A 72089-nucleotide genomic window follows, 5' to 3' on the forward strand; every position below is an offset into this window, starting at 1 on the left:
TTTGCTGCTGTGCAACAGACATTATTTCCCCAAATTACTCTTTTGAAGAACAACATGCAGTAATCAAAAGTATGAATTCTGATGCCAGGCAGATTTAGCTACTTACAAGCTGTGTGACTTTGGGCAAGCTGTTTCTCTGCCTTTCTCCTCATTTGTAAAATGTGAATAATGAGAGCATCTATCTCAAAGATTTTTTGTGAAGAATAAATGCACTATAGCTATAAAGTGCTTCAAATAGTGCCTGATACAGAATAATCACTCAATATACCTTAGCTATTTTTGTCAAATCAAACTATCAATGGTTATATAATAATAACAATGGGCCATATATTTTCACTCAAAGATATAGCGATCTTGGTCTCTCATACTGTATTAACTGGATTTTCTCCTTCCTTTTTACACAGGGAGACCATATAATGTGGTTGTTTGAAAAAGATATCTAGAGCTTGCCTAAAAGATGCTATTACAACTATAAAAACACCTTACAGCTATTACTATACTTAATGGTAAAATATGAAACTTTCCCCTAAGAACAGAAACAAGTCAAAGATGCTTGTTTTCATTTCTATTCACCACTATAAAGCAATGAGGCAAGAAAAAGAAAAGATAAAGTTCTGAATTTCTTTTATTGGTATTGACAGTATTGTATACACAGAAATCCAAAATAAGCCATAAATATTTGAATAACTAAATTTATAAATGTCACTGGATAAAAGATCAATGTACACAAAGAAATTGCAGTTCTATGTGCTAGCCTAAAAAATTCAAAGAGAAAATAAATTAAAATATTTACAAATCAAAACATACTACATACCCAGAAATAAATTAAATAAAAGTATTCAATACCTCTACAATTAAAACTATAAAACTGTTAAAAGAAATTAAAGACAAAAAACTTCCAGCCAAGATGAAGGCATAGGTAGATATGCTTTGCTTCCTCACACAACCTAAAGAAGGGCAATAAAAAATTTAAAAAACAACCAGAACTGCCAGAAAATCGAACTGTATGGAAGTCTGACAACCAAGAAGTTAAAGACACATTCATCCACTGGTAGGAGTGGCAGAGACAGGCAGGCAGGGTGGAGAGGACTCACAGCAAGGATTGGCTAGATGGTGGCTAGTGGACTGGGAGGACCCACATTCATGTGCAGATAAGCTGGGAGGAACAACTGGGGAGCAAGACAGACAACACAAGCCAGGGTTCTGGCACGAGAAAAGAAAGCCTCAAAACCTCTGGCTGTAAAAACCTTGGAACGTGGGGGCTGTGGTGGCAGGACAATCTCCCAGCCTCACAGGAGAGTTTGTTGGAGAGACCCACAGGGTCTTAGAACATAAACAAGCCCACCTACCCAGGAGTCAGCAGCAGAAGGGCCCAATTTGCTTGTGGGTAGAGGGGGAAGTGACTGAAAGCAGGGTGAGAGCCAAGCAAGTGGCATTGTTCCTTCTCAGATCCCTCCCCAACATACAGTGCCACAAAGCAGTGAGGTGGGTTGCACTGCCCTGGTGAACACATAAGGCTCTGCCCCTTACAACATAGCAGGTACACCCAGACAAAGAAATATGACCCAAATGAAAGAATAGATCACAATTCCAGAAACAGAACTAAGTGACAAGGAGATAGTCAACCTATCAGATGCAGAGTTCAGAACACTGGTCATGAGGATGCTCACGGAAATGGTTGAGTATGGCTGCAAATAGAGGAAAAAGTAAAGCCTATGCAAAGTGAAATAAAGAAAAATATACAGGGAGCCAACAGTGACAGGAAGGAAACTGGGACTCAAATCAAATATTTGGAAGAGAAGGAACAAATAAACATTCAACCAGAACAGAATGAAGAAACAAGAATTCAAAAAAATAAGGAGAGGCTTTGGAACCTCTGGGAAAACTTTAAACGTTCCAACATCTGAATCATAGGGGTGCCTAAAGGAGAAGAGGAAGAGCAAGAAATTGAAAACTTATTTGTAAAAATAATGACGGAGCCCTGGCTGGTGTGGCTTGGAGTGCCATGTTGTGAACCAAAGGGATGCCAGTTCAATTCCCAGTCAGGGTATATGCCTAGATTGCAGGTTAGGTCCCCAGTAGGGGGTGTGTGAGAGGCAACCACCCATTGATGTTTCTCTCCCTCTCTTTCTCCCTCCCTTCTCCTCTCTCTAAAAATAAATAAATAAATAATCTTTTTAAAAAAATAATGAAGGAGAACTTCTCTAATCTGGCAAAGGAAACTTCCAGGAAGTCCAGGAAGCTCAGAGAGTCCCAAAGAAGTTGGACCCAAGGAAACACACACCAAGATACATCATAATTAAATTACCAAGATTAAAGATAAGGACAGAATCTTAAAACAGCAAGAGAAAAGGACAAAGTTACCTACAAAGGAGTTCCCATAAGACTATCAGCTGATTTCTCAAAAGAAACCTTACAGGCAATAAGGGGCTGGAAAAAAGTATTTGAAGTCATGAAAGGCAAGGACCTATTTCCAAGATTGCTCTATCCAGCAAAGCTATCATTTAGAATGGAAAGGCAGATACAGTGCTTCCCAGTTAAGGTCAAGTTAAAGGAGTTCATCATTACCAAACCCTTATTATATGAAATGTTAAAGGGTCTTATCTAAGAAAAAGAAGATCAATAATATGAACAGTAAAATGACAACAAACTCAAAATTATCAACAACTGGACCTAAAAATCAAAAACAAATAACAAACTAAGCACAACTAGAACAAGAACAGAATCACAGAAATGGAGATCATATGGAGGGTTATCAACAGGAGAGTGAGAGGGGGAGAGAAGGGGGGAAAGGTACAGGGAATAAGTAGCATAAATGATAGGTGGAAAATAGACAGGGGGAAGTTAAGAATAGTGTAGGAAATGGAGAAGCCAAAGAACTTATAAGTATGACCCACGGACATGAAGTAAGGGGGGAGGGCGGGGAGGGATGCTGGTGGGAGGTTGCAGGGCAGAGGAGGATAAAGGGGAGTAAAATCTGGGCCAACTGTAACAGCATAACCAATAAAATAGTCTTTTAAAAGAATACCTTTAAAAAAGAAATTAAAGATGTCCTAGGTAAATGTACAATTATATTACATTCATCGGTAGGAAGACTCAATATTGTAAAGATGTCAATTTTCTTCAGGTTATTCTATAAAATCAGTGCGATTCCAAGCATAGTCCCAGATTTATTTGTAAAATTGATGAGAGATTCTAAAATTAATATACAAACAAATGGTGAATAGGGAAGGCAAGTGTAGACTCTATTCTAGTTTTTGGATGAGAGTGAAAGCCAGTCACAAAGAAATGAGAATATTAAATTCCTGGAGAAAACAGTGGGTAAGTGAGTCAATCACATTCAATCGCCATAAGCATAATGGAATTGTTCAAAAAGACCATCATTCTCTTCTCCCGGAAAATTCAACCAGGAAAAAAAGCAACTTGAATCGTCTGGGGCCCACTGTGAAGAGAGCAAGCCTGCCAAGGAGAATAGCTAGTACAGGAAGATGAACAGCCAAGACATTGAAATGGAATTCATCCAGATAATATGTTTTTAGCCCCATGACCCAGCCATGCCTGAAGCCAAATATACCCAAGGACTTTCCAGTAATCAAAACAATAAATTCCCTTTATAGCTAACAAAATGAAAAGAAAGAAAACACAAGCCTGAGCCTGGGAAAAGTTTTCTGCAATACACGTATATGTAATATACATATTATAATATATATAATATATAACACATGGCATATATATGTATGTAACTATACAGATACATACATACATACAATAAAGGACAAGTAACCAGAAGGAAATCCTTCAAATTTTTTTCAAAAATGGTGAAATACTTTAATAGATGCACTCATAAAAGATATCCAAATAGTCAACAAGCACATAAAAGAGTACTCAACACCATGACATGTCAGGTAAATGCAAATTAGAACCAAAAACAAGACATCACCACATCTTCTGCTGAATGGCTAAAATTAGAAAGTGCTGACCAGATAAGTGGAATAACTGGAATTTTCATGTGTTGCTTTTAGGATTATAGGTGGGATCAACCTTTCTGAAAAAGCAGAATACCTACCAAAACGAAGTATAAAATCTACCCTTGGATTCACTAATCTTACTCCCACAGGTAAAGCATTTACCAAGAGAGATGTACTAGGCTGCCAAAGAGCAATTAAAAGGCAAACAGACATTACGGTGAGAAAAGAATCCAAACGCATAACTGTACATATTGTATCTTAACATTTATACAAAAATCAAGAATAAGCAATCCTAATAAACTGTAATAAAAGTAAAAATTGGGCTGGCCTCTGTGGAGCACTTATTGAGAAGGAAGATGAATGAACTTTCAGGAGTCCTGGCGATGTCCTGTTTATCAGGATGTAAACATTATGTGAAATTTCATCAAGATTAACACACTTCATGCACATTAGTACACATATATGCCTCAATAAAACAATAAAAAAGTGATTAAGGGAAAGTGCTACAGGTATACAGTGCTGCCCAACTCAACAACTGGGACACGTTCTGAGAAATGCATCATTTGGCAATTTCATCATTGTGCAAATATCACAGAATGTACAGGCGACAGGAATTCTTCTGCTCCATTATAATCGTATGGGAGCACCATCAGACATGCCACCCGTTGTTGACTGAAATGTCGTATGCGGCACAGGACTGCACTCTTAGAGATAAGGGGAAATATAATGGAAAGGAAAAGTTTGATGAATGCACTTGAAGCATAAACCAAATACTTTCATCTTCCCAGATTTAAAAAAATGATAAAATCTTCCTTGTTTGAAAGTGTCAAATATAAATCTTCCTCCACTAAAATGGGACGGCACCCTATCTGAGACTTATTTCAATTATACCTAATTTTCCTCACTATCCACAGCTCGGCTTGCTTGGGGACCACAGTGAACTTACAGAGATATACTTCCTCTTTGAGCAGAGTGACATAACGGAACTGGACTGTGGGGATGACAACAGTCTTGCTCCAAACTGGGGCCAACTCTGTGTAATCAGTTGTATGCCAGAGGGACTATAATATCGGTAATGCTAAAACTTGCCAAAAATCTAAAAGGCTGTGAATGGCCATGATGGAGAAACTTACAGAGATGTCTATGGAACGGCTGCTTCTCAGGTAACTTAAGTCAAGCACTGTACGTTCCACTTGAGCTAATATTAATTGCTGGGGCCAATAATCAGGAAAATGAGCTGGAAACTAGAGCCCACCAGGTACTATGCTTCTGTCTCCCTGTCTCATGGCCTCACTAAACTAAAAATAAGAGATTCTATTTCTGCCTTCCAATTCACATACAAATTGTTTGTTTTAGACAACTCTAACCTAAACTGCATAAGTAAGTGATTCTGGGAAGTGGGGTCCAGCCATGCCCAAATTAACACACAGAAGCCAGCCCACTCAACTTTACTTCTTGCTTTCTTTTTACTCTCAAAACATTGGGTCCAATTCCCAGCCATGAGCAAGAGCAAAGAATGAAATACAAAAACAACATACCAGGTGAGACACTTCTTTTAAGACCTGAACGCACTTATTAATTTCTGCTGAGAAAGTACTTATTAGACAGCAAAAGCACTGAATAGTAAAAAATTATTAACTTCAAAAACTGTAGTTTCTCTCATAAAAAAAGGGGAGGAGAAATATTGAGTAGGCAATTTCCAGTATCTGCCATACTAGATCAAAATGCAATTACCAATTACAAAAAAAAACTGGTCAGGTAGCTCAGTTGGTAAGAGCATTGTCTTGATATGCCAAGGTTGCAGGTTTGATCCCTGGTCGGGGCATGTACAAGAATCAACCAATGAATGCATAAATAAGTGGGTCAACAAATTGATGTTTTTCTCTCTCTCCCTTCCTATCTCTCTCTAAAATCAATTAAAAATTATACAATAAATTATAAATACCAACGTGTCCATACCATAATCACTGCACACTTAGAGAGCATGAGAGTTAATCAGAAACTAATAAAAAAGGACCACTCCTGCCTGTGCATGAAAAAATATACTCCAAGACTTAGTCATGGAAGTAACAATTACATCTGAACCAAAATAAAAGCACCTCGGAATAAAACATACTAGAGCTAAAAGGAATTAAGAGGGAAATTTATCACCTTAAATATTCGTATCAGAAAATAAAAACCAGAAGTCAGTGAGTCAACATTCCACTGTGAGGGTGAGGCACTGATCTTTGCTGCTAGTATGAATTTTCTTGTACACTTATTTCTTACGATTTTGACTTACAAGTGATATCAGGAAAGCATCACCACATGGTTTACATACAAAGGGTTTCTCCCAGTTTTGAGTTCTCAAATGTCTTCAAACACGAGCGACAATGTCCCATGTTCTCAGTCACAGGATGTCTCCACAGTGTGAGAGCTCACATGCTGCCTGAGATTGAAAAGACTTGCAGACTTTTCAATCCCCTATTCTTTACCTTTACATGCTTTCTCTAGTGTGGGTTTTCACGTGTCTTCGAAAGTAAGCAGGACAAACAAAGGCTTTCCCACACTCCTCACATTCATAGGGTTTCTCTCCAGTGTGGCTTCTTACGTGTCTCCGAAAGGATGAGGGACAACTGAAGGCTTTCCCACATTCCAGACACTCAAACGGCTTCTCTCCAGTGTGCATTCGGGCATGTACAGTAAGGTATGAAGAATGGCGAAAGGCCTTCCCACAGTCCTTACATTCGTAGGGTTTCTCCCCAGTGTGCGTTCTCATGTGAATCCTAAGAGCTGAAGGATAAATAAAGGCTTTTCCACATTTCTTACATTCATAAGGCTTCTCTCCAGTGTGAGTTCTGACATGTACTGTAAGGTGGGAGGAACTAATAAAGGCTTTCCCACACTCCTTGCATTCATACGGCTTTTCTCCACTGTGAGTTCTCAGGTGTTCTGTGAGGGATGAGGAGCGGCTGAAGGCCTTCCCACATTCCTTGCATTTGTATTGTATCTTCCCAGTGTGATCTCTCACGTGCGCTCTAAAGGATGAGGGACAGCTAAAGGCTTTTCCACATTCCTTACATTCGTAGGGTTTCTCTCTACTTTGATTTTTCACATGTGTATTAAGGGAAGTGAGAAGATAGAAGGCTTTCCCACATTCCAGACACTCGTAGGGTTTCTCTCCAGTGTGTTTTCTCATGTGGATACTTAAGGAGGAGGGACAATTGTAGGCCTTCCCACATTCCTTACATTTATAGGGTTTCTCTCCTGTGTGTGTTCTGACATGTACAGTGAGTTTTGAGGACTCACTGAAGGCCTTTCCACACTCCTTACATTCATAAGGCTTCTCACCAGTATGAATTCTTATATGTATTATAAGGTGGGAGGAAGAACTAAAGGCCTTCCCACATTCCTTACATTCATATGGCTTATCTCCACTATGAATTCTTTTGTGTTTGGAGAGTGAGGAAGAGCAACTAAAGGCCTTCCCACATTCCTTACATTCGTATGGCTTATCTCCACTATGAATTCTTTTGTGTTCCGTGAGGGAGGAAGAACAGCTGAAGGTTTTTCCACATTCCTTACATTCATAGTTTGTCTTTCCAGTGTGAATCTTCATATGTGCCCTAAAGAATGAAGAACAACCGAAGGCTTTGGTACAGTCCTTACATTCATAGGGTTTCTCTTCAGTGGGAGTTTTCATATGCTTCTTGAAACAAGCAAGAAAATGAAAAGCCTTCCCGCATTCCTTGCACTGATAGGGCTTGCTTCCAGTGTGAGAGCTGACATGGTTCCTAAGAGACAACCGATCCATGAAGACTTTTTTACATTCATGGCATTCATACAATTTTACCTCAGTAGTTCTCTTGAGTATATTAAGATTTGAAATTTGGCTGAAGGTTTGTCCACACTGATTTTCTTCGTTACAACCATAGACATTCTCCACCACATGACTTCTTTGAAAAATAAAAAGCACATCATTAGTAACCAATATACTTCTATCATTTTCTGTAACTACATCTGTCTTTTGCTCTGTCAGGTTATCAGCTGAAAGTTCCTGCAGAGGGCTCTGTAACAGCCAATATTTATCACTGAGTTTTTTTGACTTATGGGATTTTTCTCATAATTGCTTAATCTGAATTATATGTTAAACATTGAAGATCTCAGTCTCATTTGTGGGGGGAAAAATCTTGTGAAAATTCTTTATGAAATCACAATTTTTGACCAAGATTTATAAACATGTTTTTTAACTTTTGTGACATTTTAAGATTCTCTTCTGAGGCACTACCTTCTTTTACATGAATGGCACTCACCTCAGATGCCTCTCGTGGTTTTTGTTCTTATCATCAACAACATGGTATTCCCAGTTTTTGTATAAAATGGACAGCCAGGAATCATTCCTTTTGAATCTTACTATTTTCTGTTCGTCAGATATTTTTTCTCCATAAATATCTTGTGAAATAACTGATTCATTACTTTTAAGTTGAGTCTCAAAACCTGAAATAAAAGGTAAAGGAACCTATGAGCAAAGGGCTTGTGCAGAGCAACTAGGTCAAGACTTTGGTGATAACCACAAGGGTCAAAACAGTAAGCAAGTGACTAACAAAAAATTCCAGATTGAGACTGATGATAACATGAATAGGATATTATCAGGAGAACAAAGCAAAAAGGAACTGGATAAAAATGTATATGACCAAATACTAACTTACAAAGAGGAAACATGGAAAGTCTTTCCCAAAAACAAGTGTGAGAGGACTAATAAAAAGTTAAAACAGTAATCAATGGTATCTGTGGAAAATCTGCCTCTCAAAAAAAACAGTTTCACCTCGCTTTTATTTGATTTTTCCAAATGTGATATCCCCCAACCAGGACACTTTCTCCCCAGAATTCTTGCCTTCCTGGTGCCGCCCCCCAATAGGCCCTCCTGGTGTTTTCTCCAGGTCGTCCTCTTGCTTCCACTGGAAGATGAGACAGGGTATATGCAGGGGATACCCTGTCAATGCAGAAAGGCGTATCACATGAAGGAAAGCAAGGAGGAACCATAAACATTTCCATGAGGCAAGGCCAAAACTTTGGTCTTCTGATACTATAAAGATGGGGCAAGTGTGAATTTAATTGCAACAAAATGTTTGTCAAAAAAAATTTTAAGGGCAGGGAGGAGCTGCAACATAGCCGTTGATGTCTAGAACTGATATGATGTTCATATCCAATCCTCAATATTATTAAAAGTTGGTCTGATACAGCTGGGACATTTTGTTCTCCTACTAAGCATAATCTCACAGAATACCAATCTTAGACAAGGTTACTCTGAGACCACAGTGAAATGAAATACGGCCACTTCATAATTTAGTCTAAGGACATGGAAAAAGGAAAGTCACTGTGCCACCCACAAAATACCCAATAATAGAATTTCCCCACTTTACCCAATCTACCCAACTGGGTTCAATCCAACTGGGTTGAACAGTGTTCCTCGAAATTCCATCCAAATAGGTCAATGAAACAGAATAGAGGGTCCTCAGTAGATCCACATAAACAGTCAACTGATCTTTCACAAAGGCACAAAGGCAATACAGTGGAGGGAAAAAAATAGTCTTTTCAACAAAGACTGCAACTAGACATTGACATCCAAAAAATGAATCTAGACATAGACCTTACACTTTTCACAAAAAATGATTACAGACTTAAATTTAAAATGCAAAACTATAAAATTCTTAAAAGATAACAGAAGAAAAATCTAGATGACCTAGGGCTTGGCAATGACTCACTAGACACAACACCAAAGGCGTGATCTACAAAAGGAAGAATTGATACGCTGGACTTCCTTAAAATTAAAAACTTTTGCTCTGCAAAATACAATGTCAAGAGAATAAAAAGACGAGCCACAGACTGTGAGAAAATATTTGCCAAAGGTATATCTGATAAAGAACTGTTATCCAAAATATACAAAGAACTCTTAAAACTCAAAATGTTAAAAAACCCAATTTAAAAACTGGGCCAAAGACCTTAACAGACACCTCACCAAAAAAGAATACAGATGGCAAATAAGCACATGGAAAGATGCTCCACATCATATGTCATCAGGGAAATGCAAATTAAAATAATAAGATACCACTACACACCTATCTGAATGGCCAAAATCTGGAACCCTGACAACACCAAATGCTGGTTAGCATGTGGAGCAACAGGAATTCTCATTCATTGCTGGTGGGAATGCAAAATGGTACAGCCACCTTGGGAGACAAGCTGGAGGTTTTTTATAAAACTAAACACAAAATTCCCATATGATCAGACAATCGTGCTCTTCAGAATTTATCCAAAGGAGTTAAAAACATGTCCACACAAAAGTTGCACACAGTTTTATTGCAGCTTTATTCATAATTGCCAAAACTTGGAAGCAGTAAAGATGTCCTTCAGTAGGTGAATGGATAAGTAGACTGTGGCACATCCAGACAATGGAATATTGCATTCAGTGCTAAAAAGAAATAAGCAATCAAGCCATGAAAACACATGAAAGAACTACAAATGCATGTTACTAAGTGAATGAAGCCATTGTAAAAAGTGTACATATTGTATGATTCCAAATGCATGACATTCTCAAAAAGAGAAAACAGTAAAAAGATCAAAAGTTACCAGGGATTTGAAAGGAAGGAGGGATGAATCAGCATGGCAATGACAATCTTTGAGACAGTAAAACTACTCCGTATAATATTATAACAGTGGGCAAGTGTCATTATATATTTGTCCAAACCACAGAAGTGCAACGCCAAGAGTGGAGTCTAATGTAAATTATGGACTTTGGGCAATAATGATGTGTCAGTGTAGATTCACCAATTATACCGAATGTCCTGCTGTGCTGGGGGACGCTGACAGCAGGGGAGGCTGTGCGTGTGTCAGGTAAACAAGTATAAGGGAAATCTCCGCACTTTCCATTCCATTTTGTTGTAAATCTAAAGCCACTCTAAAACTAAATAAATATATTCCTTTAAAAATTTCACATCCACCTAGAACCTTACAGTATTGCCTTATTTGGAAATAGGGTCATCGCAGATGTAATTAAGTTAAGCTGAAATTACACCTGAGTAGGGTGAGCCCTAAATCCATAACCTAGTGTCCTTATAAAGAGGGAGAGACTTAGAGACAGAAGAAGTCTGTTTGAAGATGGAGGCAGAGATTAGAGTGATACATCTGCAAGTCAAAAATACCAAGTGGGGTGGATCCTGGCCCGTAGGATCCTGTGTTGTAGCTGCCATAGACAAATACACACGGACGACCGAGTCCTGTGGAGGAAAAGAGACAGCGTGGCCCCTCTCTCCAGAGGAGAGCTCATCGACCCTTGCCTTGACAGGCTTTTAATGTTTTTCTGGGAACATTACATTGAGGATGATCCTCATTTACTATGCACAAGTTCGCTTTAGGCGGTTACAGAAAACAAAGGAGAGGGTGTTGCTAATTACATAAAAGAGGAAGGATATTTGCAAATGTAAAGGAAAAAGTGGTTAAGCTGGTTATACTCATCCTTGGGAGGTTTAGCATAGATTTTAGGAAGTTACTTTAAAGATATGCAGTAAACATTTGCTGCCTCAATTCAGGGTGATGGAGTTTTAGCAAAAGCAAGCCTACTAGCGGTCTAGGTAAAATGAGGGCCTGAATCCCCACGGGAGAACCCATCCGTGGCCGTGGGTCCTGCCCACCAAACCTTGCTCCCCACTGGCTTTTCCAAGTGGGCGCTGGGCCACATTTCCCACACTTGGAACGGTTCCCCATAACCAAGGATTGCTGGCTACCACCAGAAGCCAGGAAGAGAGAGCCTGGCCTTTTTCCACAGAACCTTCAGAAGGAGCATGGCCCTGCTGACACCTTGGTTTTGGACTTCCAGCTCCAGAAATGTGAAAGAATATGTTTCTTTTGTTTTTAGTTACCCAAATCATAGCACTTTGTTACAAAAGGCCTAGGAATCTAATACAGCCTGCTTCCATAGACAATCCCCAAATCACTCAACCAAAGTTCAAATCCTATAATATGTACTTTCTAATACCCTCTTACTGTGACACCCCACAGTTCCCTACGTCATGCTCTCCTTCACTGCACTGAGTAATAAACCCAACCTGTTTAACTTTAGGTGTGTTCCTGATGGTCTTTGGGTAAATGGCACTGATGTCAGAAAAATTCTCAAAAGGTCCCAAATGATAAATCTCCCTGTGCTCCTAAGTGAACCCTGAAGTCTACACCCACACTTTCAGCACTTAATAAGCCTGAGGCTTTCAACCACAAAAGAAAGTCAGTTCAACACACAGATGTTTATTTTTATGGTGAAGTCACTAGACTCTAAGTTGCTTGGGGTCAGTGACCACATCTGTCTTGTTTACCAATGTGTTCCAATTCCTCAGCCTGAATCCTAGAATAAGGAATAGGGTTGATTTGTCAGATTTGTTTTCTAAACAACTAAATAAAAGAATGTTGCCCATTCTTACCTAGTGAGGCCAGGTTCCGGAAGTTCTCCAGCATCACCTCTCTGTAGAGGCTCCTCTGAGCAAGATCCAGCAAAGCCCACTCCTCCTGGCTAAAGGCCACAGCAACATCCTCAAAGACCACTGAGTCCTGAAATAGCACACATACTCTGTACAGAAACGTACCAATTCCCCAAATGTGTTCAGGAGGATGCACGATGCTGAAAATATGTGGGAACTGAGAATCCATTCACAGGAAGTTCCAAAAATTTTATGGTCTCCTAACATTGACGGGATGCAGCCATCAGATCTCTTTCGTTTTCCCACACATCCTTCCTGGGGGATTGAATCCTGTCCCCACACTTAACACTTCTAAAATGCTCAATCTATTTCTCTATAATGTGATGGCAAATCATTTCAGTCTTATAATGATCCAGAACAGTCCAGAGCATATAGCAAAAATGAGAGAAATGCCCTGAAGTTGAATTACAGCAGGTCCTCAAGTGATTTCATTTTACTATAACATTGATGAGATGCTGGGGGAACTTAATGCTTGTTTATATCAATTAGCCTATGGTGAAATTGCTCTGCTTAAAGCCGCAGAACCTATCAATAATGTTGAGGACCTACAGAACTTCCACACTGACACCAACAATTCCTTGTTACAGAAACAATTTCACCTGCTTCCTTCTCCCCCACTATGGCAAGCGGCACAACATGAAACACTGGGGCAAATCTGGATGAGGTTTTAATGAATAAAAACACACTGAGAGAAAGGAAGCTTTTCATTCTTAAATAAACCCAGGAGCCTGCAACCTTCAACCCAGGCCCCCAGCTGTCCATATTTTCTTATACTCTAAGCCAGGGGTCAGCGAACTATGGCACATGGGCTAAATCCAGCCCACCACCTACTTGTGTAATTCAAGTTTTACTGGAACACAGTAGAACGTGTACACATCGTCTGTAATGTCGTCTATGGCTGCTTTCACACTACAATGACGGAGTTGAGTTCCAACAAACACTCCGGCCTGCAAAGCCTAACATACTTACTCTGTGGCCCAACTCAGAAAAGGCTGCTGATCCTGCCCTAAACAATTACATCGATGAACTGGTGAAATGGGAATATTCTTTTGGGGAATTATTAGCTCTCACCTACCTGTGTCATGTCTTTCTGTAACTCAGTAGCTCTTCTTTCTTCATCCATGTTCCCTTCATGAAGAAAGGCAAAGTATTGAGAAGTTACAGCTGAGGCAGGAGAAAGACGCCATGATAATCTAGGTTTCCCCATAATTTGCACACTTAGGAGCCTGGATGCTACAGCACATTATGGTGACCACTCTCCTCAACAAACACACACAGGCATGCGCACACGCACACATGCATAAGCCCAAGACAACCAAGAAAACACACACTGATCTTGTAAGAAGGTCAAACAATCTTACCTCGTCGAGAGCTAAAAAACTGTGCTTTGGTTCTTATTGATCATTTTTTTAAAACGTTAAGAGTCCCACTTTGCAAGTAAGTTAACTGAAGTCTAAAAGCTTTGCTGTCTATTTGCCCATGAAAATGAAAAGCATAAAAACTATCAGGCAATACCTTCAACCTTCAGAATATACTAAGAATATACATTCTGTCTCAAACCCAAGAAAGCACTGACATATACCAGAGTTCTTACTTCGGCACCCCTTGACAGGCCAGCAGGCATTACTGCTCAGCCCCTCATCCCTGGACCCTCCCCCCATGGGCCGTAGGGTTCCTGAAACCTGGTTTTTGAGAAGGAGCATCAGCTGACTAAATTCCACATACGGGAGGCAGAGAAGACTGCCACACTGTAAGTCTCATGCTAAATTCTGCCTGTACAGAAGCAGCCAAAAAAGTATACCTACGTGAGCAATGAGTGTCGTCTCTAATAGCAGTACCTCCAGTGTTTTGCCCAAATTCAAATAATGTTTTGCCCATTTTCAAACAATGAAAACACAACTGTTTCTTCCACTGCAGTGGATCCAGTATGTACTTTAAAGCCAATAAAAATTGTGATATTCTTTACTATATTAATAACATTTTTCACTGAGCAACGATGATGTGAGAATGACTTTGCAAAGAGATACCCGTACCTTTGGCAAAGAACTTATTTATTTTTCATAGAAACTCTGCAAATCAGATATATTACAACTTTGTAGTTGAGAAACCTTAGAAAGAGTGCATTAACTACACATTCAATATTACCAAAATTAGAAAGCTCTCTGTCAGGGTGTGCATGTAGGTCTATTGATCTTCAAAGTCTAAATGCCCCGTGAGTATATTTCTGAATATATACCTTACAACTTAGTTGTTAGTGAGGCCCTTATTCCCTAACATTACCAATATCTGGCCTACAACTTGTCGGGCACACTATGCAGAGTAGACAAGTGAAGTATTCTATTCAAATGTTTTATTTTTGAGCTCCTTCTCTTGACTATGACCTACGTCTTGAGTAAGGATGCTTCCTTTAAGGTCCTTACCTCCTGCTCCTTCAGTTCATACTCATTTAGGTAGTATTTCCATGACCCTACTACATGCAGTCATAGGAGATACAGCACTGAACAAAACAGAAAAATCCTGGACTTCATAATTTTTTGTGAAAGGGCAGAAAAATAAAATATCAGGGGGTGGTATATGCCACATAAAACTGCAACACATTATGGGGATAAGGAAAAGCACACATATTTATCTTTAGCGAGTGAAGACTACTCATGCGGAAGAACAGAAGCAGAAAATTAAAATAACTGTGTCAGATGACACTGGAAATCCATAGCTGGTGCGGTATATATATTTATATGCTTGTAAGTATCATCAATTCCCAGAGAAGAAAAAGTCAGTATTGATGGACTAACCACTGACTTATAAGGTTGGGAAAACAACAGCATAAAGGGTTAGAAAGAAAAGTGAAAACAAGGCACAATTAATGATACTAATAAACAGAATCAGAAAAGCTAGTAATGTGTCCTTTAAAAACTAATGAAGTTGACAAACCCGTAGCAATTTTCTTTAAGAACAACAGAGCACAGACAAAAGGAGTTATGAATGAGTCATAATTACAGATGTTACAGGGAGGCTATAACAAAAAACAAATAAGGGAATAGATATGAAAATGTAAAGGTAATGAATGAATTTCAAGAGAAGTACAACTTTCCAGCAATGATCTAAAATAAATACAGCAGTTGATTATATCCAGTCACTAAAGGAAAAAATATGATTAGTTTAAAACATTCCCACAAAGGAAACAGAAGTTACAAACTGTTTTACCAACAGGTTCACTAAATAAGGAAAAAATTCAAAATTCCATTGTAGGGGTACAACTCGGAAAAGAAAAGATCTCATACACATTAGTGCAAATAACATGTTAGTTTACTCAAGAAATGAATAATCACAAACCAAGTTCATTTTGTCCTAACAATAAAATGTGATTGAAAATGGAATCATCAATTAATATAATTCACCGCATTAACAGAAAAAGATCATATGACTTATCCCCTTAGACACAACCAGTGACTGATCTATAGTAATGTCCATTGGTGATAGCAATGTAACCCAGCAGAACTAGAAGGGAATATGTTTTACTAGAAGAAAAATCTACGAACACCTACAGTAAACATCCTATTTAGTGGTGGCATAAGTCCCTCTGGGATCGAGAAGGCAAGGATACAAATTCTATGGTATTCTACATTGAACTGGATGAAGGTCCTAAAGAAATAAAATGAGGGGAAGGTGGAGGTGGGGGAGGGAGGGGGGTTTGGCTGGGGTGGGGTGGAGGGATGGGGAGAAAAGGCACACAACTGTAATTGAATAACAATAAAAAATTAAAATTAAAAAAAAGAAATAAAATGAAATACAAGGTACAAGGGGGGAAAAGAACGCTGAAACTGACAGATGATCACACTTTATGTGTGAAATGAAAAAAAGATCTACAGACAAATGATTAAAATGTATAGCTGCACTCGGCGAAGAGGGTTACAAAAATACTCATTAATCAGTTCACTTTTATGCACCTGAATATAATGTAGCAAACGGATGCCCGCTGCAGGGTAAAATTATGGTTAAATAGTAGCTCTCGCACCGGGAGAACAGAGGTGGGGACGTAGTTCAGGCGAATGCCAGCCCATGCTCACCGAACACGCCGAAATCCAGATCAGCGTAGACAACAAGGTGAGGCTCTCGTCTCCGTGACCCGAATGGCAAGGATGCTTTTCCTTTATGGAAAGACAGAAAAGGACGCTTTGGGAGGTGAATTAAATACGAGGGTGGTTCTCCAACTATACTTTGCTCTCACTCCGACTGCTGCACTCAGCCTAGAGTTTCCGATTCAGTGAGTTTGGGATGAACAACAGCCACCGGCACAGCCTGCCAGGCATCAGGAAACGCCCCGGCGTGGGAGGCCTCGGGCGCCGGTCCCGGAGGCGGCCACCCTTTGATCGCTGGCCTCCGCAAGGCAGAGCTCTCAGCCTCCAGTACACGGGACCCGGGACAGGCAGGACTGAAGTCGGGTAGGCTGGGGACCCAGGTGAAAACCGACTTCAGACACGCTTGAGGGTGCGAGAGGACACAACCCACGGTTCGCGCACGCGCAGAAGTACACATTAGCTTCCGGGTTTTGCGACGCGCCCACGGAAAGGGGCGGGACCTCAGAAGATGGAACACGTGGATGGGAGAGGCGGAGGGGCTGGGAGGGGCCGGAGGGGGCCGGAGGGGACCGGTGAGCAGGACAGCGGCGCTTCCAGCCCAGAGTGAAATTTCCTCCCAGTACAGACGCTGTTGGGTCGTGGGGCCTCATTAGCTCGGGAGCTGGGAGTGGACGGAGGTGGGGCGGGATCAGGTCAGTGGAGCGAAGCTTGGTTGACTAGTCTTGTGGGGCGGTACTTAGTTAAATATTCAAAGAGGTACAGCTTAAGGTGGGGTCAGGTGGAGGGGCGGGACTGAGGTACACTAGTGCTAGAGGCCGGGTTAAGGTTAGGGCCTCCTATCCAGGCTCTAAAGAGCCAGAGACAAGACAGGAAACTTAAGTCTATACCAATCCATGAGATCTCCCTTCCGTTCACTCAGTCCTTTCATTGGGCCTTTAGTGTTCCCTTTCATTGCTTTATTGATAATTGCTCACGTAGAGGGAGGATACTGATATTTGTGTAAGTTCACGTACCTGGAAACCTTGCAGACTAGTAGTATTTGTCCATTCGTTATGTTGGACTTAAATTATAAATAAAATTTTCTGTGCATATATTTTTCTTGTTCTAATATTAGCACCTCTTTTTTTTTTCTTGTTTGTGTGCCTCTCAAACTATGGTATAAAGTCAAAAAAAGTAAGGCATTCTTGTCTTGGTCAGTAATGATTATCAAGCTATTCGCTGTAAGTTGTGGTCTTTATTAAGTTAATGAAATCCCTTTTAAATCTGGTTTATGAAAATATCAATTTTTGATTAACGTTATTAAATGTTTATACATCTATTGAATTGCTAACTTTGCTCCTTTAACTTACTTTATGACATTGTATCTGTAGAAAATCTTTAATTTTATATAGGCCAATAAGTCTATACTCTTTTTTTAACTTTATTTACATTGTTTACGCTATTACAATTGTCCCCATTTTTCCCCCTTTGCCCACCTCCACTCAGCCCCCACTCCCTCCCTCAGGCCATCACCACAGTATTTTCTGTGTACGGGTTATGCATATATGTTTTTTGGCTAATCCCTTTACCTTTTTTTATCCAGTCCTTCCTTCCCCCCTTCCCTCTGACAGCTGTCAGCCTGTTCCTTGTTAATTAATGGGATAAGTCTCTCCCCTTAATGTGTCAACAGCAATCGAGGCTCAGCTACGAGGGAGGATGTACACAGCCCACATGGGGCCGGGGTGGGTGCGACTGCAGTGCCCAGCTTGGTGATCAGGGAGGCTGAGCCAGTGGACCCTATAGGACACCTACTATGCTAGGCCACTCTATCAAGCCCAAAAGATGTAGCAGCTCTTCCTAATACATAGAAACAAACACAGGGAAGCTGCCAAAATGAGGAGATGAAGAAACCCATCCCAAATGAAAGAACAAAACAAAACTCCAGAAAAATAACTAAACAAAAAGGAGACAAGCAATCTACTACATGCAGAGTTCAAAACACTGGTTACAGGGATGCTCAATGAACTTAGGGGAAGAGTAGTTGAACTTAGAGCTTCAACAGCATAACAAAGGACATGGAAACCATAAAAAAGGAACCAATCAGATAGAAAGGATACGCTAGCTGAAATAAAGAATAATTTACAGGGGATCAACAATAGAGCACATGAAGCCAAGAATCAAATCAGTGATTTGGAATTTAAGGAAGCAAAAACACCCAACCAGCACAGAAAAAAAAAAGCCAAAAAAAAAAAAATGAAGATAGTGTAAGGAGCCTCTAAGACAACTTCAACCGTATCCACATTCACATCATGGGAATCCTGGAAGGAGAAGAGAGAGAACAAGAAATTGAAAACCTATTTGAAAAAAATAATGACAGAAAACCCCTACCCTGGTGAAGGAGATAAGACATACAAGTCCAGGAAGTGCAGAGTCCCAAACAAGATGAACCCAAAGAGGCCCACAGCAAGACACATTGTAATTAAAACACAAACCTTTAAAGACAAAGAGAGAATCTTAAAAAGTAGCAAGAGAAATGCACTTAGTTACCTACAAGGGAGCTCCCTTGTCAGCTGATTGCTCAACAGAAACTTTGCAGACGTTTCAGAAGGTATTGGCAAGAAATACTGGAAGTGATGAAAAGCAAGGACCCACAACCAAGATTGATCTATCCAGCAAAACTATCATTTAGAATTGAAGGATATATACAGTTTCCCAGGCAAGAAAATACTAAAGGAGTTCACCACCACCAAACCGGTATTACATGAAGTATTAAAGGGTCTGCTTTACGGAAAAAACAAAAAAAAAAAGATGAAAAATATGAACAATAAAATGGCAATAAATACATAACTACCAACAAATGAATCTGAAAAAACAATCTAAGCAAACAAGAACAGAGACAAAATCATGGATACAGAGAGCATTTTGATGGTTGCCAGATGGGGTGGAGTTGGGGGATATGGGTGAAAAAGGTGAAGGGATTAAGTACAAATTGGTTGATACAGAATAATCATGGGGGTGTAAAGTACAGCATAGGGAAAATAGTCAACAATATCTAATAACTCTGTATGGCGTCGGATGGGTACTAGATTTACAAGGAAAAATCACTTAGTAAGTTATATAATGTCTCACCACTGGGGTGTACACCTGAAATTAATATATGTCAACTGTAATAAAAAAATGATTTAAATTTTATAAATAAATTAATTAATTAAAACTCTTTAATACAAAAACAACCAAAAAATGGTTTCTGGGTTTCCTAGTATGCTTTTAAAAGTCTTCCCAAACTGTAGAGTATAAATATGTTTTCCTAATTTTCTTCCAAATTTTATTATTCCTAAAACTCTTCACTCTTTACTCCTCCAGGGATGTAGTGTGACATGTAGTGTGAGGTAAAGGTCTGTTATGTTAAAAAGGCACAAATGGACTCTGTGTTTTGGCCCCTAGCTGTTTCTTTCTTCGCCGCAGGCCAAGACCCATGAGCTCAAAATCCTGCTGGCACCAAACTCAAATTTTTATACATCCAATTATTTTTAAATAGGCAAAAAAAAATAAAGTATATTTTAAGCCATTTAGAGTCTGCCTGCTTTGTATACCCTGTCCAGCACTTTGTATACCTCATCCAGCACTGGTTGAAGATTGATTAAATAGAGTCTTGTGGTTTTAAGACCCCAAGCTGCTATGGCCCCTCAGGGCTCTCTGAATCAAGGACTCCCCTCCCTGGGCTGGTGAGCAACGTCAGCTGGACATGTAAGCCCCTCCCTTTCCCCCAAGAGTTTCTTGCCCTCCTCCCCTTTCCAACTGGGGGCCTCTGTGCCATAAGTCTCTGGAGGGTCTCAGGGAATTCTCCTCTCTTCCCACTCGGCCCAAGTGCCACACTGCCAAAGAAAAAATCATGTCAGAAAATAGTTAAAGCAGTAAAAACACCCTGCAGACACTGAGTGGACCCCCCAACCACCACACACATACCACAAATTTTGTTTGGATGTCAAGACTGATATGCCACACACACTAAGAAGGTATGAAAAGTCATATTGTATTACAAATGACCCTTGGATCAGCAAGGTGAAATAACTGTATTACTAAATAGCCATCAAGCAGCAGTTTTTGAAGACAATAGAGGCAAATCGTGCCAGTATCAAAACTCACAGCACTAGAGGCATTATGACCTACTGTAGACTTCATAGCCAAGAGATTACTTATTATTTGTAGCGGCCTCTGCAACACTCATCCTCTTTTTTTTAAATGGGAGTAGGAATTTTTAAATTCCTACTGTTTTGTATAAAACTTAGGTCTGTAAGTTGTATTGGGTGCCCACATTTCCTGTGGTCCCCAATCCCAATGCTATTCTGGCTTTGACCTCTAAAATCAACACACTTCATGGTAGGAGGTCTCTGTTCAGCCTCCTCTAGCATTCCTTTACAGCCTATTCCCAATACCTTTTCACTTTCATGTGGCAAAGCAATACACCTGCACTCTGATGCTACAGGTCTTCACTAAAGGCCCTTCATACTTCTTTCAGGTTCTCAGCCATAACTGTCACGGACCCATACATGTCAGGGACCCAAATCACAGTTGTTCTGCCCAGTGTCACTCAAACCAATAGAACAAAAGTGTGTTTGATAAAGCAGATCAGAAACTTTACTTTTTGACCAAGTTTTTTCCCCAATCATGGAGAATTGGAAAAATCTTAACGAGTTGGGGGAGAATTAGGCAGATGCAAGGGTGGAAATCTCCGTTAGAGAGTTCTGGGATTTCCTAGGGAGCATGCTCAATTTCCAAACATTCTGGGGACATGCCTAGCCATACATTGCATGTCTTATTTCAATGTTAAATCTCCACCTCTGGGTGTGATTTTTCAGTATGCTAGTGAAGAAGTTTGTCAAAGTCACTTGGGAAGGGGTTTTAGGCACCATCTTGGATCTTTCCAAGGCAAACTGGTTTCTTGGTTATGGTCCTTAAGTTTCTTATCTGGTTCCTGACCAGAAGCTTAGCTACCCTTGGAATTTCTGTCTTTCTTTTCTTTCTTTCTTTTTTTAATGAGTTCAGCCTGCTTTTGCCCAGAGATGTATTGGGGAGAATACCATAAAGTTCATAGAAGTTCAAAGACTAATAATGTGGTGGGACAACCCAGTGACACAATCTCCCACATTTACAACCTCCTTCTATGTTAATTCTAATTGTAGATGACAGGTTCAGCTGATCTAACCTCTTCTCAGCAGGAATCTCTTTATCTCTGGAAAACTTGGACTATATAAAGACATAAAGTTAATGAGGATAAATTACAATACAATCAGACTGCAGGTCCACCAGCCAATGACAACTCTGGGAAGCAAGTCCCTCACACCAGAGAATTAGATATTCAAAATTTCCTCTCTTTTTACCAAGTCAACTTAGAAGATTCCTAAGATACATTGTGAACTGCATTGCCGACTTAAATAATCTGCCTCCTTCTATGTTGTGTCTAATGACACCCCTGAATCTCCGCTGTGGGAGGTCACTGCAGAGTTAGCCTTTGGACAACTTAAGGCTACTACTGAGAATTCTCCCCAATTATAATAAGCTATGTTCTTTTTCTGTTAGTATCGGAAATTGATGGTCAAGCTCTTGTACTTTTAACTTAAAAACGTAGTGAAAATCAGAGACCTACTGGGCATTCCAGTTGCTCTCCAAAACCAGTAGCTAAAGAATCTCCCTCTCAGCCCCACAGTTGGAAGAAGCCATCTCAGATTTAAATTTACCGTCATTTCTTCACCTCTAGCATAGTATCAGAACCCCAGAGATGCTGTGTAGCACTTGCTCCCTCTCACCTTAACTGCAGTTTGCATCTTCCTTCCCAGGTAAGCGGAGTCGTAGGAAGCTAAACTACACTGAAAAGCTGAATCACGAACAGAGAATCTGTGTTGCCGTATGAACAGGTTAAGTGCCATAGGTGGCGACTGTATGCATCATCTTCATGGGGAAGATCAGCAATAATGGTGCAAAGAATAGCATTCGAGTATGCAGCAAGCATGTATCATTTTAAAGAGATACTGAGGGGAACTTCACAGGAACATAACCAGTCAGGAGGGTCTATGGGAAGAGCTAGGGCTTAGGAAGTTCTCACACTCTATGTCATCGGGAAAACCCTACAGGAAGAACTCCATGTTTATAATATAGTTGTATAGTTCTAGCTTCCCCTTCCCTTAACTTCTTTTTCCCTTGTACAAATACCCCTCCAGCTTTCCACGCAGTACATGGCTCGCCACGTCTGCACGCACCGAGTTGCAACCCTTTCTGTCCTCGGCCCCTCTATCCCCTTCTCCGATAAATTCTTTTTTTTTAATTAATTTATTTATTTTTATTCAGTTACAATTTTCTGCATTTTCTCCCCTTCCCTCCACCCCACCCCAGCCAGTCCCACCTCCCTCCCCCACTTCTACCTTCCCCCTTGATTTTGTCCTTGTGTCCTTTATAGTATAAATTCTTTTCGGTGATGAATTACCTAGTGATATCATATTTCAGTCTACAAAGCAATTGCTTTTCACGTAAGACGTGTAAGAGGCAAGGGCTCGGGAGGAAAAGAAACCACCGCGGGGTCGTCCTCCGCGCTCCGGGTCAGACGCAGCGTTCTAACTCTCATCCGCTGGCTGTAAAAACCCAAGACTCCCGGATCGGTGGAAACTACCAAGGCTCCGCCCCTTACGCTGACCGCGGAGACCGAGCGTGCGCGGGCGCGTTTGCGTGTGGGCGTGCACAAGGCCACGGCCATGTTTACTCTGGGCTGCGGTGGGCGTGTGGAGTATGGGTAGACCGGGATCACAGGACACTTTCGTCACGTGCTGGTCTGGCCCTTCGTGCCTCTAGCGGATGCTCCGGGACGATTCCCCCTCCGTAGAGCTGTGCCCGCAGGGGTTCAGGCAGCAGCTTAGGGAAGGGGTGGGTCAGCCTCCTCCCCTTTCCAAAAAAGCCCCCAAATCCCCCTTTGTGCCCTTTCTTCAGAAGGAAAAGCATCTGTCTGTCATTGGCGTCGCAGACTTCGGCCCCAGCGTCCCCACCAGCCTGGCAGTTCGTTCCGTCGGACCCAGGGACCACTGCGTGGGAATGTTCCGGCGTGGGTGTACGTTATTGAAGTTTGGTAAGTGACATTCCAAAGGAAAGAGAACCCTTTCCTGGTTGTTGGGGGAGCACGTTTGTCGGATATACATAAATGCCTGAGCGAATGAATGACTGTAAATACCGCTTTGACCACGGAGGAAAGGCGGGCTAACTGCACTGATCTGAAGTCTGCTGGTGTCGGAGCCCTGCAAATCCCCAAAGCTTTAGAATGGGGGAGTCTTTGGGAAGAAATACAGTGCACGCTTATCTCTGCTAGTAGTAGAAGTTGCAATTGAGTTAACCAGTTGTTTGAGTTTGGACGGGTGGATTGTTCTCCCAGGTACTCATTTTGAAATTCTTAGCTGAAGAAAATCTATGTGTAGCGTCATTAAAACGAACATCCATCCATGAATCCTTTATCTAGATTCACTGATTGTTAAGATTTGTCTCATTTGTCTTTCCTGGTACAGATACTTGTGATGATGAAACATTTAATGCTAAATTAAAACACATTCACTTCATCCTTTAAACACCCTTTAAACAGCCCTTTAAATAATAAGGGCTGTCTCCTTCAAAAACAGAAAACTCCATTGTCCACCCAAGAAAATCAAATTTCTCCAGCTTCCCAGAAGTATGTATTAAGAGTTGTCAGGGGTTTTTTGGAGCTACGAGCCAAACAAGATTCATACATTGCATTTTGCTTTTCTATCTGTTTAATCTATTATCCTTAAAACCTCTCCCTGCACTTCTTAAAATTTAATTTTGGTTCTTGAAGATTCCAGGAGAGTTATACAGGGGTGGGCAAAAGTAGCTTTACAGGTGTAAGTGACATTGTAAGTGACAAGTTACAGTTGTAAGTAAGAATTCAGTTCCTTGGTTGCATTAGCGAGCCAGTGGCTGCCAAGTTATACTGCACAGGTTTAGAGACTTGAAAATTTCTTAGGTGATGTGTACTTCATACTGTTTATCATCAGGAGACACTCAAATGCAGATTGTCCCACTGTTTATTAGTGATGCTGAGCCACATTTTTCTTTGTGGTAATCATGGTGACCCTCTGTTCCTCAAAGCCTTTCACCCAGTGGTTTTAACATCACTTGTTGATTTTTGCCTTAACCTGTTTTTATATTGGGGTATACAAATGTTTTTTCAAATTGTCATTCCTTCTCCATTCTTTAGCCGGCAATCTTCTGTGAAGAGAAGCTTTCCTTCCCCACTCTTCTCCCTTCTACACTTTTTTTCTTTTTGTAGTATCACAACATATCCTTGGACTTTCCTTTCATTTACTATACATATTATAATTGGTTACTGTCATTCATTTTGATGCTCAAATTGTCCCAAATTTGGCCAGGGGCAGTCCTTTTGATTGGGTTCCTGTGTCCCTTTGACACAATTCTATTAGTCTTTGAGTGCAAAATAAACCCCCAGTTCACTTCGTATTTTCCTGTTACAAAGCTGGAATCAATGATTTTGCCAAAGAGCTTTTTGTTCAGACCATTATGTATCTCAGTTAACCCAGTTATCTGGGACCCACTGGAGTACATAAAGGTTCTGTCAAATGCTTTTTGCAAAAGCCCAGCATTAAGTATTCTCTTTTTTTTAAGTATGTTTTATTGATTATGCTATTACAGTGGCCCCATTTTTTTCTCCCCTTTATTACCCTCTGCCCTGCACCCCCCTCCCAGCATTTCCCCACTTTAGTTCATGTCCATGGGTCATACATATAAGTTCTTTGGCTTCTCCATTTCCTATACTATTCTTAACCTCCCCCTGTCTATTTTCTACCTACCATTTATGCTTCTTATTCCCTGTACCTTTTCCCCCATTCTCTTCCCTGCCACTCCCCTGCTGATAACCCTCCATGTGACCTCCATTTGTGATTCTTTCCTGTTCTAGTTGTTTGCTTAGTTTGTTTTTGCTTTTTTAAGGTTCAGTTGTTGATGGTTGTGAGTTTGTTGTCATTTTACTGTTCATATTTTTGATCATCATCTTTTTCTTAGACAAATCCCTTTAACATTTCACATAATGAGGGCTTGGTGATGATGAACTACTTTAACTTGACCTTATCTGGGAAGCACTTTATCTGCCCTTCCATTCTAAATGATAATTCTGCTGGATAGAGTAATCTTGGATGTAGGTCCTTGCCTTTCATGACTTTGAAAACTTCTTTCCAGCCCTTCTTGCCTAAAAGGTTTTTTCTGAGAAATCAGCTGATAGTTTTATGGGAACTCCTTTGTAGGTAACTGTGTCCTTTTCTCTTGCTGCTTTTAAGATTCTCTCCTTATCTTTAATCTCAGATTATATAATTATGATGTACCTTGGTGTGTGCTTCCTTGGGTCCAACTTCTTTGGGACTCTCTGAGCTTCCTGGAAGTCTATCCTTTGCCAAATTGAGGAAGTTCTCCTTCATTGTTTTTTTTCCAATAAGTTTTCAATTCCTTGCTCTTCCTCTTCTCCTTCTGGCACCCCTATATTCAGATGTTGGAATGTTTAAAGTCCCGGAGTTTCCTTAGCCTCTCCTCATTTTTTTGAATTCTTGTTCCTTCATTCTGTTCTCATTGAATGTTTATGTCTTCTTTTTGCTCCAAATTGTTGATTTGAGTCCTGATTTCCTTCCTGTCACTCTTGGTTCCCTGTGCATTTTCCTTTATTTCACTTTGCATAGCCTTCACTTCTTCCTCTATTTTGTGACCATACTCAACCATTTCTATAAGCGTTCTGATTACCAGTGTTTTGAACTCTGTATCTGATAGGTTGGCTCTCTCTTCATTGGATTGTTCTATTTTTGGAGTTTTGATCTGTTCTTTCATTTGGACCATATTTCTTTGTCTCAGCACACCTGTTACTTTGTAAGGGGTGGAGCCTTAGGTATTCACCAGAGCAGGACAACCCACATCACTGTGTTCTGGCGCTGTATGTGGGGGAGAGGTCCAAGAGGGAACATTGCTGCTTGCTCAGCGCTCTGCTGGCTTTCAGTCACTGCCTCCACTTCCCACAAGCAAATCAGGCCCTTCTGGTGCTGATTCCTGGGTGGGTGGGTTTGTGTATATCCTAAGATCCGGTGGGTCTCTCCAGTGAACTTTGCTGTGAGGCTGGGAGTTTCTCCTGCCTCTGCAGTCCCCACAGGTTTTTACAGCTATAGGTTTTGAGGCTTTCTTTTCCCACACTGGAAACCTGAGTTGTGTTGTCTGTTTCCCTCCCCAGTTGTTCCCCTGGTTTATCTGTACACAAATGTGGGACCACCCAGTCCACCAGCCACTGCCTTGCCATGCGTCCTGTCCACCCTAGCTGCCTGTCTCTGCCCCTCCTACCGGTCTGGATGAATGTTTCTTCTTTAACTCCTTGGTTGTCAGACTTTCATACAGTTTGATTTTCTGGCATTTCTGGTTATTTTTGTTTTTAAATTTGTTGTTCTTGTTTTGGTTGTGCAAGGAGGCAGAGTGTATCTACCTATGCCTCCATCTTGGCTGGACATTCAGCCCAGCATTGAGAATTTTAAGCAGTGAAATGTGTTTTTTGTTTACCAGTAATGCCTGTGACTCTAAAGGGGATAAGGAATGTCCTTGTATTATGGTCTTAGCTATATGTAAGGACATGTGATCTTGATATGTATTGTGACTATAGATGAGGCAGAGATGGCCAGAGTTCCGTACTATGCAGGGGACGGTTTTTAGGTAATGGCCCAGTAGTTTAAAATAAATGTGAAGATGGGACCATTTGTTGGCCCAGGCATCCCGTAAAAGGTGACTTTCTAAAGTTTGGCCAAATGTGTTGTTTCTTGGGTTCTGCCCTTTATTATGGACATCTGGCTAAGGGATAGAAAGCAGTAACATTCCATCAGGTTCTAGCACATGTGATGGTTAGCCGTGCCATTTGTGTAATCCACGAATTCCCATTGCTGTTCACTTAGTTCATCCCAAGGGGCTTCCTAGGTAGTCAAATGTCTGGAGTAGTGGTGACATCCTCCAGCGTTGTGGCATCTGGCAAGAGACTAAGGGCAGGCAGGACCACTCCTCCCATAGGTGGGATATATCAAAGAACCCAGGTTTTGTCCATCCTGTCTTAGTTTGTGGGGTGTTGTTTCCATGACCCAAAGTATAATGGACAGTTGGGTATGCAGGGCCACAGGCTCAGGGTCCATGAGAGGCTCTATTTCTGGGACATCCCAGTATATAGACAGCAATTACTGCTTTATAATGTGTAGTATGAGGCCAAGGCAGGAAAGTGTATTGCATCAGAAGTCCTTGAGGAACTAATGGCCATCAGAGGTGATCCGTAGATGGAGGCATGAGAAAAGGTTGCCAAAGATTTTACAGTGAGAAAGTCTTGAAGACACTAACAGGAGAGCCTGTTTTTAATTTGAAAGTAAAATTTTAAAGGAGGCATGTGTTCACACCAGAACCCCAAAAGGACTAAATGATGTTTGGGTAAATGTCCTTAATAAGTGTGTCAAATGAATCTCCATGGAAGAGAATATCATCAGTGTAATGTCATACCTGGTCTCCCGGAGAAAGGTGGATGCAGTTAAGATCTTGTCTGCAAAGATTGTATGATGGCAAAGGTATTGAGGTACCCCATGAGTAGCCTGGAAAAAGTGTGCCATGTCTCTTCAGAGGCGGCAAATTGCAGCTTAGAGGCTGCTGTAATAGGCGCTGAACAGAACAGGTCAGTCAAATCTATAAGAGCAAAATGTTTACTGGTTGTTGACTGAATGGAGCCAGTCATTTTAGTATCGGGTATCGGGAATGGGGGCCATCGTGTATGGAACCACAGTATTAAGGCTATACTACTCCACCATGAGGTGCCTGTTATTTTTTCCAGGTTTAAGAAGAGGCAGAATTGGGCTGTCAAAGGAGAAGCAGGGGGGAATAATCACCCCTTCATTAATTAGGTTTTATGTAGTAAGCTTTAACCCTTAAGGGCTGTTTTAGATTACATTGGGCCATATTAAACTGGGGGTTGGCCCATGGGGTCACCTTTTATCAAGTCAGTTATAAGTGTTAAAGACTTAGTTTTACTTCGGTATTCATTATGTTAAGAGTTTCTAAGTCCAATATGGAATACTTTAGGGCAATGGGTACTATAACTATGGGAAGTTTAGGCAAGGTGCTAAAGAAAAAAATTCAGTGACACTTGTTAAAGACAGTAAGGCAGAATTTATTCAGGACCATCTAGATAGGTATAGGGACCAGTACAGTGGGATTTTGCAGTGTGGGAGAGAGACTGGGCTCAACTTCAAATACAGCACGGTGAAGTGGGAAGTTGTACAGCCAAGGAGCGGTGTGGGGGTGAATGGATGAACAGTTGTCCTAAGGAAACATCAGGGGTAGGGGCATTCTGGCTAAATGGAAGATAGGCTGTGGTGATCATCGCCTGTGAGATACGGGAGGATGAGAAACCTGGTAAGGTATCAAGGGTCGTCATATACTGAGGGTTCTGATTAAACCGACTCAGCAGAGTTCTTGCTTAAACTGGATTTTACAAAGAAGTACACAGATAGGCCTAGGATGTTGAGTGAAAGATGCTAGACAGAAAACTAATGCATACCATATGATTTCATTTCTATGAAGTTCCAAAAAGGCAAAATTACAGTGTTAAAAGTCAGAATAGTGTTTTCATTTGGAGAGGAGAGAGGAGTGATGCTTTACATGAGGCACGACTGCCTCGGGTGTAGGAATTGCACGCACTCGAATGTATGATTCAACAAAATGTTTTTAAAAATGAGCTCAGCTATAATTTCCAAATGTTTTAATGTGATCTACAAAATTAACATAAAGCATAAGTAAGGAAGAGTAAAAATAAAGGCAAAAATTAATAAAAAATAAAGGCACAAAAAGTAGAAATGATAATACTGAGGGGTGTTTTCTTAAGAAAAATAATAAAATAGATAAATTTGGGGCAATGTCTTATTTAGCACTCTACCCACTCCATTCTGTGACCTCCTACAGCACCACGGGGACAGTGTCATATCTATGATTGAGTGTTTCTAAACCCTGGTGAAGGAGACCAGCATTTGAAAACCTTGGTGAAGGAAACCAGTATTCTAAGTTTATTTTGTGAGCTGTGAAATTATTCTAATGCTTTAGCTCAAAAGTTGAATGTCACTCTTTAGACAAGCCAGGTGTTGCTTTTCAAGAGTCTTCTGAAAAGGTTGTTGTCCTATTCTGCCATTATCTTTCCTAGAACCAGTCCTGAGTTCGTTAAGAAAAACATTTGGGTCAAAATGTGTGTGTGTGTGTGTGTGTGTGTGTGTGTGTGTGTGTGTGTGTGTGTTGAGGGAAGTGATGGGTAATATTCCTTAAACATTCATCTACTTTTTTCCATAGCACTTACCACCAACTACAGTGAGTTTACTATACAGTGAGTTTATTTATGTGTTTACTATCTCCTTGGCCCTCTGGAATGTGAGATACCAAAGATATGGGACATTTTCTCTATAATTCAGTACTTTCACTTTAGTGCCTAGTGCTTTATGTGGCAAAGAGAAGGCCCTTCACAAATATTTGCATAATGAATGAAGGCAGAGGCCCATGTAAGGACTTGAAGGAAGGCACCCAGGCCTACATGGCTTTGCTGGTGGGAGGAGCTCGGAGATGTCTGAATTTAATAAACCCTTGTGTTGCAGTCCTCAAGACCATCCTCATGCTCTTAAACCCACAGTCGTGGTTTATTACAAAAGGGTACAGAGTAGAATCAGCAAAGGAAAAAGACACCAGGTGTTCTCTCCTAGTGCAGCTACATGGGCATTGCTTAGTTCTGGTAACAATGTGTAACATCACATGTGAAGTGTTGCCAACCAAGGAATCTGATTGGTTGGGCTGCTGTAACAAACAAGTCATAGATTGGGTGGCTTATAAACAACAAATATCTTGAGTTCTGGAGTCTGGAAAAAACTAAGATCAAGGTGTCAGCAGATGTGGTGTCTGGTGAGGATCCACTTTCTGGTTAATAGATGGCTGTCTTCTCACTGTGTCTCACATGGCCGAAGGGTCAGGGGCGTTCTCTGGGGTCTCTTTTATAGGGCACTAATCCCATTAATCATGACCTCAAAGGCCCACCTCCAAATACCATCACACTGGGGATTAGATTTCAATGTATGAATTGAGTCAGTGGTGGTCGGGACACAAACATTTAACATTTAGTCTGTAGCACCTGAGCTTTGGTGTCCAGGTTCTTATTGGGGGTCCGTAATGTAGGCTTGCAGCACCTGCATGACTGACTTTAGCCACTCAGGCTCCAGCCCCCCAGAATTCAAAATTAATGCATTGTCCAGAGCCTGAGTCATATTAAAAACAGACGTTCACCAATAATTACATTGTTAGTTACACTGGTGCGGTATGGCTCAAGGCTTCATGCATGCAACAGCCCTTGTCAGGCAGGCTGTGTCAGGGGTTCAGAAGCCATTTCCCACAAGCCCAGCCAAGGGTGGTTCTAAAGACAGGCCTTCCTTGGGAAAGCATGGAGTTTGAGCAACTCAGACCTGCTGACATAATCACTTCCTGCACACCGTTTTATGATTATCTTCTAGGCATATTGGAGAATAGCAATAACCTCAGGAGTTCAGGTTTTTTATGACAGTAACATGCATTCAGACCCTAGCTCACCACTTCCTAATTGGTCATCTTGGGCCACTTCTGTCTAAACGCGATTGCCTCAGCTATTCAGTGGTAATCACATGAGCCACCATTGTTTCTGGCACACTTGGGTACTCTGTAAATGGTAGTTGTTATTTATATTCATGTGGTGTGCTGTGGAGTTGCTAATGGCTCCCACATATATAATTTCATCTTTTGCAGAGAGATGGCTAATGAATGATGTTTGATGACAGATGAGTAATGCTTATTGCTAACGATTGAAGGTATGAGGCAAGACTTCCCGTTACTACTTAATCAAGAGGAATTAAGATTGAAATTCCCTGTCTTAAAAAGACTTTGGGAACAAGAAGTGTTGAGGCAGATTTCTCGGTCAGACTCACAGGATGCCAGCCACTGATCTCTCCCCTTGTGGTAAGTCCTGTTGATGCTCCTTTCAGAGATCCAGCTCTGGCCCATGAATTGTCTGTCTTGTGATCAGGGTCTCAGCATTCTTGCTTCTAGGCTGTCTGGGTGAGGAGGCTTAAGTAGATAAGATTGTCTAAATCCTGAGATTAGAGAAAAATGGGTAAGTATGTGTTTTTGTGGGAGCTGGTCTACTTAATCATTTAGTGAATTATATCATAGTTGGCAATGAACTCTACCTCTCTGGATTTTAGTTTCTTTATCTGTAAGATGGGATTATTAAACTCTTCCTCTTATTTATCAAAGCCAAAACCACTTTTCTGACTTCAGATGAAATAAACTCCTTGAGGATTTTACAGGAGCTGCGTGTGTGTCTCCATTTGTGTGTGTCCATCCATTTAGAATTAGTGTGGAATGGCACTTCCAGGCTTGTGAGTGTGGAAACTGGGCAGCTTGGGTTTTCAGACTTTATTTCTTCTCCTCAAGGTTGTCTTTCTTAAGACTTTTCCTGTCTTCGTGAAAAGAAGTGAGAGGGGGTGAAGGATTATGACTGGATGTCTGACACATTATTCTCAGGTAAGTAGGAAATGTATTCTTTTATTAACGTACATGCTTCTTTCTACCTGTTAGACTTGTTTCCTTCTAGTGGAACAGAGCAAATAGGGTCTGCTTAGGGATTGAGTCCCCAGCTGAAGTTTCTCAGGTCTCAGGGCCTCTAGTGTGGTTGACAGATTACATAGGGAAATGATGCCATTATCCCAGTATTTACTAAATTCGGGCTGACACTCTTCCAAGCTCACTGTGTGCTCTCATTTTGTTACACTACGCAGTGAGAGTGTGGGTGTGGCTTACTAAGAATTTGTGTTGTCACACAATGGAAAGATTAATTCATTTACCAGCATTTATGGTGTCTGTAATGTATGTGCTCAGCACTGTGCTAACCTCTGTCAATAGAGAAAAATAAAACCAGAAGAGGTCCCAGTCTAGTTGTGGGAGATACATACCTTCATTCAGGTGAAAGAGAGACTCTTAAAGCTATGTGACTGGATGAGATTACCAATGAGTATGTCCAGGTAGAGAGAAGGGGTGTGAGGACCGTTGGGTCCTAGGGGAGATAATGATGAGAGACCATGGAACACTGTCTAGACGTTGGGTCTCCTTCCTTTTTCTCCGCTGAACAGTGGTGGAAGTGGCAGCTGCCTGCTGCTAGAATGTTTGGGACCATTTAAGACCCAGTGACTTTTGAGGATGTAGCTGTGGAATTCAACCAGGAGGAGTGGACTTTGCTGATTCAAACTCAGAGAAACCTGTACAGAGATAGGATGCTGCAGAACTACAAGAATCTGGTTGCAGTAGGTAAGACTGGTACCATTTTTTCATTTAGTTTTTCTCTGGAACAAATATTTCTTAAGTGACTGTATTCTAGGCTCTGTACTGATTAATGGGAATGCAGTGGTAAACAGAGAAGACACGTTTCTGCTTTCAGGGACCTTACTGTCAAAGGGCTTTCTCATGAAAATGAAGAACTCTTCATTGTGCTAGCTTTATTTTCTCTATGGATAAAAGACTTAGGACTTGAAAAATATGTGTATAAGCTTGAGCCTGGGTTTCAGGGGAAATATCAGCAACCTTTTTTGTGTATTTTGGGAGAGAGAGAGAGAATGTGTTTGCTTTTGAACATTTTAGTTTCATTTGGAAGTTTACTGGTTCGGTAGAGTTGGCCTGAACATTTGGTTTTTGTCAAGTTATACTTGATAGTACTTGGTATCCCTGCTGAGCAGAGTCTTGGCCCGTGATTTATGAAAGTATATGCCTTCCTTTGCCATGGTCTCACATGAAGGACCTTTCTGTGAGAGTAGGTCACCAGCTATGCACACCTGGTCTGATCCTTCTGGCAGAACAAAGACGAGAGCTGAAGACAGTGGGGAAAGTTCTCCAAAGGGAGGGGAAAAGGCAGATGTGATTCTTTATAAGAAGCAGTCCTTACCCACGAGAGCTGCAGTCCATTTGGAAATGTTAACTAGGAAGCTTTTGAAGATGTATTTTGCTTTTCTAAGAATGCTGAGGCCATTTGGTTTGTGAGGTTCCTTGAGTACTTCACACTTCCCTTTCTTTTTAAGTTTTCATCTACCTTCTGAAACTTCCTTTCAGCCCATTTCTTTCTTAGATTTTTCATTTAGTTCTTTATCCATTTTCTTTCAACTTTGGTTTCCTGGTTATGGTTCTTTTTGTTCACTGTAAGTCTCAACATTTATAGAATCATTTCTTATTAATTTCTTTTTTTAATTTATTTATTTTTATTCAGTTACAATGGTCTGCATTTTCTCCCCTTCCCTCCACCCCACCCCAGCCAGTCCCACCTCTACCCTCCCCCTTGATTTTGTCCTTGTGTCCTTTATAGTAGCTCCTATAGACCCCTCTCCCCACTATTCCCTCCCCACTCCCCTGTGGCTATTGTTACAATGTTCTTAATTTCAATGTCTCTGGTTATATTTTGTTTGCTTTTTTCTTTTGTTGATTATGTTCCAGTTAAAGGTGAGATCAAGATGGATAAAAGACTTAAATATAAGTCGTAACACCATAAAAGTCCTAGAGGAAAACATTGGCAGGAAGATCTCAGACATTCCACGCAGCAACATCCTCACAGACACATCCCCTAAAGCAAGGGACGTAAAGGAAAGAATAAACAAATGGGACCTCATCAAAATAAAAAGCTTCTGCAGGGCTAAAGAAAACAACATTAAAATACAAAGAGAACCAACAGTATGGGAAAACATATTTGCCAATGATACATTTCTTATTAATTTCCTACCAATTTGACAATAGCACCTTAACCACTCTCAAAATCTTAATATAGCCAAACTTCTCAATCTCTTATGTTTTCACTTCTTTGTTTTTATTTTTAATATATTTTAAGTCAGTGCTTGAAAGCAAATACACATTGGCCTTCGTTTTTATTATCTTTTTTCTATCATTTATTTCTCCAAAAATTTAATTTTTTTTATCTTATTTCAGATTAGGAGATTTGTCTGAATGCCAAAAGGTCAGCAGAATATTTTGCAAGGGAAAAATCCTACGTGGTGCAAGTGGTAAGATTCATAAGCTGTAGTTCCTTGCTTTCCACAACGGCAGAAGATTGGAAATTCTGTAAGATAGAAAAGCAGTGCAATAATCATGACAGACATTTAAGGCTAATGATACTCACCCAGAATGAAAACGTTTCTCATAGCGTCTCTGAGCATCATGAATTTGGCAGATACCTTATACCCCTCACAATGTACTGTTTTCACGGTGTTCACTCCACTGTATATTCTCATATATTAATTCAGATGATGATTTTGATAAATTGTCTTCATCAGTTATCATCTGAACTATATAAAAATCCCCATGAAAGTAAAGAATACAACAACTAGCAGAATGGTCACTTCATTCTACTTGAAAGCACGCAGGTTTGGCACCACGCATTGGAGTAAAAATGGGAGAAAAGACAAAAATAAAATCCTTTAATCATAACGGTTTGTTTTCTGTGTAGTATGACAATTCAAGGCAGAGGGGAGATCTTTGAAAGTAACAAAGCTGGAAAACTTTTATGAATAATCACATCAACAGGAGAGGAGCCACACTGGAGAAGAATTGTTTACATTTAACCACTGTGAAGAAGCGCTGAGTGAACTCTCATGCCTTAAAGCTCACCAGAGAACTTACATTAGAAAGAAAACTTGGGAGTATAATGATTGTGAAAAAGCCTTCACATACAACTTTGCCTGTGATCTACACACATAAAAAACCATACTGGAGAGAAACCTCGTAACTGTCGTCATTGTAAAACAGTCATCAGCCAAATCCACATCTTCTCGTTCACAAGAAAACTTACACTCAAGAGAAGCCCTGTAAATGCACTGACTATGGGAAAGGCTTACATTCTTCTTCATACCTTAAGAGAACGTATCAGAATTCTTAGTGGAGAGGGGCCCTATGCTGTTAAGGAATGTGGGAAAGTTTATTATCATTCTACAAGCCTTTTTATACACATGTGCACTCACCATGGAGAAACACCCTATAAATGTAAAGAATGTAGGGAAACTTCACTCAGTCTTCATATCTTACTCAACATTTAAGAACTCACAGTGGGCTGATGCCTGTGGAATATAAGAAATTTGAGAAAGCCATTCCATATCCCCTTAATCTTGCCAAACATGTAAGATTTCATACTAGAGAGAAACACTATGTAAGGAGTGTGGCAAAGAGTTTGTGTCTCAAAACAATGTTCACATGAGTTCACACTGGGGGAAAACCATGTGAGTATAATAAACGTGAGAAAGCCCACACTGATTGTTCAGGTCTTATAAAACACACAAGGATTCACTGGAGAGAAGGCCTATGAACGTACGGAATATGGAAAAGCCTTTGCTACTCCTCACACCTTTTGTACATATGAGAGCTCACGATGGCAAGAAACCTTATCACTGTATGGAATGTGGGAAACTTTAGTAATGCATCTTGTTTTAAAAGTTACATGCAGACTCACTGGAGTAAAACCCTCTAATTGTAAGCAGTGTGGGAAAAAGGCTTTATTAGATCTTCATTTCTCATTCAGCATTTAAGAATTCAGTGTAGAAAAACTTTGAATGTAAAGAATGTGGGAAAGCATTTAAATATTCTTTGTACCTTGGTCAACATAAAAGAACACATACTGGAGAGAAGCCATACAAATGTAAAAAACGTTGGAGAGCCTTCAGTATTTCCTCAGACCTTAAAGTACCTATGAGAACACTGGTGAGCAACCTTTGAGTGTAACGTGTATGGAAAAGCCTTTACCAGGTCCTCATATCTGACTCGACATTTAAGAACTCACAGTTGGGCGAAGCCATATCTATGAGGAATGGAGGAAAACATTCAGGAATTTCTCATGCCTCACTGACTGTATTAGAATTCTCAGGAGCTCTGGCTGGTGTGGCTCAATGGATTGAGTGCCAGCCTGTGAACCAAAGGGTCAGAGGTTCAATTTCCAGTCAGGGCACATACCTGGGTTTTGGGACGGGTCCCAGTAGGGGGCGTGCAAGAGGCAACTGCACATTGATGTTTCTCTCCCTTTCTCCTACCCTTCCCCTCTCTCTGAAAATAAATAAAATCTTTAAAAGTAATAAACTTTTTCAATCTGTTTAAAAGTTTTGTTGTTACTGATAAAGAGCACTGGAACTTCATAGGACCTCAGATCTCCTTTATACTCTTCAAAATTAAGCACCCAGTTATGGATGTTATATATATGATTATTTAATATCAGAAATTAAGGTAAAATTTTAAATATATACAATTCACCTATAACATAAATAACATTCATGAAAAATAACAATATTCCATAATAACCAAAAAAATGTCAGAAGTGACAAAAAGTGTCTTCTTGACCAACCCTTAGGCAGTCTCCTGAACCTTCTAGGTCCATTTGTATATTCTTCTAAACTCCAGTCATAGCAAGAACCCTAAGTCAATTAAATAATAGTTCACCATCCTCCATATCTGGTCACTTTCAATACGTAATCTAGTCCCCCATTATTTACCATCCTTCAACTGATTTCTCATCACCCTGCTCTGTCTTCAGCAACCATCCTGTTAGGTCAGTTTAGCCAGAATCCCCGTTACCTTTGATGTTTCCTTTTAGTAGTAATTTTCCATCCGTTAACCTCCCATGCTGCTCCTTGGCTATAACTTCCTGCTTGCCAGTGCTGTGTTTGGAGTTGAGACCAATCTCTCCAATGCTGTAAAATCATATTGCATTGGTCCCTCTACCTATCTTGATGGTCCTAAATATTAATTCTGCCTTACTATCTTTAACAAGTATTGAATTTTTTTTTCTTCAGCACCTTGCCTAAATTTCCCATAGTCATAGTACCCATTGTCCTGAAATATCCCATATTGGACATAGATACTCTAACAATGAATACCAAAGTTAAACTAAGTCTTTAACACTTATAACTGACTTGATAAAATGTGACCCCATGGGCCAACCCCCAGTTTAAAATGGTTAATATGGCCCAGTGTAATCTAAAACAGTCCTTAAGGGTTAAAACTTACTACATAAAACCTAATTAATGAAGGGGTGATTATTCCCCCCTGCTTCTCCTTTGACAGCCCAATTTTGTCTCTTCTTAAACCTGGAAAAAATAACAGGCACCTCATGGTGGAGTAGTATAGCCTTAATACTGTGGTTCCATACATGATGGCCCCCATTCCCGATACCCGATACTAAAATGACTGACTCCATTCAGTCAACAACCAGCAAACATTTTGCTCTTACAGATTTGACTAACCTGTTCTGTTCAGCGCCTATTACAGCAGCCTCTAAGCTGCAATTTCCCACCTCTGAAGGGACATGGTACACCTTTTCCAGGCTGTCCATGTACCTCAACACTTCGCCATCTATTTTTCTTTACTATATGAGTGGCATGATTACGAAGAGATTTTGTAAATCTCTTTATTTAATAGATGGCAGCTGGATTCTCATACCCACTTCTGCATTCAATTGTTTGCCATAAATTGTTTTTATTGAAGTATATATAGGAAATTTGGCTTCGGTGAAATACATAGTTGGAAGAGGGAGAAGTATTTTCAGATAAGTTTGAATATTCTTTGATATTTCACCAAAACTCAACTAATAGTTGCTTAAAGGTTAGTTGCACAATGGAATATGAAATTCTACCAGTGAACTCCCTACTTTGTTAAAGTCCTTTGCTTTGTACTTTAGACATTTTACCTATGCATAATTTGTGCTATCGTGTTATGGAAAAGAGTTAACTGCATTACACATATTTTTCTAATGTTGACCTATTTTGTTGTACAACATCAAACAAATAGCATCCACTAATACTGATTATGTCAGAAAAGTTTGTAAATGTTTGAGAAGTTGCCACAGTCATGGTCACAGATACAAGTTTTTCAAATTTTTCTTCTTCAAGGAAAACTGGATTTTTTTAAAGGGAGTGTGTGGCAGTGGAGAATACTACAGCTGTTGGTGCAACTTGCTGCCACTGCCTTGGTTTCTGCTAAGGCACCAGGACTTACCCACCACTGCTTGCATCATCAGTAGAAATACCAACATGATGAAAAGGTAAATAACTTAGAACTAGCATAAAAATAGTTTTGACCTCACAGACGCCCTAAAAGTGTCTCAGGTTCCTGGGCAGTCTGGAAACCACATTCTGAAAACCAGTATCATAAATCACTAGGTTTGGAGTGATTTATTACACAGCAGTAGTAATTATAACAAACTGATTCCCACTTTTTCTTCTTTATTATTAGTCTCTTCAATAGTCTAAAGAGTTGACTGGGAAGATTCCATAGCCCCATATGCTTCAGAGAAGCAAAGCCTCTGGATTTGCTCTTTGGCCAAGTAAAGCCTAGGCGTTAAGGGTTCAGATTCTGCAACCAACTGCTAGAGTGTGGGTCGTGCTGCTGTTGCTTTTGAGACGTGTGTCCTGTGTACTTGCCTTAGCATTTTTATTTATTGTTGTTCAATTAAGTTCTCCCCATTTACCCCCCCATTATTCTCCCGCTACCCTACCCACCCCCACCTCCCACATTCAGTCCTCCCCACCACGTTGTCTTTGTCCATGGGTCCTTTATACGTGTTCCTTGACAACCCTTGCCCATCTTTCCCCCATTATCCCCTTCCCCCCTCCCCTTTGGTTACTGTCAGTTTGTTCTTTATTTCAATGTCTCTGGTTGTATTTTGCTCACTTGTTTGTTTTGTTGATTAGGCTCCAATTATAGGTGAGATCATATGGTCTTTCACTTAGCATCATGTTCTCCAGTTCCATCCATGCTGTCAAGGAGGGTAGGATTTCCTTCTTTCTTTCTCCTGTCTAGTATTCCATTGTGTAAATGTACCACAGTTTTTTGAGCCACTCATTTACTGATGGGCACTTAGGTTGTTTCCAGCACTTGGTTACTGTAAATTGTGCTGCTATGAACATTGGGGTGCATAGGTTCTGTTGAATTGGTGTTTCAGGATTCTTAGGGTATAATCCCAGCAGTGGAATTGCCAGGTCAAAAGGCAGTTCCATTTTTTGTTTTTTGAGGAAATTCCTTACTGTTTTCCACAGTGGCTGCACCAGTCTGCATTCCCACCAACAATGTACTGGGGTTCCCTTTTCTCCACAACCTTGCTATCACTTGTTGTTTGTTGATTTCTGTATGTCGGGCAAGGGTTTGATCTCCAAAATACATAAAGAACTCACACAACTCCACACCATCAAGACAAACAATCCAATTAAAAAGTGGGAATGGGACTTCCGGCCTAGATGGAGGTGTAGGTAGATACACTTTGCCTCCTTGCACAACCAAAAGGACAATAACAAATTTTAAAACAAAAAATAACCAGAATTGACAGAAAATCGAACTGTATGGAAGTCTGACAACCAAGGAGTTAAAGAAGAAACATTCATCCAGACCAGCAAGAGAGGCAGAGAGGGCAGCCAGAGTGGAGAGGACTCCCAGCAAGGCAGCAGCTGGAAGAACCGGGGTGGCTGAGGCGAAGGCTGGTGAACCAGGCAGTTCCACATTTCCATGCAGATAAACCAGGAGGAATAACTAGGGAATGAGACAGACTGCGCAACCCAGGGTTCCAGCGCAGGGATATAAAGCCTCAAAACCACTGATCATAAAAACCTGTGAGGGTTGTGGCAGGAGAAACTCCCAGCCTCACAGGAGAGTCTGTTGGAGGGGCCCACAGGTCCTACGAAGTACACAAACCCACCTACCCGGGAATCAGCACCAGAAGAGCCCAGTTTGCTCTTGGGTAGAGGGGGAAGTGACTGAAAGCCAGCTGAGAGCCAAACAAGCTGCACTGTACTCTCTCAGACCCCTCCCCTGCATACAGCATCACATGTAGCCACATGGGTTGACCCACCTTTGCGAATACCTAAGGCTCCACCCCTTACTATGTAACAGGTGCACCAAGACAAAAATATATGGCCCAAATGAAAGAACAGATCAAAGCTCCAAAAACAGAACTAAGCAATGAAGAGATAGCCAACCTATCAAATGCTGAGTTTAAAACACTGGTAATCAGGATGCTCACAGAAATGGTTGAGTATGGTCACAAAATTGAGGAAGTAGTGAAGACTATGCAAGTGAAATAAAGGGAAATGTACAGGGAACCAAACAGTGATGAGAAGGAAACCAGGACTCAAATCAATAGTTTGGAGTAGAAGGAAGAAATAAACATTCAACCAGAACAGAATGAAGAAACAAGAATACAAAAAAAAAAAAAAAATGAGCAGAGGCTTAGGAACCTCCAGGACAACTTTAAACGTTCCAACATCCGAATTATAGGGGTGCCAGAAAGAGAAGAGGAAGAGCAAGAAATTGAAAACAGTGAAGGAGAACTTTCCCAATCTGGCAAAGGAAATAGACTTCCAGGAAGTCCAGGAAACTCAGAGTCCCAAAGAAGTTGGACCCAAGGAAGCACACACCAAGGCACATCATAATGACATAATCTGAGATTAAAGATAAGGAGAGAATCGTAAAAGCAGCAAGAGAAAAGGAGCCAGTTACCTACAAAGGAGATCCCATAAGACTATCAGCTGATTTCTCAAAAGAAACCTTGTAGGCAAGAAGGGGCTGGAAAGAAGTATTCTAAGTCATGGAAGGCAAGGACCTACATCCAAGATTACTCTATCCAGCAAAGCTTTCGTTTCGGGGAGGGCAGATAAAGTGCTTCCCAGATAAGGTCAAGTTAAAGGAGTTCATCATCACCAAGCCCTTATTATATGAAATGTTAAAGGGACTTATCTAAGAAAAAGATGATGATCTAAAATATGAACAGTATAATGACAACAAACTCACAACTATGAACAACAGAACCTAAACAAAGACATAAACTAAGGAAACAACCAGAACAGGAACAGAATCACAAAAATGTAGATCACATGGAGGGTTATCAGCAGGGAGGGGGAGGGAGGAGAATGGGGGAAAAGGTACAAGCATATTGGTAGGCACAAAATAGATGGGGAGGTTAAGAATAGTATAGGAAACGGAGAAGCCGAAGAACTTACATATATGACCCTTGGACATGAACTAAGGTAGGGGAATGCTGGTGGGAGGGGGTGTGCAGGACAGAGGGGAATAAAGGGGAGAAAAAAATGGGACAACTGTAATAGCATAATCAATAAAATATATTTTAAAAATGGGCCTTAGCCTTTCTTAAGACTCGTTTCTCATTTGTTAAATAAGATCAATAGTGAAACAAATGGTTTTGTTAGTAAGTATCAGTGGAAACTTTCTAAAAACAGTCATGACTCAAGGAGGGCCAGTGAGAAGAGCCCCTGGTTATTTTACACTTACCTGACACCGTGGGATGCCCTAAAAGCTTTCCATCAGCTCACTCGATCTTCATTACAGCCCTTTGAGGTGCCCATTGTTATTTCTCCATTTCTTCCCTAAAATGAATTAAAAGTTTCCCTGCACTTCTCCCCAACTGTGAGCAGTGGAGTCCCGGCTCCGCCTCCTGTTATTGACCCCGCCCCTCACCTCCCGAGAGCACTAGCGGAACTGCACATCAAGGACCAGCCTGAGACCGCAGTGTCATCTGCTTCTGCAGCCCGCATCTGACTGGGGCTTTTGTTAAACGCAAGCCCAGGTGCTGCCCAGTGGCCGCAGGTCTGCCGGGCCTTCCGGAGTAGAGAGGGGTCAAAAGCGTGGTTCCCAGTGCCGGCTGCTCCGGAGCCGCAGCATCCCGGGCCTCCGTTTCCTCCCAGAGCCAGGACCCGCTTGCTTCGCGCAGCCCTTGCTGAGGCTCCTCATGTTGCTGTGGGGTTTGGGCAGCCAGCCACCCTGGGCGTGGGTCTCTGACTAGAGGCAGGTGGAGAGAAGTGGACAGGGCGCGGTGGCTGGCCTTTTTTTCCTTACCCTTTCCTTCCCTCTTGAAATGTCCTCCCCAAATAAGACATTATTATTCCACAAGAAAGTGACCCTTCCTGTACCTCTTCCTCCATTAACGGCAGAGCTTGAAATACTCAACAATTCATGGAGGTCTTTCCCCCCCACCGCCACCTTTTTTTCCGGATTTGAGTTCTCTGTTATGTGGGTGCACCCTAGTTTCTTATTCATGGGACGACTGAGTTCCTATCTGAGTGGGCTTGCGCATGTTTCTTCATATTTCTAGACTAGAGTTGGTTTTTAGAAGCGAATTGTTGGGTTCTGTGTACTACTATTTCTAGATACTGCCAACTGTCCCCTCCACTAGGCTTGTTCTGTTTTGAGCTTTCACAATGTGTATTCCGAGTCCGGCATGCTACAGTCCTCTCAGGTTTCACACAGTTTATCCTTAGATTCTTTTGAGCATTTACATGTAGTCATTTCATCCGTGGGTAATGACAGGTTAATTCTTTCTCTACAGTCTTAGAAACTACTGTGTCTCCTTACCCTTGTCTCTCCTCCCCTTCCCAATTTGCTTTACTGGCTACAACTTCTACAGCTTAGTAGCAGGAGCCACCCTTGTCTTTTTCCATGTCTCAAAAAGGCCTTGGGTTTGCAACCGATAACTTAGGTATTTGCTCTACGTTTTGAGTACAATTTCAGATTAAAGGCATTCCCTTCAGTTCCTTGTTTACTAAGATTATTTTTATAATAGGTTTATTGAGATATAATTCACATATAATGCATCAATATAAAGTATACAATTCAGTGGTTTTTAGTATGTTCCCAGAGTTGTGCAACCGTCACAATCTAATGTTAGAACATTTTTGTTATCCCCAAAAGAAACCCCATACCCATTAGCAGTCTTTCCCCACTCCTCCCTACCCCCCAGACCTAGGCAACCACCAACCTTCTTTTTGTCTTTATAGATTTGTCCATCTAAACATGTCATATAAATAGAATTATACAATGTGTTTGTGATTGGCTTTGTTCATTTAGCATAAGGTTTTCAAGGTTCATCTAGATTGTGCCATGTAACAACACATAATTCCTTTTTATGGCCACATATAGTCCATTGTATAGATACATTTTATTTATCCACTCGTTATTGGATGACACGTGGGTTATTTCCAATTTGTGAATGTCATAAATAATGGCTACTGTGAGCGTTCTGTACAAGTTTTTGTGTGGACTTATGTTTTCATTTTTCTTGGATATATACCTAGGGTGGGATGGCTCGTTCATATGATAAATCCATATTTAACCGTGTGATGAAGCGCAGACTGTTTTAAGGTAGCAGCACCATTATACATGTCGATCAGGAAAATACAAGTTCTGATTTCTCCACATCCTCGTCAACACTTGTTATTTGTCTTTTTGATTATAACCATCAAAATGGGTATGAAGTGCTGTCTCATTGTGGTTTTGGTTTGTATTTCTCTTGTAGTCAATGATAAGCGTCTTTCATTTGTTCAATGGCCATTTGTATTTTCTTAAGGAAAATATTCAGATCTTTTGCCCATTTTTTGAGTTGTCTTTTAGTGAGTTGGCTAAGATTATTTTTGTCATGATGTAGTGTTGGGTTTTATCCAACATTTTTACTCTTATCACTGAGGTGGTCGGTCATACAGTTTTTTATATTGACCTATTAATGAAACAAATGATATTGATATTCTAATATGCCTTGCATTGATTATCTTTCTCATTTTTTCAGTATTTGGTTTGGACTGATTTTCTTTAGAATACAGGGCAGGGCAAAAGTAGGTTTACAGTTGTTCCAGTAGAAAATGATACAATAATTAATAAATAATAATGTAACAATAAACTGTGTTTCATGTACTCACAACTGTAAACCTGCTTTTGCCCCAATCCGTATTTATTTGTATCTGTCTATTAAAGAGATTTACCTATCATTTTGTTTCTTGTAAAGCCTGTGTTATGTTTGATATCAGCATTATACCAGTCTCAAAGAACATTCCATTCCCATTTATACTTTTAATCAAGGTAATCCCTTCAATAAGTCAAACTGGTTTGTTTGCCTCTGGCATGGCGGTGTAATAGAATACTCACAATGCAAACATGAGGTTGAGAATCATGGGCATTCTCATGTTTTGCATGAAGGTTAAATTAAATAAAACCTTCCAAATACCTTAATCTTTTTTTAATTGATTTTAGAGAGAGAGAAACATCAATTTGTTGTTCTGCTTCTTTAGGCATTCATTGGTTGCTTCTTGTATGTGCTCTGACAGGGGATTGAACCCGCAACCTTGGAATATTGGGATGATGCTCTAACCATCTAAGCTACCCAGCCAGGATCAAATACCGAATTCTTGCCTCATAGATTGCATAAGGTATTATTACGTCTACTAATATTTAGTAACATGCAAACATATGTGACTGAGTACATTGAAGTCTAGTTTAAGTAGCCAGAATCTTCATAAATGTGTCTAATCCCTGGAAGATTTTATATCTTTTTTTGTTTTTATTGTTATTCAATTACAGTTGTATGCCTTTTCTCCCGATTTTGTATCTTTTTACACTTGGTTTATTCAAATCAGAATCCTAACAGGGTCCCCACACTGTGTGTGTGTGTGTGTGTGTGTGTGTGTGTACCTTAAGTTTCTGTTTTATGTCCTTCTTAAAAAATCCATTCACTTATTGGAGATATCAAGTCATTGTCCTTAAAATACCCTACATTTTGCATTGGGCTCATTGCTGCTTCTTTGTGTTGTTTAACTTGTTAATTAATCTCTGTCTTTCTTATTAATAGTAATTAGTCTAGAAGCCTGATTAGGTTCAGGTTTCATTTCATAAATTCATTTGTAAACCTGAAGAAGATACTTAAACTGGATTTAGAATTCTGGGTTGATGGTTATTTTTTTCTCAGCACACTGAGGTTTTGTTCTGCTTTCTTTGGACATCCACTGTTGCTCTTGAGAAGTGAGCCACCAACTCGTTTTTCACTTTTAGGTGACTTGGAACTTTTCCCTGGCTGCTTTTAAGATTGTGGGGGTGGAAATCAAACACCAAGGAAGAAAATCATATAATGAATCTAGGTATGGATTTCTTTTTCTTCATTCAGCTTAGGATCCAAAGGTTAGTGTCCTTTTCTAATTCTAGGAAATCTTAGCTAATTTACTATCAAATGCTGCTAACAAATTCTAATCTAATGGTTAATCCTTGCATTGAGTTTCTAACTTTAATGAGTATATTTTTTATTTCTAAATATCATGCTTGTTTTTCAAAATCGCCTGACCATTCTTATCGTGTCTTGCTCCATAAACATCCAAGTTACTCTTAATTCCTTTAAGCGCGTTAAGTGTAGTTTCTTATAGTCCATGTCTAACAAGTCTAGTAACTGCAGTGTTTTCTTCGTCCTGCGGCCTGTATTCTGGTTGCTTCTTATCCATGGCACATTGTGTACTTGTGTTGGATAATTTTATTAGCTGTGACCTCCTAATTTACTTCAAACTTTGAATGTGGGAATTCTTCGAGGCCTGGTTTGAAGTTAAATTTTCCAGCGGTAAGTCCATTTTTCACACCAATTGCCTGAGGGCAATGCCACCTACCAACCTCTGTAACTGAAAGTATTCTCTTGAGATGTTTTGGACTACATGAATAATGTGAATTTGGATTGAAACCTAAGATTTTCTTTTTCTACTATATCTGGTGCCAAGGCCTAGACAGTACATTTTATTGCCCTCCTCTTCTGTATAGAAGGTTTTCTTTCTTTAAAACTTGTAATTATGGATTTTCAAACATACTCAGGAGTAGAGAGTACTATGATGAAACCTCTCTGTACTTATCAGCCAGCTTCAGTGATTACCAATATCCTGCCATTTTAACACATCTGTTCTTCCCTTTGCTTACTATTGTAACTGAGTTTTATTTTCCTGGAGCATGCTAAAACAAATATCTGACATCATATCACTTCATTCATAATTTGAGTTGTTTCATAATTTGAGTTGTACCTCTAAAGAGGACATCACAAGGATACAACCAAAATAACTCAGTTTGGTGCTAAGAGGAAGAAGAACTGTTACAGAGGAAGAGACATGGAAGACAATCCATTAATAAAAATAAAATTTTAACTAGGTTCTAGCATTATCACAATACTGTGATCACACAGCCACCCCCCCACCCCCCAATTAACAAAGCTTCTTGATATTATCAATGGCCTTTAGCCAAAGACCACCAGGGACACACTTATAGTTAAACAAGTTGGGTTTATTCCTCATTGCAACAGGCAGAATATATACCATGGTGAATGGTGGGACATCTCAGGAAGAGCATGTGAGGAAAGAATTAAAGTATGTGAACCTGTGTTAGGGGGTTTGGGGGGAGGGTTCTGGGTTGGATGTCAGGAAGCGAGGGTAATTGTATGATTGGGTATCTTAGCAAAGTTTACCTAGAAGGGGACAAAACTAGACTGAAGTAAAGGTGTCATTGATAAACAAGCAGCAGTCATTTGTGTTACCCAGAAAAGGAGGGCGGTGTTCGGTCCTCTTTGAGGCCTGGCTGCTTATGTTTTGCCTATGTTCAGACATGACTACAGAGTGGCCTTGTTTTTCCCTTAATATTTCGTGGTCACACAGTGGCCTTGTCTACTGTTGCTGTTGTGAAATTGTTTATATCGAACAGAAGACCCAAACATAACTGGATGTCAGGGCTGCTTTTCTCCTTATCAATATCACATAACGCCCTGTCTGTATTCATTTCACTCCAAATGTCTCAGGATGTGTTTTTACAGTTGGTGTTGTTGGAATCAAGATTTAAGGTACACGCGTTGCAGTGGATAGTTATGTGTCTTAGTGATTGTTCCCCCATCCTCTTTCTACCCCAAACTGGGTTGGCTAATTGTATGCTCAGGTGTCATTTAACATGTCTGAGTCTCTCCTCTTCCCCTTCCTCCCTAAGCAGTTAATTAGATTAAAGGGTTTGTCAGATATTTTTCAATAGCTGGTGCTGTTTCTCATCACATCATGTCAGAACTCACATGATATCTAGACACCTCTTCTGTCGTGTTAGGGTTTATCAGTTGATTCTGGTATCAGCTTGATCCTTCATTTATAAAATTCTTCATCTCATTTATAGAGTCTTAAATTATTACCTAATTAGTAGGATTCCTTATTAATTACAAAAGGAAAAGGGTAACTTAATGGAAAATCCTGGTTCATACCACTTGAACCACGTGATCGAAGTTACCACCGATAATGAGACAAACCAGCATCAATGCCCCCTGAAGCGATGTGCTGAGGAGGACACACAGCAGTTATCTAAAACTTCACCCAAAAATGTACTCGCCAAATCTAGTCCAAGAAAACATCAGCTAAGCCAAAACTAAGGCACAGTCTGTAAAATAATTCGGCCTGGACTTTCAAATCTTCAAAGATGAATAAAAGCTGAGGGCTTGATCCAGATTACAGAAGAGTAAAGAAACATAGTTTGAGAGTATCAGCTAAGTGGGAAATTTAAAAAGTGATTGCTATAAAGTTACATTATTGGTCCAGTTCATGAAATTCTGCGTAAGGGCTGTGTGGTAGACAGTAATATGAAACCTGTGTTAAGTGTTCCTGATCTTCATTATTGTGGTTATGTTCGAGAATGCTCAAGTTCCTCTGACATTCTTAAGGATGTAGTAGAAAAGGGTCTTGGCATCTGTAGTTTCCTTTTAAGGAGAGTCCTCTCAGTAGCCCCTACAGAGAGGAGAAAGAGAAAGGAAGCCGAACAGAACTTTAACAGTTGGTGAACGGTCATGTAAAGAGTTTGTGGAAGCTGATCATATTCTCCCCATTCTTACAACTTTTCTTTAAGTTGAAATTTTTTCAAGTTAAAAAGTTGAAAACAGCCCTGGCTGGGTAGCTCTGTTCGTTAGTGTCATCCCAGTACACAAGGTTGTGGGCTCAGTCCCCTGTCCAGGCATACACAAGAATCACCCAGTGAATGCATAAATGGAACAACAAATAGATGTGTGTGTGTATGTCTCTCTCTCTCCCTCTCCCTCTCTCTCTCTCCCCACCCACCCTCAAAATAAAAAAAAATTTTAAGGTGAAAATAAACATCGCGATTCACATCTCACCTAATATTTTAGTAGCCATTGATTGTTGTCACCTAGATCCAGTCATTCATTAGTGGTTGCAGAATGATGACTTTCCAGTTCTAGCATTTTCTTCATAATAAATGAAGCTTCTGATAAAGCTTCTATGGTTCTTCTATAGAGGAAAATTTTCTCTTATCACAACTTTTGGTAATGATAAAATATTCTTCCTAAAGGAGGGGTGACACATGCTTGATTCTTCTCCTTTTATGAATTTTCAGAATAATGACTTGCTATCCTGGCCACCTTCACTAGCAATCATTGAGGGTCTTTTATTTTAGTATCATTACAAACTCATGATTTTGTTTTACATTTGATATATATTAATGGACTTCAGGCATTTTTCTGTATTAAATTGTTCCATCCAAAGCCAGAGGAGTCCTTTTAAGTGTCTTCCTGACTCAACCCCATCAGCCTTTGATAAGCTCCTTGCTTTCTGGTGTCAGATGTTCCAGGATCATCATGCATATTTACTGTTCTACACTAGACTCAGCTATTTCCCAAATGAGTCCTAGTTTCTCTCACAGCCAGAAACTAGGACTCATTTGGGAAATTACTGACTCTAGGTTTCCTGTGGTTCAGTTTAGGAAAAAATTTAAAAAGAAAAAAATAATAAGAAGTACATACACTTCTATTCCCAATTCCTAATTGTTCTTGGACAAGGAGATAAAATGTTGAGTGAACTGTTGATGTGCAAGTGTATGCAGTTACTCAGAAGCTGTATAAGGAAGCTGGCAGGTCTGTGGATGTTGAAGGTCTGTCAGGATGAGACTTTTATGGCTCCTTTCATTTTCTCTAGCTCTGCCTGGTCAGCAGGGAGTCACAGAGGAGGAAGAATGGATGTGGAATTGCTGACAACTTGGTCACAGGTATATAGGAAATTACTCTCTTTCCAAAAACAGGCATTGCTCTTCCCAAAGGACACATCTTTTGCCCATGACTCACAGCTTCACAGCCCTACTGGGCTGACCTCAGGCTTCCCCAATTCTCTGGGCTTCTTAGAATGAGAGAGAGAATGCCTTAGGAAAGCCTTCTACTACTGTAACATTAGTTATATTTTTTTACAGACAATCCTCCAGGTTGAGTATTAGTTTCATATTCTGCAGGGTGCAATGAAGGAAAGAGAGTTTTCACTGGGAATATTATTTATTCATTTTCCAAATATGCTTTCTCATCCCGTTGTACACTTAGTCTGTACTGGGTCTTGAATAAGACCCGAAGAGTGCTCAGAACCTAGGCGTGGAAATGTCAGGTCAACTGTGTGTTAGAAAAGCTGCTCAAACCATGAGCCTGAATGAGACAGCCCAGGGGGTGAGAGTGAAAAAGGAAAGTTCCAAGAACTGAGCCTTGGGGCAGACAGTGAGAGGCCTCTGAAGCATGCCTCAGCTTCCTGTGCAGTGAGTCTCCCCCAGCCCTGGCAGCCTCACCCTCCCATTCTCCTACTTCAGTGTTAGAGATGGTCCTTGGCTGAGCCAGAATGTGTGTGATGTTTTAGGACTTGGTGACCTTTGAGGAAGTGGCGGTGGACTTCTCCCCGGAGGAATGGGCACTGCTGGGCCTCGCTCAGAAAGTCCTGTACAGAGATGTGATGATGGAGAACTTGAGGAACGTGGCCTCAGTGGGTAAGATTGGCCTGATTTCTTCATTTCTTCACACAGTACATCGTTTATCACATAGTGTGTTCCAGGATCTCTGAAAGGAATAACAGTATGTGATGAACACAAAAGGGATGGTCCCTGCCCTTGTGGGGCAGTCTCATGGCTTCCCAGGAAAATGCACTGATTTCATTTTCTCTCTCATTACAAGATTTAGGTAATTTGCATTGTATATCTATCTGATTTTGGCCTTGGATTTCAAGGCTCAGTCCCATGTGAGACATGGAATGTGGGTGGTTGTTTTGGGGCCCTGTGAAAGATCTCTGATCTGATCTGTTTGCTGCTCCTAAGGTCGCACTTGCCTGTCTACTTGAGACCAGAGTGTTGGCATCAGGTTTATGGAAAGATTTCTTGCCTCCTTCACAGTGCCCCAAAATCACACGTCTTTTCCCATGGGCAGGGTATCATCTCTGCAAACACAGTCTGGTAACTGAAGTAGAGCAGAAAGAGCTGAGGACGGAGGAGAGAAGAAATCTCCAAGGTGGCTGTTCAGGTGAGCCCCGGGCAGAAAGGACTCATTGTGTGGAGCAGCCATAGCTGGTGGGGGTGGTCCATTTGAGAATGTTGGTGTGGGAAGCAGAGGCTGAGGCCATTGTGTGCGCTTGCCTTCTTTCACCATCTCTCCTTTCATTCATTTTTGGTTTGGTGTCAGAGAAAGACTTTTAATTCCTCTTTCAAATTCACATCTCCTTGAATACATTTGTTCAGTTCACCCTACTTTGCTTTGATACCCTCTCTTATTTTTTCAAGCCTCCAGAATCCATTCTAAGTAAAATACTTCCCATTTCCACTGCTTGCTCCTGTCATAGGAACTAGTCCCTAAAATAGTGACTCTGGTCATGACTCTTTCACATTTTTTCTGTACTTAGTGTCATTATTTGAAAACATATCTATTGGGTGCCTGCCTTCTTGTTTCTTTCATCCCTACTTTTTTTTCCAGTAGTTATAAAAATTTTACTCCTTCAGTTTCAGACTCAGCTACTCAACTTAAACCAAAAAATGCAATTCCTATGCAGAATGTTGCTGGGGAAAAGACTTCCGATGGCATAAAAATGGTAAGATTCACTAGGGATAATTTCTGGGGTTTTATAGCAGGAAAAGTCTGTGAATTTCAATAAATTAAAACAGCAGCAGCACCCACACAAGGCGAGACAGTTGAGGCAAGTGACATTCACTCACCAAAAAGCTATCTCAGTAAAGACTTCATGAATCTCACAAAATTGGAGAAATCTCCAATCCATCCTCAACACTTACTGCCTCACAGTAATCAACTTCACAGAGAATACCAAAGAACAAACATTTACTTAAATGTGATTTTTGTTAACTATTTAATACATAATTCATTTATGCCTTACTCACAATTACAAAATCTCTGTAACTAGGATGATGCCCTTTGATAGGAATGAATACAATGGAACCTTGGGAAGCATTCAACTCATTCAACTTGAAAGAATCAATACAGCAAAAATGGCACATATGCCCTAAAACTGGTAAAAATGTCAGTCATAATACGGTACTTCCTATATGTGGCAGAATCCGCATGGCAAAGAATTCTCATAAGTGTAATGAAAGTAAAGGCCTTAGGTCACCTCTTATTCCTTATTCAACAGGCAACAACTTGCCCTGGTGAGAAACCCTTGGAATCTGATCACTGTAGAAAACTCTTCAGAAAGAACTGTCCCCTTATTGGTACAAGGTATTGCAAGGGAGAGAAATGCTGCAAATACAAAGAATATGGGAAAGACTTTGGCCATCCCTTAACTCTTCGGAGTCATGTGAGTACTCACACCAAAGAGAAAACTTTTGACTTTAATGGTTGTGGCAAAGCTTTCAATCGAGAGTCCTCCCCTAGGGAGCACTTCAGAACTCCCACCAGAGAGAAACTTTACGAGTGTAATCAGTGTCTTGCATCTCTCAGTTTGCAGCCTTCCTTTTCGGTGCGTGTGCAAAAACCTATTGGAGAGAGACTCTGTGACCGCAGTGACTGTGGAAAAAGATCTTCCCACAGTGTGCACGAAAAATTGTGTACTGTGGAGGAAAACTCAAAATGTAACGAACAGGGGAAGGTTTTCACAGGCCCCTGGTCCCTTCAGAAACGTGTGAGACCTCCCACTGGAGAGAAACCTTTTGAATGTAATGACTGTGGGAAAATCTTCATTTTTCACTCTTCCCTCAAAAAACATGTGAGATCACACACTGGAGAGAAACCTTACGAGTGTGATCATTGTGGAAAATTCTTCAGCCAGAGTTCTCATCTTAATGTGCACAGAAGAACGCACACTGGAGAGAAACCCTATGACTGTAAGGAATGTGGCAAGGCTTTCACCGTGCCCTCATCCCTGCAAAAGCACGTGAGAACCCACACTGGAGAGAAGCCCTATGAGTGCAGCGACTGTGGGAAGGCCTTTATTGATCAGTCATCCCTTAAGAAACATCAACGCTCTCACACTGGAGAGAAGCCTTATGAGTGTAATCAGTGTGGAAAATCCTTCAGCACAGGCTCTTACCTTATTGTGCACAAGAGGACACACACTGGAGAGAAAACTTATGAATGTAAAGACTGTGGGAAGGCCTTTAGGAATTCCTCTTGCCTGCGGGTCCATGTGAGGACTCACACAGGGGAAAAGCCCTATAAATGTGTTCATTGTGGAAAAGCATTCAGCACCAGCACTAACCTTATAATGCACAAGCGAATACATACAGGGCCAAAGCTGTATGAATGAAATGGCTACAGGCTAGCCTTAAGTGGTCCTTCACACCTCACTCTGCATTTTAGAACTCACACTGGAGAGAAACCTTTGGTGACCAATGTTGAAAGACATATTATACTGGGCCCAACCTTGTAAGTGTTAGAGTTCTGTGATTGTCTTTATTGGTGAGGGTTTCATCCTTAAAGTGTGACAACTCATCAGTTGATGAGTATTAAATGTAGTGTAGCACTCTAAATTTCCCTTGATTTACATCACAAAAGTTTTGATAGATAATGTTTTCACTGTAACTTAGTACTAAATATTCTCTACTTCTCATCAAAGTGTCTTGGACATTAGGTTATTTAGAAATGTGTTTTTTAATGTGCAGACTCTGCCTATTTTAGTTATACATTTCTAATTTAATTGCATTGTGCATTGAATATATGGTCTTCATGATGTAGATTCTAAATGCCATAAATTCAGACAGAAAAATTGTTGCTTGGAGATTTGCTTTGTGGCCTAATATGTCAGATACAACAAGTTGCTGTCCCAAAATCTGTTGCCATTTGTGACTGCAGCAAGTCACTTTAAGTCACTGCCCTTCCTTCCTTAAAATAACAATTACAATTGTGTTCAAGTGGGCAGTATGCAGAGTTTTTTAAGGACTCATCTCCCAGCTTTCTTTGCAGCTATGAGTGCCAACAAGCCCACAGTCCTGTCCAATAAGAAATAGTGAGAGGTCACCACGTGTGGCTTTTAAAGAAAGAGGAGCATCTCATCTGGCATTTTCACTTTACCATTTTTCCTTTATCTTATTTCTTCTTCTTCCTTAGAAAAGAAACCAAAAGGATGACAGTCATAGGCTACCAATTACACAACAGGGATATAAAGTATTATTTGGCTGTACCAACCCTGGGTTGCCTATTTCTGGACTTCCTGTAACATGAAAAATAAATAAACTCCAAACTGGTCTAAACCTGTCTTGTAGAAAGGTTCTGTTACAAGGAATTTCAGTCTCAATTGATAGGTCTCACATGTGACCAGGTTTTATGGATCCTACAAGCATGGTTGAAAACAACATGTATTCTGTAATTGTCAGATATAACAGATTTGTATGATGGATAAATCTTACTGTTTATTAAATCTATATCATTACAAACCATATCTCTTGATTAACCAATGGTCATTGGCACCCATTACACCAATAGGAACCCCCAGTTTGGGGTACAGTGAGGAAAAAGACTTTATTCAGTGCAAAACAGCTGAATCATGATACAGCCCAACTGTGGAACAGCTTAATAGTGATATAGTTCAATTACAAAGCAGCACAATAGTGGCTGTGAAAAGGCCTTGGGGTGAGGCCCCTCTTTGGCTAGGCAGCTCTGTTCTGCTCTGGTCTGATCCCCCTTCTCTGGCTCCAAGCTGCGCTGCTCTGCTCTGCTCCAGTGAGACATTTTCTATGTTTTAGCTCCAGCCAGGGAAAAGCAGCCTTGTCTTCAGTGGAATGGGACAGTGCGCACTCAGAAGCAGAGGGGAGCTGACTGAAATAGACAGAAGTCCTGCCCCTGGTCTGTGATTGGTCCATCTTCATGCAGATGAGGACTCCAAATTCTAGCTGTTTGATTGGTCCAAAAAGCATTGTTCTGATTGATTGGTGAAGATGTTGATAGGGATATGGCTACACAGCTCCAATTGGACAGGGAAGCCTCAGTCCCATTGTTTGAAACAGGATTCCAGGACCTCCTCTATAAGGGCTGGCTCAGATAGCAGGAACACAGTGCAGGAAGGCAGTTCAGTGCAGGCTTCTCCATGGAGTGCAGTTTGTGTCTGAGGCCCTGTTTAAAAACAGCTGCTGGGCTCTTTTATTTTATTTTATTTTATTTTTTAATTTAAGGCCAGTTAAGCCATGAGAGGCCCTTCTTAGTAGGTATCTTTTTTCTCAGGGTCCACACAACTTACCCTCAAACAGTTCACAAAAAAAATGTATTTCTTTATCTAGAGAGAGAGCACCAACATTCAAAATGCTAAAATGGATGAATCTACTTCAGTACTGGACCAACTGTGGGATAGGCGCAGAATCAGCAAGAAGTGTCACTCCTGTGGATTGGCTATGGGCAGCAGATTGGAAAGTTCATGTGTAAATAAGAAGTGGAGGCTCCTGGAGCTCAACAAAATCTAGGGTTCCTCTAGCCAGATGGTCTCAGTATTCTCAGTGCACAGCTCTGGCTCTTTCTGGAAGGATGTGCTCCTCAGAAGGGGTCACACCTTTTTCTTCTTGAGAATTCCTAGTATCTTCACTGATAAACTTTCTCCACTTAGATTTTGGAACACCAGCTCTCCTAGTTTCCTGCCTCATCACTGGTCTCTCCTGCCCAGGCTCTTTACGGGTGACTCCTCTCCCAGAGCACCCCAGGGCTCTCTCTATGGTTCTCCTTCATATTCACACTTGCTCCTTCAGTATTTATATGTCTATGACCCTCCAGTTTTTGCCTCCAGTACAGACTATATCACAAACTGCAGATTCCACTGAGATGTCAAACCTGTCCATATTTTTTTTTTGTGGTAAAATATACATAACCTAAAATTTACCATTTTTAAAGATTTTATTTATTTATTTTTGGAGAGAAGGGAAGGGAGGGAGAAAGGGAGAGAAACATCAATTTGTGATTGCCTCCTGCGTGCCACCCCTGGGGACCCAGCCCACAACCCAGGCATGTGCCCTGACTGGAATCGAACCACAGACCCCCTGCCTCACAGTCTGGCGCTCACTCCACTGAGCCACGCCAGCCAGGGCATTTTAACTGTTTTTAAGTGCACAGTTCTGTGGCATTAAATACATTTATATTGTTCTGCAACGATCACCACCATCCATCTCCAGATATTTTTAATCTTCCCCAAACGTAAATGTGTACCCAATAAACACTGACTCCCCGTTCTCCTCTCCACACACCCCCTGGTAATCTAGATTAACCTTGCTGTGTAATGAATTTGACTATTCTAGTTATCTAATATAAGCAGAACTTTATACTATTTCTCAATTTGGAATATCTCAATTTGGACATTTCAAAGGGAACATTCTAAAGTTCTCTTTCTTTCCCAATTTGCTCCATTCACAGCCCTCCCTGTCTCAGTGGAGGCACTTCCGTCCTTCCAGTTGCTCAGGCCCCAAACCCTGAAGACATTCTTGGCTTCTCTCTCTTACACCCATATCCTCACTGACAACAAATCCTCTTGCCTCTACCTTCAAGATATAGACCAACTGACGACTTCTCAACCCTTACACTGCTATCCCCACCCTGGTCCTAGCTATATATATCACGCCTGGATAGCATAAGTCAGCTCCAACCAGGCAGCCTCACACCTTACAACCCAGCAGCCATAATGGTTTTTTAAAGTCCCAAGTCAGATCATGTCATGTGTCTCCCCTTTATGACTCCCCAAGCTACTCAGTAAATGAAAACAAAAGTCCTTCAGTGACAGAGAAAACCTCACGTGTTGACCCCTGATACCTGTCCCCCCTCTTAGCTAATATGCCCCCCCACTGGCTCTGCTCCAGCCACACTGCCCTCAGAAAACCTCCTACCTCAGAGTCTTTGTATTAACCTCACCCTCTGCCTGTGGCAGTTTCCCCAGATATACACTCACCTAAATCATTCACCATCTTTACAAATGAGGTTCTCAATGAGGTTTACCATTTTAAATATGACAACCTGCTTTTACCCACATCCCTGAACTTCTGTATCCTGTTGTAGTTGAGTCTAAAATAATGACTGACACATAGTAAATAGTAAAAATAGGTTTGATAAATTGAATAAACAAATGTGGTTCTGAAGGGGCCGCCAGTCATATTGTCTCCTGGCCATGGCTGATTGGCCAGCATGGAAAGAAGATATGCCTATACCAATTAGAGTCTTTTTCTAAGGTTTGTTTTTTTTTTTTAACACATAGGAGCTTAAATAAATCTAGTTTCTGTTACATAGTGAAGCTACTGAATGTGAGTAGTAAGAGCTACTGTTTCCCATGTCTCTTTTTATGTAGAGGTAACCAGTCTGAGAAAATAAAGCTGATCATCAGAAAGGAAATCCTCATGGTGTTTCAGCCCCTGTGTTCAGCGGTGCCTGTACAGCTGAGTCTCCGCTCACCTAGGATCAGATGAACTGGCAGATTCTCTTTCCTGTCACTTGCCCCCAAAGCACACCTGTGTAGTGCAGCCTCATCTTTATGAGTCAGTATCATGAGATGGGCATACTCAATGAAAATCAGCTCAAGACTTATGGATCAATTGCTGGCAAGTTTTATATCACATATATCTCCTGTCATAGGTTGAATAATACCCTCCCAAAGATTTCCACGTGCTAATCTCTGGAGTATTTAAAAACATTACCTTGGATGGCAAAAGGCACTTTGCAGATGTGATTGAGTCAAGTATCTTCAGACAGGGAGATTTTCCTGAGTTACCTGGGTAACTTCAGTGTAATTACAAGGACCCTTATAACAGGAAATCGGAAGGGCTAGAGAGAGATTTTAAAATGTTACGCTGTTGAGTTTGAGGATGGAGGAAGACACCCCAAGCTAATGAATGCAAGAGATCTCTAGAATTAAGAAAAGGCAAAGAAACAGATTCTTCTCTAGAGCCTCCAGAAGGAAAGCGGCCCTGCTAATATGTTAGACTTCTCACTTCCAAAGTTGTAAGATAATAAATTTGTGTCATTTTAAGCCACTAGACTTATGGCCATTTGTTATAGCAGCAATAGGAAACTAATACGCCTCTCTTGCAAAATCTGTCTTATTGCCACTGGCTGGGCAGGTTCCCATCATCTCTCCCGTGGAATACTTCAACAGCCTCCTAACTGTCCCCTCTGCCTTCAGTGTGACACACGCATACCAATCCTAAATTTTTCATATTGTACCTATGGTTACGGCATGGCCCTGGTGCTCAATTGCTTTTAAAAGCCTTAATATGTCAAGTTAGACACTCAATAGTCTGTCTTACACCTACCTATCTAGGCTTATTTCTACTAACTTAGTCATAAGTTCCAAATATTCTCTTGAAATGTCTTACTATTGAATGTCTCCATGTTTATGTGTATGTAGTTCCTTCTTCCTCTAATTTCTACTCTCCTGTCCTCTCTCCTTCCTACCCAAATCCATTCTTCAGTTAAATTCCTACTGATTATGTGTTATTCAATGCTCAAGTATAATCTCCCACTAGAAGTTGTTTCTTAATCCCAAGTATTGGTGAAGATGTGGAAAAACAGACCCCTTCATTTGTTACTGGTGGGCATGTAAAATGGCACCTCCATGTTCAAAAAGTTTGGTTTCTTTTTTTTTTTTTTTAGTTTAAAACAACAGAAATTTATTCTCTCACTATTTAGGAGGCAAGAAGTCTGAAATCAGGGTGTCAACAGGGTTGGCTCCCACTGATGGTTCTGAGGGAGAATCTGCCCCACACCTTTCTTTCAGCTTCTGGTGGTTGTGTACAGTCTTTGGTGTTCCTTGGCTTATGGCTGCATTGATTCAGTCTCTGCCCGTGTCTCCATATGGCCTTGCTTCCTATGTCTTTGTGTGTCCTTTTCTCAGTTTGGTAGTTTCTTAAAAATTAAACATAAATTTACCATATGACCCCGTAATATACTTCAAATTATCTACCCCAAAGAAATGAAGACACAGGTCAACACAGAGACATGTATTCAAATGTTGATAATATTATTATTTATAATAACCTAATCTGGAATGCCTAAACAGCTATCAGCTGGTAAATGGATAAATAAAATGTAGTACAACCATGTATCAGAATACTATTCTGCAGTTATCAGGAACAACATACTGATACATATTTTCCACATGGATAACCCTCAAAGATCATTATACTAAGTGGAAGAAGCCAGATATAAAAGATCATGTTATATAATTCCACTGATAAACATACATCTAGAAAAGTCCATTTTGTAGAGACAGAAAGTAGATAAGTGGTTGCCTAGCAATGAGGTGGGAGTGGACATTAACCACAAATTGGTACAAGGAAACTGTTTGGGATGATCAAAATGTTCTAATATTGGATTGTGGTGATAGTTGCCTAACTCTATAAATTGAATAGAGGTATTGAATTTATACTTTCAAGGGGTGAATTGCAGGGTAAGTTATACCTTGATAAATCTGTGAAACAAAAATTTTTCAGTTTTCTCTGAAATTAACTCAAAGTGAATTGAAAACTATTACCTTTGTTTTCCACAGGTTCTATTACATCCAAATTTATTATGCTTACCACTCTGTATTGCCATCATGGTTACATCTCTGGTCCCCTCTTCAATTTGTATACAGCAGACAATAAATACACAGTTGATGGAACTTAATAGAATCAAAGTGAATTGAAGCCACATTGAGTATGATTTCTCAGTAATTTGAAGATCTTACTATACACCTACTACTTGCTTGCTTGCTTTTTCTTTCTTTTTTTTCCCCAAAACAACTTAGTTTCATTCATAATATTGTTTGATACCCTTCACAGCTTTATCACTGGTCTTGGTTTGAGGACTACAAGAAGCAGACACTGAGCCAAAGATTCATGTATAAGCACTTTAATGGAAGGAGCAAAGAACATGGAGCATGGGTTTGGCAGAGGAGATGTGATACAGAGAAGAAAATACATCCAATAAAACTTATGTTACATCAGTTCCCACAGTGAGTAAGCAGAATTTTCATCCTGTAGGGGAGTTCTGGAAAGTGGCACAAGATCCAAACTTCAGAATTATCCCAGCTGGGGTGTGAGGTGCATGTTATACCCTGCACCTCTCCATGTGGAGCAGTCCCTCACAGAGCATGATCCCTGTCACTTCTGCCATCATGCACTGGGAAAAGGAGATTCCACTGGGCACTGACCATGGCCATCAGGCTGGTATGCGACGGAGATATGGAAAGGATCTCAGAAAACATGGGAGCAGTGCTGACTGCAAACTTAATTCTATCAACATTCTTCTCAAAATGCGGACTAAGTTCTGAATACACTTTACAACGTGTGTAACTAGCATTCCTGATGACACCTCCAGAGTGTACCCTCCCCCAAAGATAAACCGCTTGACACAATGTTTTTTTCTACTATATTCATTATTAATGTGTTTTAGGATCTTGGGGTGTATCTTTAAACTACAATGATGGGAAAGCAAAGAGGAAAGGAATAAAAAAGAAAGGAAGGAAGAAAAAGGGCTAAGACTGAAGCAATATCTAAGACTTATCCTATACAACATATTAAAATGAATCACCTGATGCATTTGGAAGGAAGATGGCAGAAGAGTGAACGGAAGTTCAACACTAATAACCTCCCAGGACCAATCTGCAATTACAACTAAATTATGTAGAAATCACCCAGAACAAAGAACTGAGCAATAGCAAGAGAGAAGCCTTATAACCATGGACAGACAAAAGAATCAGCTTCAGCACAATCTGCCTGGTAAGGAGTATGATGGGGACTCAAGAGGGCTGGCTGGGCGCCCACAGGTGGCAGAGCCAGAGTGATAATTAAGCGGCCAGTTGGATCCCCCTGAGAAGAATGGGGTCTACACCCTAAGCTGGGATCCCCAGCCTAGAGCACCAGAGCCTGAAAAGTACACAGATAACAAACAGAAGCGAAAAGTGGCAGGGTTGCTCTCTGCCAGAGACAGATGGCCAGAGTTGCAAGAACTGTTTAAAGGGTGCTCAAATTTTCATTTGCAGCCACTTACCCTAGTCTCTGGCAAAGGTGAGGGCACAGTGGGCTGGAGACACTTGAGGAGAGACTGGGAACAGAAGCTTTTGGGGGAGAACTGAGGGAGTAGACACTGGGATCCCAGTGCGATATCATCTCCCACATGGCAGCAGTCATCATGCTCAGGCAGACCACTCCCCTCCGAGTGGCAGCAGTCTGAGGGGAAACAATAGCCCCAACCCAAGGAGGGTCTCTGCCCAGGACCTGTAGTGCTTAAGCCACACTGCTGAATGCTAGTGACCAGATTAACAACCAAAGGAGACAGAGCCATATACAGTAGATCCCTGGCAAAGGGGGCGCAGATAGGACTAGAAACACTTGAGGAGAGACTGGAGATGGAGGCTTTGGGGAGAGAACTGAGAGAGTAGACACTGGGGTCCCAGTGCTGAGTCATCCCCCAAATAGCAGCAGCCAACCTGCTCAGGCAGACCACCCCTTCCGAGCAGCAGCAGCCTGAGGGGAAACAATAGCATCCCCCCCACCAGGGATTCAGCCCACCCTACAGTGCTTAAACATGACTGCTGAGTGCAACTGAATGAGACAGTCACAGGCAGAAGATCCCTGGAAGTCTCCGACTGGCTGCCTAAGGTCAGACTGGGTCAACATCTGACATCACCAGAGGCAGATCCAGAAGGACAATAACAGTGGTAAATACTAGAGGCTACCAAGATGAAATCCACTGTGGTCTTCTCCATGATTTACTGTATTTTCTTTCCTGCATAGCTTTTTAACATTCATTTCTTATCCAGCTAGTTTGTACATATTAAGTCATAGATTTTATACTATAGTTTATTTCAATTCACATATTTTGCTCCACCCTTCTCTTACCCCATTTTACCTTCTTTCCTCTCATTATTTTCATTTCAAATTTTGTTTTCTCTCTTGCTACAATTTGTTTCCATTCCACACTCTTACCATTTCTCTCCCATCCAGACACACACAAACAATTTTCTTGTCAATAGCCATCTCACATCCTTTTTCCCTGCTCTTAAAATACCCACATTCTCTCTCCACCTTTAACAATCTTTGCTGGTTGGTTGGGGTAGGGTAGATGTTGTTGCATTTTTTCAATATTACCTCTATATTTTCACTAATTTTGCATTTCAAATCAAATTTTACCATTCCCTTCTCCTACCTTTTTTCTTGTCTCAAATTTTTAATTCTGCCCTTAGACTGTTTTTTTCTTTTTTCTTTCTTCTGTTCCTCTTTCTCCCTGCCCTTTTATTTTTCTTTATTCTCCTTTTTTCTTTTCCTTTTGTCTCAAATTTTAGTTTTTCCCTGTCTTAGTCTGGTTTTTGTTCCTCACTCTTAATATTCCCTCTCCCTCTATCATCTCAAAACCACTTCCCATTCCCCTATACATCTCTTAAGCTTTTCTTCACTTCTTTTCCCCCCAATAATTCCCATGCCACCTATATTAATTTTATCTCATTTGTTGTTGATAGTGCTGCAGTGGATCTTTCCAATTTGGCTCCTATATTTTTATTATTTATTTACTTTTTCTCCATTTTTCTTTCTCTCTCTCACTTTATTATACTTTATTTTAATTTCTGTTTAAACCTAATACTATACACTTACCTTCTCATACTCCATTCCACATTTTTCATTCTTTTTTATTCATGTTGTAAATTTTACTTTCTATCTTCGCATTGCTCCGACTCCAAACTCTTATTAGTGCTTCTCCCTCTACCCTCTCAAAATCATCTTTCATTCAGGAGGTCATCTCATTATCTGCTCTCTTTATTATAATAGTCTTAATCTCTTCACATCCTTGTTAGTACAGTAGAAGGATTCAAAAGCAGGCTACATGAAGCAGAGGATTGAATCAGCAAGCTAGAGGACAAGGTAGAAAAAAACTCCCAGAAAGAGGTACATTTGCTAATGATAGTGGGACTGCAGTGGGGGGTTGGTTATTTTTGCGGGTGTGGGTTTGTTTCCTGGCTTTGCGATTTTCTACTGCCAGAACTTACCCAACAGCACACAAGATGTGGTGGGCTGAGAGACCCTCTGTCAACCAGCTGGAGGGAAGGACCCACCAAAGAAAGACCCAGCAACAGTCAAAACCCAATTACATCCAGAGAACCAACATAAATGGCGTAAAGGGCATCCCAAGAGCATCAAGTTCAGGAGATCAAGGAGACTGCACTGCTGAATCTCACAGGTCTCCTACCATAGAAGTTCACTTCACAAACTCAGAAAATCAAAATAGATCAATTTAAGAAGCAGAAGCCATCAAGAAGAGTCTCACAATAATGGGAGGACAAAGAACCCCCAATCGAAAGGAAAGGGGGATCCTCAGAAAGAGTGCTAAATGAAATAGAGGCAAGTAAACTATCAGATATTGAGTTCAAAACAATGGTTATAAGGAAGCTCAATGAACTCAGTGCAAATTACCAAAAACTACACAGAAACTATGAGAAACTTACTGCAAACTATATCAGCATGCAAAAGGACATAGAAGCAATCAACAATATCAGCAATCAAGGACATAGAAGCAGTCAAGAGGAAATGAAGAATACAATTTCTGAATTGGAGAACACAGTAGAAGGATTCAAAAGCAGGCTACATGAAGCAGAGGATAGAATCAGTGAGCTAGAGGACAAGGTAGAAAAAAAAAAAAACTCCCAGAAAGAGAGAAAAGGAAAAAAGACTCAAAAAGAACAAATATGGGTTAAGGGAACTGCAGGACACCATGAAAAGTAATCATCTCCATATAATAGGGATGCCAGAAAGAGAAGAAGAGGATCAAGGAATAGAAAACCTGTTTGAAAAAGTAATGATAGAAAACTTCCCTAATCTGATGAGAGAAAAAGTCACACAAGTCCAGGGAGCACAGATAGTCCCAATCAAGAGGAACCCAAAGAGGCCCATTGCAAGACACATCATAATTAAAATGGCAAAATTCAAAGACAAAGAGAATCTTAAAGGCAGCAAGGGAGAAACAGCAAGTCACATACAAGGGAGCTCTGATAAGGCTAGCAGCTGACTTCTCAACAGAAACACTGCAAGCCAGAAGGGAATGACAAGAAATATTCCACGTAATAAAAAACAAAGGCCTGCAACCAAAACTACCCCAACCAGCAAGGCTCTCTACTAAAATGGAAGTCTAAATAAGGAGCTTACCAGACAAAAGAAGGCTAAAAGCATACACCTCTACTAAACCAGCATTGCAAGTTATGCTAAAGGGACTGCTTTAAGAAGAGGAAGAAAAAGAGTGAGAGAGAGAGGAAAACAGGGACAAAGGGACTAAAAAGGGAATGAATAAGTACCTATCAACAATAATCGTAAATGTAAATGGATTAAATGTTCCAATCAAAAGACATAGAATAGCTGAATGGATAAGAAAACACGACCTGCACATATGCTGCCTACAAGAGACCCACCTCAAAACAAAAGGCCTACACAGACTGAAAGGGAAGGGTTAGAAAAAAAATTCCAAGCAAACAGAAAGGAAAAAAAAGCCAGGGTAGCAATACTTATATCCAACCAATTAAATTTCAAAACAAAGCCCATAAAAAGAGACACAGAAGGACACTTCATAATACTCAAGGAAAATCCATCAAGAAGACATAAATACTATAAACATATATGCACCCAACATAAGAGCACCCAAATATATAAGGAAAATCTTGGAGGACTTCAAGAAAGATATAGACAGCAACACAATTGTAGTACGGGATTTTAACACTCCACTCTCAACAATGGATAGAGATCTTCCAAGCAAAAATATCAGCAAAGATACTGTGATACTAAACAACACATTAGATCAAATGGCCTTAATTGATATATACAGAACCTTTCATCCCAAAGAAGCAAAATACACATTCTTTTCAAATGCACATGGAATATTTTCAAAGATAGAACACATGATATGACACAAAACAAGCCTCAACAAATTCAAGAAAATTGAAATCATATCAAGCATTTTCTTGGGCCACAAGGGCTTGAAACTAGAAACCAACCACAAGGAAAAAAATCAAAAATATTCAATCTCATGGAGACTGAATACCATGCTATTAAACAATGAATGGCTTAATAATGAGATCAAGGAAGAAATCAAAAAGTTTCTAGAAACAAATGAAAATGAACACACGATAGTCCAAAACCTATGGGACACAGTGAAGGCAGACTCGAGAGGGAAGTTCATAGTGATACAGGCCTACCTAAAAAAGATAGAAACATTTCAAATAAACAACCTGCATCTACACGAACTGGAGGAACAACAACAAAGAAAGCCCAGAGCAAGTAGAAGGAAGGAAATAATCAAGATCAAAGCAGAATTAAATGACATAGAGATTAAAAGAACAATTCAAAGGATCAATAAATACAGGAGCTGGTTCTTTGAAAAGATAAAATCAACAACCCTTTAACCAGATTCATCGAGAGAAAAAGGGAGAGGACCTAAATAAATAAAATCAGAAATGAAAGAGAAGAGATTAAAACTGATACCATAGAAATACAATGGATTGTAAGAAATTACTACAAACAACTATATGCCAAGAAATTTGAAAACCTGGGTGAAATGGACACATTTCTAGAAAAATATAATCTTCCAAAACCGAATCAAGAAACAGCAGAAAGCCTGAACAGACCAATAACAGCTGGTGAAATTGAAGCAGTAATCAAAAAGCTCTCATCACACAAAAGCCCTGAACCGGATGGTTTCACAGAAGAATTTTACAAAACATTTAAGGAAGAGCTAACCCCTATCCTCCTCAGACTATACCAAAAAATCCAAGAAGAAGGAAGACTACCAAACTCTTTTTATGAGGCCAGCATCATCCTAATCCCAAAACCAGACAAAGACACAACAGAGAAAGAAAACTACAGGCCAATATCACTAATGAACATAGATGCTATAATCCTCAACAAAATATTGGCAAACTGCATCCAGCAATACATCATAAAGATCATACACCATAATCAAATGGGATTCATCCCAGGGATGCAAGGATGGTATAATATTCACAAAGCAATAAATGTAATACATCACATAAACAAAAGGAAAGACAAAAGCCACGTGATCATATTAATAGATGCAGAAAAAGCATTTGATAAGGTACAGCAACCATTTATGATAAAAACACTCAGCAAAGTGGGAACAGAGGGAGCATTCCTCAACATAATAAAGGCCATATATGAAAAACCTACAGCCAATATCATACTCAATTGGGCAAAAAATAAAAGCTTTCCCACTAAAATCAGGATCAAGACAAGGATGTCCACTTTCACCACTTCTACTCAACATAGTATTGGAAATCCTAGCCACAGCAATCAGACAAGAAGAAGAAATAAAAGGCATCCAAATTGGAAAGGAGGAAGTAAAACTGTCACTGTTTGCAGATGACATGATAATGTACATAGAAAACCCTATAGACTCCACCAAAAAAACTACTCGACCTAATAAGTGAATTTGGCAAAGCAGCGGGTCAATATTCAGAAAAGTCAATATTCAGAAATCAAAGGCATTGTTGTACACCAACAATGAAATATCAGAAACAGAAATCAGGAGAAAAATCCCATTTGCTATAGCAATAAGAAAAATAAAATACCTAGGAATAAACCTAACCAAGGAGGTAAAAGAACTATACTCAGAAAACTATACAACACTGAAGAAAGAAATTAAGGAAGACACAAATAAATGGAAGCATTTACTGTGTACATGGATTGGAAGAATTAGCATCATCAAAATGTCTATACTACCAAAAGTAATTTACAGATTCAATGCAATCTCTTTTAAACTACCAATGACATATTTCACAGATATAAAACATTTCAAAAATGTATATGGAACCATAAATGACCCTAAATAGCTGCAGCAATTTTGAGAAAGAAGAACAAAGTAGGAGGGATCACCATACCTGACATCACAATATAGTACAAGGCCACGATAATCAAAACAGCCTGGTACTGGCATAAGAACAGACACATAAACCAATGGAACAGAATAGAGAGCCCAGAAATAAACACAAGTCTCTATGGTCTATTAATATTCGACAAAGGGAGCAGAAGCATAAAATGGAGCAAAAGTAGCCTCTTCAACAAATGGTGTTGGGAGATCTAGATGGCTACATGCAAAAAAATGAAACTCAGAATCAAGATGGCAGTGTAGGTAGACACACTGTGCCTCCTTGCACAACCAGAACTGACAGAAAATCAAACAGCAGGGAAGTCCGACACCAAGGAAATAAAAGATGAACATTCATCTAGACCGGTAGGAGGGGTGGAGACGGGAAGCCGGGGCGGAGAGGACTCGCGTGGCCGTGGTGGGACCGAGACTGGCGGAGTGTGGGATGAACAGGGCAGGCAGTCTGACCACTAGCAGACCCTGCGACCCCACATTCGCGCAGATAAACTGAGAGGGCCGGACTCAGAGTGGTGGAGAAAGGGGCAGGCAGAGCGGCGGGTAGCACCCCGCGGCCCCACATTCGCACACAGATAAACTGGACAAACGGCTGGGAGCGAAGCAGACCGCGCAACCCAGGGCTCCAGCTCCGGGAAATAAAGCCTCAAACCTCTGATTGAAAACACCCGTGGGGGTTGGGGCGGCAGCAGGAGAGACTCCCAGTCTCACGGGAGAGGTCGTTGGAGAGACCCACAGGGGCCTAGGGCGTGCACAAGCCCACCCACACGGGAACCAGCACTGGGGGGGCCCAGTTTGATTGTGGGTAGCAGAGTGAAAGATTGAAATCTGGTGGAGAGTGGAGCGGACGCCATTGCTCCGTCTTGGCCCCTCCCCCCACATACAGCGTCACAGTGCAGCGACCAGCGTTACCCCATCCTGGGGAACACCTAAGGCTCCGCCCCTTTAAGTAACAGAAGCGCCAAGACAAAAAAAAAAAAAAAAAAAAATGGCCCAAATGACAGAACACTTCAAAGCTCCAGAAAAAAATACAACTAAGCGAGGAAGAGATAGCACCTATTGGATGCACAGTTCAAAACACTGGTTATTAAGATGCTCACAGAATTGGTTGAATTTGTTTGAAAACTAGATGAAAAAATGAAGCCTATGCTAAGAGAAACAAAGGAAAATGTACAGGGAACCAATAGTGATGAGAAGGAAACTGGGACTCAAATCAATGGTATGGACCAGAAGGAAGAAAGAAACATCCAACCTGAAAAGAATGAAGAAACAAGAATTTGGAAAAATGAGGAGAGGCTTAGAAACCTCCAGGACATCTTGAAACATTCCAACATCCGAATTATAGGGGTGCCAGAAGGAGAACAGGAAGAACAAAAAATTGAAAACTTATTTGAACAAATAATGAAGGAGAACTTCCCTAATCTGGCAAAGGAAATAGACTTCCAGGAAGTCCAGGAGGCTCAGAGAGTCCCAAAGAAGCTGGACCCAAGGAGGAACACACCAAGGCACATCATAATTACATTAGCCAAGATTCAAGAGAAGGAGAGAATCTTAGAAGCAGCAAGAGAAACGGACACAGTTACCTACAAAGGACTTCCCATAAGACTGTCAGCTGATTTCTCCAAAGAGACCTTACAGGCAAGAAGGGGCTGGCAAGAAGTATTCCAAGTCATGAAAGGCAAGGACCTACATCCAAGATTGCTCTATCCAGCAAAGCTATCATTTAGAATGGAAGGGAAGATAAAGTGCTTCTCAGATAAGGTCAAGTTCAAGGAGTTCATCATCACCAAGCCCTTATTGTATGAAATGTTAAAGGGACTTACCTAAGAAAAATAAGATAAAAAATATGAACAGTAAAAATGACAGCCAACTCACAGTTATTAACGACCACACCTAAAACAAAAACGAGCAAACTAAGCAAACAACTAGAACAGGAACAGAACCATAGAGATGGAGATCACATGAAGGGTTGTCATTAGGGGAGTGGGAGGGGGAGAGGGGGGGAAAGGTACAGAGAATAAGTAGCATAGATGATAGGTGGAAAATAGACAGGGGGATGGTAAGAATAGTGTGGGAAATGTAGAAGCCAAAGAACTTATAAGTATGACCCATGGACATGAACTATAGTGGGGGAATGTGGGAGGGAGGGGGTGGACAGGATGGAGTGTAGTGGCGGGGGGGGGGGAATGGGACAACTGTAATAGCATAATCAATAAATATACTTTAAAAAAATGAAACTCAACCATCAATTTACACCATACACAAAAGTAAACTCAAGATATAAATCATACTACCATAAAAGTCCTAGAGGAGAACATAGGCAGGAAAATCTGATATTCCAGGCAACTATATTTCACTGATATGTCCCCTAGAGGAAGAGACATAAAGGAAAGAATAAACAAATGAGACTTCATCAAAACAAAAAACTTCTGCATGGCTAAAGAAAATATCAGCAAAATGAAAAGGAAACCAACTGTATGGGAAAATATACTTGCTAATGATATCTTGGACAAGGGTTTGATCTCCAAAATATATAAAGAACTCACATGACTCCACTCCAGGAAGACAAACAATCCAATTAAAAAACTGGGCAAAGGACTTGAACAGACACTTTTCCAAGGAGGACATACAGAGGACCCAGAGACATATGAGAGGATGCTCAGCATCACTAGCCACCAAGAGATGCAAATTAAAACCACAATGAGATACCACTTCACACTGGTGAGAATGGCCATCATAAACAAATCAACAAACAATAAGTGCAGATGAGGTTGTGGAGAAAGGGGAACCCTAGTACACTGTTGGTAGGAATGCAGACTGGTGCAGCCACTCTGGAAAACAGCATGGAATTTCCTCAGAAGACTAAAAATGGAACTGCCTTTTGACCTGGCAATTCCACTGCTGGGATTATACTCTAAAAATCCTGAAACACCTATTCAAAAGAACCTATGCACCCCAATGTTCACAGCAGCACAGTTTACAATAGCCAAGTGTTGGTGCTGGAAGCAACCTAAGTGCCCATCAGTAAATGAATGGATCAAAAACCATGGTACATTTTCACAATGAAATACTAGGTAGGAGAAAGAAAGAAGGAAATCCTACCCTCCTCAAGAGCACACATGGATCTGGAGAGCATTATGCTAAGTGATGTAAGCCAGGTGGTGAAAGAAAAATACCATATGATCTCACCTATAGGTGGAACCTAATCAACAAAACAAACAAGCAAGGAAAATATAACCAGAGACATTGAAATAAAGAACAAATGGACAGTAACCAGAAGGGAGTGGAGAGGAAGATAACAGGGGAAAGAAGGGAAAGGGTCATCAAGGAACATGTATAAAGGACCCATAGACAAAGCCAAAGAGGGGTAGGATTGAGGGTGGAAGGTGGTAGTAGCTGAGGTGGGGGAAAGTGGTGGCAGGAAAATGGAGACCACTGTGCTTGAACAACAATAAAAAAAACATTTAATAAATATAATAAAATCATGAACTTGAAATTTTTTAAAGTAATAAACAAAATGAATCACCTGGACAAACTACCCTTCAGGTCTAGATTCCTACTCTTGAAGCTGAAAGTCACATCTCTGTTTACATGACAGATCTGATAGCTCAATTAGCAGTGTGGGCTCCCAAGTGTCAGATTAGAGTCCATCCCACTCTCAATGTCTTTCTCTGAAAAATGAGATAAAGGAGATAAAATAGCTCAGAGAAATGTTGTCGTGACCACATAAAATTATACATGTGAAGCAGCGATGTTCAAACTTTTTCATCTCATGGCACGTGCAAACTAATTACTAAAATTCTATGACACACCAAATAATATAATTTTTGTCAACCTGACAAAAAAAATAGGTATAACTTTGATTCATTCACACCAGACGGCTATTGTTGCATTGGCTGGTTTTGTTTTTTTTTTTAATTTGACAACCTAAGGGAAAAGAGGTCAGCCCTGGCTGATGTAGCTCAGTGGATTGAGCACAGGCCTGGGAACCAAAGGGTCACCAGTTCAATTTGCAGTCAGAGCAAATGCCTGAGTTGCAGGCCAGGTCCCCAGTAGGGGGTGCATGAGAGGCAATGACACGTTGATGTTTCTCACCCTCTCTTTCTCCTTCCCTTCCCTCTCTCTAAAAATAAAATAAAATCTTTAAAAAAAAAGAGAGAGAGAGGTCAGTGCCCCTGACTAAATTGTCATGTACTGCATGGTTTAAAAATTCTTGCAGCACACTGGTTGACAATCGCCGATGTAAAGGAAGCAACAAGCACAGTCCTCATGTGGTAAGCACTTTTTATGACTATGGTGTAATTTTTATTCCATTTCTTCCAGAGAAAAACAAACTCACAACCAAATTAAGGTAAAGAATATCTACATTTGAGAGAATACTCTGGGGGGGAACCATGTCAGCACTTCATGGAAATTTTTCAAAGCTAATGTTGGAAATCTCAGGAATGGCTACAAGAAAGATACAACTTTATGGGCTGCAAATAGAGAAGAAAAAGTACAAAGAAATTACTGAGGAGGTTGCTGAGGAGAACTAATACAAAAACAAAATAAACAAACAAAATAGAAACAGACTCACAGATATAGAGAGGAAACTGATGGTTGCCAGAGGTGAGGGGAGTTGAAAGACTGAGTAAAAAGAGTGAAGGGATTAAGAAGTACAAATTGACAATTATAAAGTAGTCATGGAAATATAAAGTACAGCATAAGGAATACAGTCAATAATATTGTAATAACTATGTGTGGTGTTAGGTGGGTGCTAGAAATATTGGGGGAGACACTTTGTAAAGTATATGATTGTGTAACCACTATGCTGTACACCTGAAAATAATACAAAATAATATTGGATGTAAACTGTAATTGAAAAAATAAAATTTAGAAGTTAAATAAATACAAAATTGTTGGTGCTTTGAAAATAGAAGTAACAAAGCATGTGTTTTTAGGAAAGATAAAAACCAGATTTAAATCTACAACATTGGTTTTTGGGGCCCACAATGCCTGCTTAGTTCTGAGATGAATGATCCATCACAGACAAGAGGCTCCTTGGCTAAGGAGCCCTCCCAAAGCCCCCTTCACATCCTTGTTCCTCAGGCTGTAGATGAAGGGGTTCAGCATGGGGGTGACCACAGTGTACATCACTGAGGCAATCAAACTTCTCTGGGAAGAATGGGTCACAGCAGAACTAAGGTACACCCCCAGGCTTGTCCCATAGTACAAGGAGACCACAGTGAGGTGAGACCCACAGGTGGAAAATGCTTTATATTTTCCCCCTACAGAGGACATTCTCATTAAAGAGGAGACAATCTGAGAGTAAGAATAGAGAATTCCAGTGACGGGAATCACACCCAGTAGGGCAGTAGTCACGTACATGAAGACATTATTGATGAAGGTGTCTGAGCAGGCTTCCTTGAGAATCTGAGCCAGTTCACAGAAGAAATGTGGAATTTTGGTTCCTACACAGAAGGTCAGCCGACTCAACAGTAGGATATGAACCAGGGAGTCCCAGAATATGATGAACCAACACAACAGA

The 72089-nt window shown here is 40.5% G+C and overlaps 3 protein-coding genes across 17 annotated transcripts in view; 1 reads left to right on the plus strand and 2 right to left on the minus strand.

The window, feature by feature from the left end:
* Window positions 1–624: 624 nt before the first annotated feature.
* On the minus strand, window positions 625–16984 carry ZNF699 (zinc finger protein 699). 6 transcript variants are annotated; one of them, XM_045192464.2, is made up of 5 exons: window positions 16543–16984; window positions 13551–13603; window positions 12419–12545; window positions 8261–8444; window positions 625–7903 (listed from the first exon to the last, which is right to left on the minus strand). In XM_045192464.2, exons 2-5 carry the CDS (start codon window positions 13596–13598, stop codon window positions 6445–6447), a joined length of 1818 nt encoding a protein of 605 aa, XP_045048399.2. In that variant the 5' UTR covers window positions 13599–13603; window positions 16543–16984; the 3' UTR covers window positions 625–6444. The 6 variants fall into 6 exon arrangements, with proteins under 6 accessions (XP_045048399.2, XP_045048398.2, XP_045048400.2 ...); XM_045192463.2 differs by having other exon boundaries at window positions 16491–16984; XM_045192465.2 differs by having other exon boundaries at window positions 16423–16984.
* A 6280-nt stretch (window positions 16985–23264) lies between these two features.
* Window positions 23265–59295, plus strand: LOC112301376 (zinc finger protein 177). Of its 9 annotated transcripts, XM_053910451.2 has the most exons (13): window positions 23265–23647; window positions 31402–31611; window positions 32089–32178; window positions 32784–32958; window positions 34618–34691; window positions 38556–38707; window positions 44766–44867; window positions 45487–45612; window positions 49413–49482; window positions 50109–50235; window positions 50669–50761; window positions 51235–51323; window positions 51879–59295. In XM_053910451.2, the coding sequence occupies exons 8-13, from the start codon at window positions 45563–45565 to the stop codon at window positions 52989–52991; spliced, it is 1542 nt and encodes a 513-aa protein (XP_053766426.1). In that variant the 5' UTR covers window positions 23265–23647; window positions 31402–31611; window positions 32089–32178; window positions 32784–32958; window positions 34618–34691; window positions 38556–38707; window positions 44766–44867; window positions 45487–45562; the 3' UTR covers window positions 52992–59295. The 9 variants fall into 9 exon arrangements, with proteins under 9 accessions (XP_053766426.1, XP_071075286.1, XP_071075287.1 ...); XM_071219185.1 differs by lacking the exon at window positions 38556–38707; XM_071219186.1 differs by lacking the exons at window positions 34618–34691; window positions 38556–38707 and having other exon boundaries at window positions 44730–44867.
* Window positions 59296–71294: 11999 nt separating this feature from the next.
* LOC112301374 (olfactory receptor 7D4-like) overlaps window positions 71295–72089 on the minus strand; it is a 2320-nt gene continuing 1525 nt past the window's right edge. For both annotated transcript variants that reach the window (XM_024556818.3, XM_045192468.2), the window contains exon 2: window positions 71295–72089. This exon is cut by the window's right edge. In XM_024556818.3, the coding sequence (XP_024412586.2) occupies window positions 71585–72089 (505 nt within the window). In that variant the 3' untranslated portion in view covers window positions 71295–71584.

Source organism: Desmodus rotundus, chromosome 9 (assembly GCF_022682495.2).
Source record: "Desmodus rotundus isolate HL8 chromosome 9, HLdesRot8A.1, whole genome shotgun sequence".
NCBI classification, from domain to species: domain Eukaryota; kingdom Metazoa; phylum Chordata; class Mammalia; order Chiroptera; family Phyllostomidae; genus Desmodus; species Desmodus rotundus.

Coding starts and splice junctions, on each gene's coding strand:
- ZNF699 (XM_071219183.1), bottom strand. CDS start 13,682: ATGGGGAAACCTAGATTATCATGGCGTCTTTCTCCTGCCTCAGCTGTA. Junction 12,546..13,550: donor TACAGAAAGACATGACACAG/GTAGGTGAGAGC, acceptor GTGCTATTTCAG/GACTCAGTGGTCTTTGAGGA. Junction 7,904..8,260: donor AACCACGAGAGGCATCTGAG/GTGAGTGCCATT, acceptor TATTTTTCAAAG/AAGTCATGTGGTGGAGAATG.
- LOC112301376 (XM_053910451.2), top strand. CDS start 45,563: ATGAATCTAGGTATGGATTTCTTTTTCTTCATTCAGCTTAGGATCCAA. Junction 50,236..50,668: donor GAGGAACGTGGCCTCAGTGG/GTAAGATTGGCC, acceptor TCCCATGGGCAG/GGTATCATCTCTGCAAACAC. Junction 50,762..51,234: donor TCTCCAAGGTGGCTGTTCAG/GTGAGCCCCGGG, acceptor TTACTCCTTCAG/TTTCAGACTCAGCTACTCAA.